Source organism: Ceratotherium simum, chromosome 14, assembly GCF_057802395.1.
Source record: "Ceratotherium simum simum isolate JZ-2026a chromosome 14, ASM5780239v1, whole genome shotgun sequence".
Lineage (NCBI taxonomy): Eukaryota > Metazoa > Chordata > Mammalia > Perissodactyla > Rhinocerotidae > Ceratotherium > Ceratotherium simum.
In genome coordinates, this window is record NC_141913.1 from 9,388,807 (window position 1) to 9,460,895 (window position 72,089).

At 43.8% G+C, this 72,089-nt stretch overlaps 2 protein-coding genes and 1 long non-coding RNA gene across 8 annotated transcripts; 2 read left to right on the forward strand and 1 right to left on the reverse strand.

The window, feature by feature from the left end:
- Positions 1-5,791: 5,791 nt before the first annotated feature.
- GATA6 (GATA binding protein 6) lies at positions 5,792-35,611 on the reverse strand. Of its 6 annotated transcripts, none has more exons than XM_087438990.1 (8): positions 35,528-35,611; positions 32,771-33,936; positions 28,050-28,216; positions 24,252-24,377; positions 23,252-23,339; positions 23,055-23,158; positions 7,131-7,262; positions 5,792-6,969 (listed from the first exon to the last, which is right to left on the reverse strand). In XM_087438990.1, the coding sequence occupies exons 2-8, from the start codon at positions 33,897-33,899 to the stop codon at positions 6,766-6,768; spliced, it is 1,950 nt and encodes a 649-aa protein (XP_087295116.1). In that variant the 5' UTR covers positions 33,900-33,936; positions 35,528-35,611; the 3' UTR covers positions 5,792-6,765. The 6 variants fall into 6 exon arrangements, with proteins under 6 accessions (XP_087295116.1, XP_087295114.1, XP_087295115.1 ...); XM_087438988.1 differs by lacking the exon at positions 35,528-35,611 and adding an exon at positions 35,336-35,443; XM_087438989.1 differs by lacking the exon at positions 35,528-35,611 and adding an exon at positions 34,945-35,290.
- Positions 35,483-37,252, forward strand: LOC147915256 (uncharacterized). The gene is made up of 3 exons (XR_015554251.1): positions 35,483-35,609; positions 36,093-36,450; positions 36,751-37,252. It is a non-coding gene; the product is annotated as an uncharacterized LOC147915256 (long non-coding RNA).
- Positions 37,253-38,968: 1,716 nt separating this feature from the next.
- LOC147915257 (uncharacterized) lies at positions 38,969-42,136 on the forward strand (the record flags this gene model as incomplete). Its single annotated transcript, XM_087439401.1, has 3 exons — positions 38,969-39,474; positions 39,558-39,778; positions 39,906-42,136. Coding segments are annotated over 2 exons (708 nt in total), but the record flags the coding sequence as incomplete, so codon positions are not given.
- Between the last annotated feature and the right edge of the window lie 29,953 nt (positions 42,137-72,089).

Below are 72,089 nucleotides of genomic sequence, written 5' to 3' on the forward strand. Positions count from 1 at the left end.
ATGAGAATCTACATATTTTTTTAATTCCCATTTTGAATCAGTGGGAGGTAAATGGATTATTCAGGAAATGATGCTGGGACAATTAGGTTGCCATTTGAAAAAAACATAAGATTGAATATATACTCTACATGTTACAACAACCAAAAACAAAAATTCCAGATGGAAACAAAATGTAAACCTCAAAAACAAAACCATAAAAGTACTAGAAGAAAACATGGGATTTTAAAAAATAATCTTAACAATGGAGAAGGCTTTCCTAAATATTATATAAAACTTCAAAGCCATAAAAGAAAAGTTGATAAATTGAATTACCTTTAAAAAAGAAAAGATCATCATGATTTTTTAAAAAGTATAAACAAAGTCAAATGAAAAACCAAGAATAAATATCTTTAAAATATACTTCAGACAAAAGGTTAATTTCCTTGATATGCAAAGAACTCAAATCAATGAGACCAATAACCCAATAGAAAAAATAGGTAAAGAATATGAACAGAATTGGGCAGAGTTCACATAAAAGGAACTACACATGGCTCTTAATCATAGGAAAAGATGTTCAACCATTCACAATAGGATAAATGCAAAACAAAACTCAGAGATATGAAATTGACAAAGATCAGAATGTTTGGTAATAGATTCATTTGACTAAGGGAAAACAGGTACTCTTGTACACCGCCTGAGGGAGTGCAAATTGGAACAACCTCTGTGAGAGCAATTTGGCAATATCTATCAAAACTAAAAGTGGAGCTATCTCTTGACTCAGTCATGCCACTTCTAGAAACTCACCTCATAGGCATATTTGCATATGAGTGAAATGACATAGATAAGGGATAATAATTGCAGCATTGCTCAAATGGCGAAAGATTGCAAACAAATGTTCTTCAATGAGACACTGATGAAATAATCAACTACCCAGATATATTAAGTGAAAAAAAGCAAAATGCAAAGCAATGTGTATAGTATGCTACCACATGTGTAAAAAAAACTTGAATATATACACTTGTAAAAGCTTGTCTATACATTGATAGTCAATGCATATAATCAAGACGAAATCAGTTACATCTGAGACGAACTGAGTGGCTGGGGAACAGGGCTAAAAAGGGCAATTGTTTTTCACTGTATTCCAAGTTATAACTTGAATTTTGTACTATTCAAGACATTTTAATTAACACAAAGACCAAGAAATGCAGATTCTTCGGCCTTACACAGGACCTGCAGAATCAGATTCTCTGGGAAAGGCGTCAGGGGATCTGCAGTTTTAACAGGCACTCTGTGTGATTCTCATGCACGGAGAAGTCTGAGAACCCCTGACAGACAGCATCATTAGTAATGCACACTTATCAAAATAATAATAGCAACAATGATGTAAGCAGTAACGAACACTTATTTAAAAAGATACAGCCGAAGACACCACTGCCAAAATCTTGCACAAGTTTTCCTGAAAAAAATTGTTTGGCACAACGGAGCATAGAAAGATTTTACACCACAACGAAGTATTCCTTGTTCTCTCTGGTGTTCAGTTTTAACCACTATCAATAATTTCACCAGCTTTTTATACTTTGCAAAATGCTTTACCCTAATCTTTGGAGCTCCATAAGAGCATAACAAGCCATATGTGAAAAAGAGAGAAGTGAATTGCTCAAAGATAGCACAACACCTCCAAACTCACTACTTTCCAGCTAACTATGCATCCCTTATGTGTTCTAAAGAAACCCATAACTAGAAGATATACATTTACTAGGTTTCTTCAGTCTAGGCACACCTGTGTTGCAAATCACAATTGTGTATTTCTGAGATGCTAGGGGGAAAAGGACATAGCTTCAAATCTCAGTTCTGGCTCCCCCTCTGTGTTCTTCAATGTCTTCCCCTTTAAATTAAGATGACAAGACAATATGGTGGAGTGATTAAGAGCATGTGCTCTGGAGCCAGACTGCCAAGGCTTAAATCCCAGCTTTGCCACTGTGCAACCTTGGGCAAGTTACTTAACTTCTCTGTGCCTCTGTAGACATCTGTAAAATGGGGGTAGCACCACCTCATTCACTTGGTATGAGGATCAGATAAATCAACATCTGTGCAGCGCTTTGTATAGAAACTGGCACGTAGTAAGTGCTAGATAAATATTTGCTATTATTATTTCAGACCAGTCTTGGAGTGTTAAAGGAATAGAATTCTCAAAAATAAGGTTAAAACCCAGGGAAGGGGTAGAGAGACAGGGAGGAAAACACTGGAGTGGCTAAAGAGAAGACACAGAAGGCAAGCAACAATGAAAAGTTGGTTGTTTCCAAGAAATAAAAAACCAACTACAAGATATTGAAGCAATGGGCCAAGCAAAGCAAAGCTGTTTTTTCCTTGTTCTGCGAACTGCTCAGCTGCCAGACATTTCCATTTTCCGGTCTGGGTCTGTATCACTGTATAAGTTTTATATCAGGGGCCCCAGACCAAGCAGGTTTGGTGTTAGGGGGCGGCAGCACCTCTTACCAAGCCCCTAAGTTCACGAATATGACCAGGACTCACCCTCTGTGGCCTAAGGCAACAGGAGGACTTGGTCTCCACAGATCAAAACCTGACGTGGTGAGGGAACCAGAAGAGAGCTAGGAGGAGATTCCAATCCCACCGGCTTCCCTAGTCATGGAGGCGCCTCAGGAGGCCTCTCAGACTCGGGGAACGCAGACTCGACCAGAGACCCACCATCACCTCATTGCACGTGGGGCTCTGGGCAGCAAAAGCAGATGGAAGGGAACTTTGAGACCACACCACCTGATTGCTCTGTTTTAGGGCTGCTGCGGAGACTGACGTCGAGAGAGAGGAAATGACTTGCCCAAAAGCTAAGGGATATCTAGGTGATTATCTCACCACAGGGAACCCCTGATGTCTGAAATATAGGCCCTTCTACAAATTAAACATGATTTCATCTTTAATTGCTATACTTTAGCCATTTTTTAAATGTTTATTCTTAAACAAAGAAAAAAAAAGCCACCAAGCAAAATAAGTATCTCTTTAACTAAAACAGTGACATAAACTGTGAAACCATCACTTCCCTGTGACAGCCACTGAGCAGGAAGAACAGTGAAGTAGCAGCTGTCCCGCAAGTCCCCCGTGCAGATTTGGGAGAGCCATAAAGCACTTGGCGGGAGCTCGGTGACAGGCTCTCACGTGAGTCTCAGAGGTCTGACGTGCACCTGCACCATTCTAACTTTCCTCTAGAAACTATCTGGACTTAACAATTATTTATTTAGCCAAAGCTTCTATGAACCTACTTAGGCTTTCAGCCTACTAATATCTTAGAGTTGAACCAACTGAAGACACCATACGATTCCTTTCCTCTGCAGGTCCTGCAGACAGCTATCACCTTGTCCCTGATCCCTTCCCCCAAACTCCCAACAGAGACCCGAGCCAACAGAGGGGTCTGCTCAGAATCCAGCTCCAGCCAAAGGGTCAGCCACATAGAATCCATCCTGAGGCCTCAACTGGCCAGAGCTGCAGGCACCAAATTTTCACCCACAGACCCTGTTTTGAAAGATTTTGGTCTAGCAAATTTATGATTAGTTTCTCATCTAAAATAATCAAACTCATATCTCACGGCCCATCAGAGCTTCCAAACAACAGGCGATAACCAGCATTACCAAACTGACTTGCTCTTTCAACCCAGAAACAAAACACATTTTAAGCAGCTAGAGCTGCCTTATTCTGAATAAATGTTTGACTCCCTGCTCCGCCCTCCCACCCTCCCACATACACCTATTATTTCCCTCTCAGTCTCAGGGATCCGGAGACCCCGGGGACGACACCAGCACAGAGAGAACTTAACACACAGAAGCCACCACACTGCCCCAAATTGAAAGCAGCCTGGAATCTGGCATAGCCACCAAAGACTTGCTGTATTGCCCTCCCAGCAGCTAATTTATCTATGATCTGAAATTACATCAAATTTCCAAGGACTAGGGAAAACATTTCCCATGAGCAAGTTAATTTATTTGCAGGGGGAAATGAATGGCTCCCTTTGCTTTCCTGACCCTCCCATAGGCACCAGGAAACAACACGAAGTGACCCTGAAGAGAGACCCCAGACAGAGCCTTCAGTTATATAAGATGGCCTAAAATCAGCCATGGGTGACAGAGGACATAAATTCTGCAAACCATGGTAATGAGTCTGCAGGCTTTTTAAGCTGAGGTGCACCATCTATTTAAATGCACTCCCTAGTGAGAAATGACTTGTTTTTTGTATGTCATACTTTGGGGGAGGGGTGCTGAGATTGTGTATTTGGAACAAATTATCGAACTTTTGCTTTATACAATCACAGGTGAGAAAGTTACTGTTGAAAAGGCCCAGATGAGCAGAGTTCATTGTGTTAACACAGGCTCCAAGAAGCCCTCTTTCCCTCCTTCTGTGCCTAATTTATTTCGTGAAAGCTAAAATTCTTTCCCCTTTATGTTCTAAAAAAAGAATAGGAGCTTTAGCAACCTAATGGCATCTGAGGATTGGAAGGAGCAACATTTGAGACCATCCACAGAAAAAAAGATTATTTGGAAGCCCCAAAAAGAAAAATTTCATTTTCCCATCAAAGCATATTAACTCTAACAACTCCTAACCCACCAGAAAGCACTCAAAGTAATGAAAACTGTTAAGAGGAGGGAGGGAAAAAAACGAGTTAGTGGGGATAATAATTTTCTTCTGCTGTCAGACCAGCACTGTTCTATCAAACAATCTACCAAACTCAGACTGGTATCTCTCCGGCATCCTCCCTCGATCTCTGCCACCCCCCGGGCTGGGAGGGATCCCTCATTTCATTCTCCTGAGCCTTGTTCAAGAAGTGCAGGTGAGCCAGGGGACATCAGACTCGCACAGACCAGAAACTTCTGACGCCCCACAGGCAGTAAGACATTCAGAACACCCATCTGGTAGGAGCTCCTGCCATCCTCCTTCTAAGTCAAGTTAACACTTAAGGCTTAGTATGGCCAGGCACTGAGCGAGGCACTTCACATGGATTATCTCATTTAATCCCGAGTTACATGTTATTGACCTTATTTTACGGATGAGGAAAGTCAGAGTTGGATAACTTGCCCAAGGTCACAGAGCTCATGCATGCAGAGCAGGGACTGGAAGCCTAGTGGTCTGCCTCCAGACCCAGCTCTCTTAACCATTGATCTAGACCACCATATGGTATCAGAGTGCATGCAGGCTTTAGTGATTTCCCCAGACACACACACACGCCAGCCCCGAGTCTGACTTCCAACACCACCTCACCACAAAGGAAGATTTCCCTCCTCTTAAAAGATTCAGACTGGACCCCACAGAATGGCTATAATCAGTACATGAAAATAAGTCAAAATGCCCCATGCTTAGGGAGCCAAAATGAAATGCCACCATTTTGTCTTGTGAAACAGCCTCCTGATTTCCGGAAACCCACCCAACAATGAGGAAAAAACAGAGACTGTTCAGATCATTTTATATCTTCTGGTGAGTGTAAGGAGTTCAATCTTAGATGAGTTTTGAGACTTTATGGCACTTTGCAAAAGGGAGGAACTAGAAAAGAAACCGTTTGTTTCTGGGCCATAGACTATTTCATTTAGAGGGAGAGAAACTCCGGACTTCTTAAATGTTTATAAAGATTGATCCTAAACAGAGTGCTTATAATCTCAGATAATGTCATATAATACTGGGTCCTTTTCACTTATAAAAACTGTCCCCACTGCAAATTGACAGTGACAACTAACTCCATATCCCAACTTCAAATAAGCCAAGGCATAAAACAGTTCCAACAGGACAATTCATTGAAAGGAAGGCCGTAAGGCAATTTGCAAACACCACATGCGCTTGTTTTATATGATTATCTACAGCCACATACAGTATCAAAATGAAACTGAAAGGGAAGGAACTCGTTGTACAGAAGACATAACAATACCCTTTTTATTTTTAAAACTCTGGTGAAATAGTTTCCATATGACATCCCATTTAAAAAAAATTAACGTAAACCAACCTGCCTGTGGGTTAGTCACACGACAGAGACTTCATCATAGTGTGTACAGATGCCTAGAGTATTTACAAATGTTACCTGTTAGGTAGTAAAGTTCTGTTGCAAATTTCCAGCACATATTCCACAGTAAAATAAAGGGGGGTTATTGGTGTTCTTGTATAAAAATTCTTAACAAATGGATAAAGGCAATTTTCCTGAGAGAAGATTTGTTCTTGAAATATTTTTCTTTAACAATTGGAAATATAGAAACGGGACGTAGTTGTAAAAGAAGCATAAGAATGTCTAAGTTAACATTTTTCTTTTAAATTATTTAAGTACCATTAAGTTAAAATGTTTACATTCATTATAAAAAATGTTGTTAAATCTTATGCAAATGATTTAACACTGATTGCTGCAACGCAAATTGCACTTTTTAAAAAAATTATTGTATACATGGAAGAAAAATATCTTGTTTGCTACCCTGTTTACAAATACTGACTGACTTCAGGTCAGTCACACAATATGAACTTTGAGAGCCGTCAGTCACAGTGTACATTACAGTTAGAACGCAGTCTTGCAAACTGAGCAATATTTTTGACAAGAGACCTCATGAACCAACTCAGCCTCCAGAGGTGTGTACCAAATGGCCTCAAATGGTCTTCTCCGTCAACGCATGTGAAATCTGGGTGTGGAAAAGGTATGAAGAAATTCTGGAATAACCAAAACCAATCAGAAGAAGCACATGATTTGGGGCAATACACATAAAACCTTTTTTAAAAATCTCTCAATATTCCTTAGCCGGCAAGGCGCTGGTCCTAGTCCCGGTTTCTGGAAGTTGCACAGCGAACACCGCATCCCCTGGCAGACCCAGAGGCAGGCTGGCTGGAAGTGGCTGTGGCCAGGGAGGAGGTGACGTGCGTGGGCTGCACCGGCCTGGCCCGGCAGCTCCATCTTCTCTCCTGCTCTTCAGAGACGGGGCTGGGTGGTAAGGCAGAGCGAGCCTCTTGGGAAACACATCTCTTTCAAAATAAAGGCACGGAAATCACGCGTCAGAGGAATGTTCGGTCAGCATACTCGCCCCAGTCTGGACTGCTGGACAAAATCACCGCAGGTCGTGCGCCCTCCCGCTCCCGGAGCCGGCTCAGGCCAGGGCGAGGGCGCACCACGAATCCTGTCTCACCGAGGATGATGTGACTTCAGCTGGCGAGGCCAGGCTGACGCCGATGTACAGCCCATCTTGACCTGAGTACTTGAGCTCGCTGTTCTCGGGATTGGTGCTCTCTCCCGCTCCAGACAGCACCGAGGCGCCCGCCTGGCGGAAGAGGGACGGAGAGAAGGAGAAAGAGAAGCAGAGAGACAGTTACCCATAAATTTGTCAGGCGGCACGCTCCAGCTAGGTAAACACAGGGGCTGCGCAGGGCAGCCAGGGAGAGCTGCTCACCGGGTTGGGCATACCGTTGACCTAACCCTGGCAGTTTAGGCTCATAGAAACATTCTCCTGTTAACCTGAGGACTCACAGCAGGAACCACCCGGCAAGATGGGCAGCTGGACACAAGTAGGAAAGGGGAACTGGAGGAAGCCTATTTGTAAAAAGTGCCAAACTCTGAGACCTCTGACAGTGAAACAAACCATACCACGCAGGTAAATAGGCCTTAATCATGCCCGCATAGTCTAATCATTTCAAAAGAGAAAATGCAGAGCACACACACACAGCAGAGCCACAAGGCTCAGCAGTTATGTCAAAGTCTAAAAAGGAAAGCTACACAGTTCAGCAAGGTCTGATAAATGAAATTTTTGAGCACTGACTTCATGGAAAATTAACCCATGCATACATAGGTTTTAATATCTACCTCATTTACCTTAATTCTTTCCAAGAAGAACAGGCCATGTTTGAAGCAGACCACAATATAAAGAAAATGCTAACATCCTACATCTGTCATGATCCCGGCAATTATTTCTTCAATCAAAAGGTTACCTTTCCCTTGTTTCATTCGTTCCTTCCATCCAAACGAAAAAGACCAATAGAATACATGATATAATTTAGTAGAATCAAACCAAAATAACTAAAATCATGTTTAGACTATGGTTTGAGAAAATAGTTGCATCTGACTTTTTAAAAAATCTAGCCATAATCAGACTTTTTAATCATGCCTTTTTCCTTCCAAAAGCTCAGACGCCCGTTATTTCTCCCCAGCTTTCAGAGTTCCATTCCATAAATTACTGGATACTTGTTTTTTGACATAGGTAGAACATTTTGTACTTTTCAAAGCATTCCGTTTTTACATATACAATCCCATTAAATCCCTAAAACATCCATTTTCTGGCTGAGAAGCACCAGACACAGGCTAAATTGAATGGAAGATGTGGCGGGCCTCCGCGGCTCCCCTTGGGGGCCTGGAAGTAAATGGGATCCTACTCTTTCCCGAAAATCTGTTTTTTTCTCTAATCCTCACAATAACCACACTAGGCTGAGAGGCGGGGCTTCAGGAAGTCTGACCCTGTGACTTCCTGTCTGCCCATCCCAAATTCCTCCCAGCTGGACAGACCAAACCCAGCCCCTCCACAAGTAACCAATCCTTCCCTTTCCTAGCAAAAATGAGGGGCTGTGAAAATCCAGCAACAACAGGACTCCCCACACCCAAACTTCTTTTTAAATAACACAAACTTAAAGTCTTAAACTGAGGACTTTAGGTGCATAAAAAAGCAAATTTCACAAAGTCATTGAGATGTCTAAAATTTAAAATAGATTCTTGTGAAAATTTTGAAATAGCTGAAGAATCCTGTCAAACAAACTAAAGCTATGGATTTGGTTACACGTATAAATATGGTGATTAACTTTAGCCCTTAAGTCCAGAATTTCTGCTACCCCTGAAGAAATAAACAAAAGGGTAATAATCAATTACAAAAGGATACTTCATTTTACAAAGGAGCTATCATACAATTAGCAGGAAGTGAGCTCCCTTATAAATGATTTATGTCACACTCGACTTTGAATTGGTCTACCTATTCCCTCAAAAAGCACATCTGCATTTATCTGCCTTCCCCACAGCAAGTGCTATTTTCTGGAATGAAGAGGGTGCCCGGATTGGCCCAGGAAGCAGCCCACTGCAAATGGCCAGTGGCGCTGAGATAACAGAGGGGTCTGTCGTCACTACCACAAGTCAGCAACAAGAAACACTAGCAAGGTACCTATGAGAGCCAGGCACTGGGACTACGAGTCGCTCCCTGGACGAGCTCCCAGGTGGCAAGGGGAGCCAGGACACATACACACTTGAAAATAAGACTGTTCAACTGCCTACCATTGCAGGATAAATGAGTAGCTGGGACAGGGACGTGGAGCAAGGGGTCAGAAAAGGAATTGCAGAGGGGGAAGGATTCCTGGGCATGAGCCACAGGCAGCCTTCGTGGTGGGGACAGCCTGAGCTTTCAAATCCTATCCTGGTTCAGCCACCTACTCAGTGCAGTCACCTCCCTGAGCCTCCTCCTTGGTAACTGGCCCTCGTATTCCCTACCTCAAGTATGGCTGTGACAATTAAATGACATAAATGTTTGTCTGTGATAATTAAATGACATAATGTTTGTAAAAGCATCCATATGGGGCCTCATCATGTTAAACATTCCATAAAGGGAAGCTATTATTATTGGTGAGGAAAGAGTGTTCAAAGTGGAGGCACGCAGGACGTGGGGAGGCCTGTTCATAAGAAAAGCCAGCAAACGAGTCAAAGAGACAATGTGGGAGAAGTAAAGTAGAAGGCCTGACCTAAAACTTTCTGTGCCTCAGTTTCCTCACCTTTAAAATGGAAATAAGAAGAGGCACCTAAGTCATAAGTTTGTTGCAAGAATTAAATTAGCTAATATATGTAAAGCCCTTACAACAGTGTCTGACAATAGTAAAGACTACTTAAGTATACGCTACTGTTAGTATTTTATTTTACTTTAAGGTTAAGGAGCGTGGACCTAATTTAATCCCCCCAATTCCATCCGTGGGCCCAGGTGAGTGACCATCACCAGGTGCAGCAGCAGCGGGAACTCATCCAGAGCTCAGCGAGAACCACCTCAACGAGGACCCTATTCTAATTGTTACCGACAGCTTTTTGCAAACAGAAAGCAAGGTGCTTCCACAGCCCTTCAAAAGGCTCACTGGCCCTGTTTCAAATAAGCCACATTAAAGAAATCTTAATACCTTGAATACCGTTCTTACACCTGAACAATAACCCCCAAAACTACCTGTTGAAAAACCAGTAGTTTTTCCTTTTTGTGACAAAACTGTTAAGCTATATGGCAAGCAAGGAGTCCTGCCGTCAAAGGGCGGGCAAATCCCAAATTCCAATGGATGAGCTCCTGAAAAAACAGCTCGTTTGAAATCAAAAGCAACATCTGAATCTGTCAGAAAAAAACAGGACAAGTACTTGTGCTCAAGGCTTAAGAACCTTATTTTTAAAGAGGGGTACGCTATTTATTTATTTTTTTGTGAGGAAGATCAGCCCTGAGCTAACATCCATGCCAATCCTCCTCTTTTTGCTGAGGAAGACCGGCCCTGAGCTAACATCTATTGCCAATCCTCCTCCTTTTTTTTTCTCTTTTTCTCCCCAAAGCCCCAGTAGATAGTTGTATGTCATAAGTGCACATCCTTGAAGTTGCTATATGTGGGACACTGCCTCAGCGCGGCCGGAGAAGCGGTGTGTCGCTGCGTGCCCGGGATCTGAACCCTGGCCACCAGTAGCTTAGCTTAACCACTAAGCCACGGGGCCGGCACTGGAGGGGGGTGGGGGGTTACAGTATTTAAACATGAAATCCTGCAATGCACAGCTTTTTTGTATGTCAATCATACCTCAATAAAAAAATTAGTTAAAATTTTTATGCAACGATACATAACGAGATCATAATGATGAAGACTGTGATAACCCCAGTAGCCTCATCCACGGCCGTGGGGCTTTTTCTGGTACTCGCCTTAGAAGGCAGTAGAAGCAGAGCCATCAAGAATGTTATGCCCTACTTACCTCTGTAATTTCACTTCTGGAAATGTTTTATAAGGAAAGAATTCAAAGGAAGGGAAAGGCTCCACACGGGAAGACATCCATTGCAGGGTTCCTTATAATAGTGGAAACCATGGAAATAATCTAATGTCTAATGATATGGGGATGGTTTGGAAAAGCAAGGGACATCCGCTCAATGAGCTATTACACAATTATTAAAAATAAGATCATGTAGCAAAACGGAAAAAAATCCTGTAATGCAATGTCAAGTGAAAAACAGCAGGATATAAATTCTATGTCATAATTACAACTTATCCATGCACATGCAAAAGTATTTCAAGGGAACCCAGGAGGAGGTGGGGGACAGGGGAGCATCTGAGAGGGCCCAACCTATTAGCCATCTATACCTTTTTTTGACCATTTTAATTGAACAGCATAGTACAGTCTAACTTTGAGGAAGAGTAGAAGACAGCGGCACCAGAAACATGCAACACAAGCATTTGAGGGATAAGCCAGCCTGGATGGAGTCATAAAGGAGCATGAAAAAACAGGGAGGAATCAGAGTGTAGGCACTAACAGAGAAGGGAGGATCAGAAGGTGCCCACTGCACCCCTGAAGTCACCTCCATGCCGCCTGGCACAGGCTGGAGCCTGGCCAGCCATGCACATGTGAAACATGGCTCCACATAAGCTAAAACACCAAACACACTACAAGGGTTCATTGGTGTAACCTGAGCTCTCAAAACCTGTATTCTAACTACAGAAGCAGTCTGGGATTGGCCCAACAACTCTCCTTAAGAAACCTGCCTCGTCATATCATTGTTCATCTTAAGGCCTTTCCCTCATTGGTGATATTCAAGAGCTACCTACTGAGAATCAGTACAATTTGGGGAGAAAATCAGAGAAAACTTATTATGACCCTGGACCCAGTACACAGACTCAAAAATACAAGTATAAATTTATGTATTCCCACATCTAGTTAAATCCTTCAAATGACTTTAGTTCAGATCACAGACATCTCAAAATAGCAAAACAGGCACTTCACTAACCTAAACTAACGAACGTTCCTGAACAAAAGTAAAGGAGAGCACTTTGGAATGCCCACGGCTGCAGGCAGCTTGGGCAGGCGGAGGGCCTCGCTCATTCTCTGATCAAAGTGCAACGAGGGTGGGGCAGAAATCTGCTCTGTGTTTCCATTCACAGCTTATCTGCCCTCCACCCTCCCACAGACAACTGAAAATGGAGGCACTTCCTGTTGAAAGAATGTGTTATCAGCACCAGACCCAGCCTGGGCTTAGCACTGAAAGCAGGCCAGGTTAGGTGGGAGACCCGCAGAGCAGCTGGGCTGGAAATCTCCCTCCGAAAGGAATAAATGACTTCAGGGACAACTCGGGTGCTGCAGACCAGGACATGGAAAATACCCACTAGCATGTGAAGTAAGCGCAGTTCATCTTTAGATCATCCAAATTCTTTTCCTGTGAGAATGAGCCTTCACTCAAGTATCTGAGACGTCAAGGATTTCTGATGTGATAAACTCTTGTAGTCAATGCCCAGCAGTGTCTGGCTCACAGTGGGCTCACCAACATCAGTTCTCGTTTTTTTCCTCTTACTTCGCATATCCCATAACAGGCAGGCCCAGAGACAGCCTCCAAAGGGGATGCCCACGCAGGCGGCTTTGGAAAGGCCACACGTCCGAGCAAAGGAAACCCTTAAGGGACACGGCCTTTCCAGAGGAATAACATAGGTTCTCTGGCTTGTGAATCATAAACATGAATTTCATTTTTGAGGAAGAAAACCAAAAAGGAGTAGACTGGGGTGTGCTCAGTCCCCAGTGCTGTAACCTCTCCTAATGCAGCCTTGATCTGAAGAAACAAAACACTGCACCCCAGGCAGGTTGGGGGTGAGTGTGTGATCATTCCCAGAGGAGAAGACTTGGATGGTGATCACACTGGCCCCCTCAGCTAGAATTCAGACTGTTGGCCCCCACGGCCTCTGATCCATCCTTCCTACACGTCTAAGTCAGTCTGTGGTTGCGGTGTTTTCTCGTGTGAGGGGAAGCCAGCCGGCCCTCACTGCCAAAGCTCTCTTCTCTGCTTGCGTCACCTCTAGGTTAGACTCTTGCAGGGCTTTATAGCTGTGCTTTCCTCAGAAGAAAAATTAAAAACTACATGTAAGCTCCAACGAAGGAGAAACACTTTCGATAAATCTTAACTTGCACTCTAAAAGCTATCGTCATTTCAGTCTGAATAGAGGTAACAAGACCAGACACAAAAGTGACTCAATAACAGTTTAGGAGGTGACACAGGGAAGATACACAAACACACAGGTCTGTCTCCACCAGGACACATGAAAATCATCAATCACAGCAAAACCCTCTAATTCTCCCATAACAGCTCAGTAAAGCAGGAGAATGCAAGCAACTTCTCTTACAAGAAGTCATGGTCACCTCAGCTGATGACCCAACTCAGTTTTTAGCAGAATAGTTTAGCAGAATTATAATAATTAGCATAAAAATAATTTGTTATTTCTTTTGTCATTTAGCAAACAAATTCCTTACTGAGGAGCTCACCGGCTGCCCCCTTGAGCCCTCCTGCCCCTTCTGAGCCTGAGTAGGCCAGGTTACACCCATACATGGGGATGCTGCCCTTTTCAAGGAAAGAACAACAGTTCTACACACACAGTCTCCTCTGGGCAAAGGAGAAAATTGTTTTACGCATCTGCACACACTCAAACAGCAAGTATGCTGTGGTGAAGAAAGGCCTGGTGCAAAGTTTATAAGTACCCTGAGATTATCAGTAAAATGCTGATGTACAAATATAAATTGCAGGGGGGCAGGGCTTGTCCCACATCTTGAAGCGATAAACATACTAAAGAGTTTATCCTCTAAAATGAATCAAAATGAATGACTATTCTAGTCTTCAAATTAAGTGGTAAAGGCTCAAGACGCAAGATTTAAAACCTGCTGAATTATAATCTTAACTTTTAAAAACTGGCTTTTTAGGAGATTGGATGAGCATCTTAAATCTGGCCATCTCAATGAGAGAAAGCATACAGTGGTCCAAGAACCAGGCAGCATTTACAAGAAAGCTTACGAAGGTACTAAGCATCATAAGGAATGAAAAATTGTTGCTATCAGAGAAATAAAAGTATTTTAAATATGGTTACTTTGTTAACACAATAGCTCTACATCTCTAAATTTCCCCCATTAGGAAAGTAAGGATTTATTTCTAATGTCTTGGGATAAAAAAAAAAAAAAATGCCATACAAATAAAGCACATCGCCATTCACTTCCAAGATTATATTTAAATAGTACTCCTCCTCTTGAGCTTCAAAGAGGTCTACAGGCATCTCCCACTTAGGCTGCACAATACTCCTAAGGACCAGATGGTAGGAATTACTTTTCCCCGTTAGTAGAAGGAGAAAAACAGAGCCTTTACAAAACTTTGGCAGCCTGCTATAGTCACAAACAGAGCTGGAGCTAGCGCCTGACCGCCTGAATCTGTTTCCTTCCAGCTGCTAATCCGTGAACCCCTAGAATAAACGTCAGACTATACTCAGGCTTCACCACGAGTCAAGCAACTAACCTTAACAAGAGCTTTAAATTAAAAGTATTTGTGTTTAATAAGATAAAAATACGATTCTGGAGCACGTGCTCAAGCTCTGGTGAAACCATGCCATGCTAACAACTACCAAAACAGCACACCAAGAAAGTCAGTATTTAAATGTCAGATACTGACTTGGAATTGTTTACTCTCAAGACTCCAACAGGACACTGAAATCAATACCTGTAGGTTTTTTGTTCACATCTTTCTTAAAAACTGAGGTCAATAAAATAATCTCTTTGTCTCAGTCTCACAAACTCTGAGTACTGGGCCTGATAATGATAGGTAGCTGAATTATGAATGATCACATATGCCAACACCTGTCTCTGGAGATGCTTTTTAAAATTATTAAAATTTCAGAGAAAATTAACAGGTAGGTCTAACCATGAACAGAGCTAACAGATTGTATTTAATTCATATCCATTAGATCTTCACATTGCTAGTAACTCTTTTGGCAGACACCCATGAAATGCATAATAAATTACTTTTGTTCCAGTAAAGGAATTCATTTTCTTCGAAGATTCATTTAGCAATAACATTTCAGAGCATTCTAAGCCAGATTTCTTAAATTTGGTCATGTTTTCCCGTAACATTATTTCATGTTTTGTGACAATTTTGTATATTCTTACAGAGGCAGGAAAAAAACTGCGAAGAATCTGTAATTTGCAAAGAAAAGTTGTGTTCTGAGATGAAGCCTTCTAACCTGAGGCCGTATGAAAAGGCGAATGACATTCTTCCTACACTTATTCTTTACCCAGTATTCTGGCTTCCAGATTGTGATAATGAGTCATTTATTAAATAAACCACAGTCCTGTGATAAATTGGGTGGACATATATATTATAAACTATTTAAAGAGCAATACAGTTTTACTGTTTCCTAACATACATACAAAGTCACTGGATATTAATGTAATATAATGTATTTCTAACTACTCCTTCTTACCATCCTCCCCAGGACACATGCGTGAGCATGCACACATGCACACACACGCGCCGCGCCACACACACACACACACACACACGAAAAAAGGGAAGTCTAGAAAAGGCCTTGAGACCAAAATGAAAGTATGCAAACTCCACACGCTTAAATGTTCGCTGCCAGGGTGACGTGTGACTTTCACAGCGAAGGCCAATGTGGTCAGACAGGAACGTGAGTTATTAGAAGGGGCTGTGAAAGAGGAAAAAAAGGGAGCCTGGCACACAGGGAGCGTGAAGATAAAACGCCAACAAAATATTTATGTTCATGGCTTGCAGCAAGTGGCAAGTGGGATATTAATAACTGTGATGATTGGCCAACTCCCTGGGAGTGGTCGAGACATGGGTTCCAGTCCCGGCTTCAACACGGGCTTGCTTTGTGACCTGAAGGAGTCACTCTGAGGCCCGGTTTATAAATGGGGCAATAATAATACCTAACTGAACTCTCTCACAGACCTTGAGGGAGATTAATGGCTTTTTAATTCTTTTTTTATTCATTTAGAAAAAAGTATCTTGGACTATAAACTCTGGGAAAAAATGAATACTTGTCTATTAAGAAATGCTTTTCAATGATTTCGTAAAAATTAATTGAAGGCAATTTGAACATTCTGAAAAGTTCCAACTGACTTAGCACTCACTGTGTATGGATTTAAATCACACCATTAGAAATATTTTAGTACTAATGCAATCTTGTATTTAATATTTTAAGAGAGCCCTATTATAATCACATTAGGCACACCAACAGTAAATTTTACTGTCTATTATTTTTTCTATTACCCAACTAATATAGTCTTAGAACTATAATAATTTTATTAATAAGTATAATATTTAACAAGAGAATTTATACAATGTGTCTTATATATTTTATCAAGAGCAAATCACTTCTCTGACACCATTTTCCCAACTGTTTCAATGGGACAATATTTGATGCTGAAATTATTAATCAAAATTAGTTAGATTTCTTTAAGAAAATCTTATTTCTTCTCTCTAAAGATTTCAATACCCCACATACTATCGCATATTAATCTAGCATGCCGTAGTGATAACAACATTGACTCTGCATCTGCCAGACCTGGATCCAAATCCAAGCCCAGCCTCCTAATTTGATAGATAACCTTGGCCGGTTACTTACCTTCTGAGTCTCACTCCCTCAAATGAAAATTGGAAATAAAAACACCTCATTTGCAGAGAGATAATTAGGAATAAAAGAGAAAAATGTGCACAAAACACCTGGCACATAAAAGGCACTCGATAGAAGCTGGCTTCCTGACTTCTTGTGTCCACTATCTTATAAAGGGGAAAGTACGGGAAAGGGAGAAAACGTCCCAAAGCAAGAGCACGATGAAGAAATGCAAGACTAATCCACTAATGCCTGGCTCTCAAGTGCCCTAAAGGCTCCTGTGGAATATTCAAACTATGAGTGAAGCAGTAACATTTTGTTCCCCCTCCAGCAGCCTCTTTAATCAGAGCTCCTCGTCACAGTCAAGTTCCTCTGAGTGAAAGCAACTCATGTCGTATCTAAGTCCTTCATGAATGTACCTTTCAGCTATTCTTCTATTATAGGAATTGTTAATAAGAATAGGAACTATTATTTTGTGACCAGTCATAATGCCATAGTAAGTCCAAAGTGATTCAATTACGTTGAGAAAAAGACAGTGACGTATAAATTTGCTAATAAAGAGGTAAGCTACATGACTAAAGTGATGTTTTCCAATTTTCATCACAGGGTGCAAATATGAACACATAAAATCAAATCTATAAAAAGAATTTTAAATATTAACCTGCCAAGTGCCGAACCTTTCTTCAGAAGGCCTTATAAAGACCTCCAGACATCCTAGCAAACCTCAGCCCCTAAATCACCCTAGGCTACGTGCACTCAGGGGTGGGCATTACCTCTTTCAAACCACTTCTAGCACAAGATTTAGCACCACACAGCTCAGGAGAAGTACGTCTTCTGACAAGGTTGTTGAATAAAGTTATTGCCAAGGAGTGGCTGCAGCAGGGAAACAGGTCAGGCTAGGCACGAGGGTCCCAGAAGAGTAAGTGAGGCAGGAATGAGACACCTACAATTTTAATAGCAAGAAACTGACCAAAGAGCCGGTAAGGCCCACAGAAAGGCAGAGAACCAGTCAGCGACGTATCTGAGATGAGATCCTTGTCTCAGTCTAAGGGTGTCTGCCTCTCTTTGTGAAGTTGTCTATCACCAACAACGAATCACAAAGGGGAGGAAACTTCTTTCCTATCACTAACACCCCATGTCTAAAATGCTTCCATTTGGAAGGGTCACCAGGCAGCTACCTCAAACCATCCCGCCCTGTGTAGCCCCGGGGGACCGAAAAACTAAACATTGTAAGCTGTGAGGTCAGTGCATGTCACCAGCTCCAAGCAAGTATTTCTCCTTACTAATTGTGAGGGGAAACCCTGCTTGTAAAATGTACGAGTAGGAGCATGCTAGCATTTGTTTACATCAGTTACCAAAATACTCCCAGTTAAGAAGGTTTTAATTGTTGGGCTCTAGCATAGAGACAAAAACACACTTGTCACTGCAGTGGGGGTTAGACAAAGTCCGTCATTTAGAAATGACTGTAGTTTGGGGCCTACTTAAGGTTGACTTGATACTTATTTGAAACATTTCAAATATCTCCCTTCCACCTATTTTACCAGTCCCATCTCCCGCCTTTGGCTTCCTACACCCTACACTCCAGCCACACGGAACTCCTAAAACCACGTCCCTGAAGCACTATAGATACCCATGCTCTTCTTCTATCCCAATTTTTCTTCTGCAAAAATCCCACAGAACTAATTCAAATTTCCTCTCCTCTCTGAATCCACTTCCAACTTTGCAGTCAGAATTCACTGCTCCCTCTTTAGGACTCCTAACGAACTTTGTCACTCATTTAAAGTACTTCCAAATCTGACCAGCAGTAAGATCCGTCTATACCCGCCCCTCGTCACTACCACCACATTATGAACAATTTGAGGTCAGGAACTCTATTTTACTCAGTTGTAAACAGGGCCTCCCATAGCACAACGCTTCCTAAATAGAGCAACGACCATGGAGCAAGGGCCAGTCAGATACATTATCATCTTTATTTATTTCAACGTTGTATGTTTAATGACTTCAACATTATCTTTGCAGTTTTAATGTAAACTTAAGTAGATTTTAATTTCTTTTAAATAATTATGTATAGAGCTATTTTTAGGCTGGCAAAATATGTTCAGCAATTTCTTATTCTCAGACATTGTCTTATTACTAATTTCATCCCCAAATTAATCCTTTCTGTCCCAAAAGAAATTTAGAAAAATACCTTTTATCTATAAAATTTAAGAATTGAGCTATAAAGTTTATATATGATATATTATATACATATTATATATAATATACACACACATATATATAAAGTATACTCTTGTTTCACAAATTTTTAGTTACAAGTCATAGGAAGGATAGGAACATTTATAGACTACTTATTAAATCTTATTCGGGAATTGCTGAAATAGAACATGTTACCATATTTCCCTCCTAAATAACAACAACAAACCTATAAAACATAACTCAGTCAGTAAATGGAATTCGATGAAAGATTTAATTATTCTTACAATCCATAAGAATATAAACACCAAAGAAAATCTGATCTATTTAGGTAAACCAAATACACATTTTTCAGTAAGTCTACATGTATGTATAAGAAAATTTTAGACAGAATTAAAGACTATTTTGGGGAAATTTATCTTTAAGTTCAAAAGTCACAAAAATTAATCAACTATCTAGCAAAAATTAAGTTTAACACATTTCTTAAGAAACAGAAAATTCCAAAGGAACAAGACAGGGGCTATTTTAATACTAGGCTGCATAGCTTCGCATCCTCCTGATCTCATACAGGAAACAAACTGCCCTCCCTCTACCTCCAACACATACACACCACATACACACACACACACACACACACACACACACACACAGCCCACAACAGAGAAACTGAGTCATAAGGTAGCCGGGTCAGCAACCTGATGACCATCAGAAGAAATGTCTCCTTTTTTCCCCAGACATGTCTAGTCAAAACACAAATTAGCAACAAGTACGTAAAGCTAAGACATGCAAATAAGTCAAAGAAATGAGGCTTGAGGGCAGTGTAAAAATGACTTTCGTGGCACTTAGATACTTGTCCTGGAAAAATGCAGAATGCTGGGTGCTAAGAATCCTGCCTACACCTTCGTTCCTGCTGGGGAGGGAGCCCTGGAGACCCTGCTCGCAGTAGCAGACGAGTGCCTCCCTCCGGAATACTCAGCTCCTGCCAAGCTAGCTGCCACCACGTGAACATGCCCACACGCAGGGCAGGAACATCAGGACTTAAAGGAAGCCTGCTGGAAATGTCTACTGGTGATCTCCTACAGCTGATTTCTCAGGAGGGGATTAAAACGAACAGCAAGTTTGATACGGACTTCTGTGACAGTCTTGGACTTCCTTGCTGTAACTCACAATCATTAAGGAAGGGTGGATGAGCAGTGATGTTGCCACAGACATCTCTAAATGGAAGAACGAACGCATGGCCCCCAGTTCCTGTCCTCCACTGGGGTATGCCTGAGATTGCCCTTTGTTTTGTAGCTCCGTTGTCCCTGTTAAACTAGGATAACTCTGCACTACTAATTTCCACCATGTCAGTCACAGGGGCCACTGGAGATCAACAAGATGGACCCATCATCACAGGAGGCTTAAATGCCGAGCCAATGAAGATGCCGTGTACTATATAGCAGATACAACCTTGCTCTGTGGATATAACATTTTCCTGACTGACAGCACTTCAAAAGATCCCATAAGCAGTCAGTCACAACACCAGCTGCCCTCCAACATCATAAACCATGACCAAAATGGCAAAATGACACATCTTTGTCAACACAGCCACCTTTCACAAATGCTTCTGCCAGCTGCTCACAGATAACTCTTCCAGCACGCTCTTCACAGCTCCTCAGCTGCCACGCCAGCCACATGCACAAAACTCAGCCTACCCACAGAAGGCTCTGAAAAGTGCTAAGGGACCTCTGGGCACACAATGGCACTCCTGGGTAGTAAGCTGGGGAAACCACTCAAGTCTACTACAGTTATTCTTGGAGGGGGACAGTCTCCAAAGGCAGTTAGCAGACAGGCTCTGTCAAGTAGGCCTGGTTCCCCACAACAGCCACGCCAGCTAGGGGCTGATGGAGGCCTCCGTGATGGGTTTACCACGGGGAGAAAACCTGAGCACCCCGTGCCAGCCAAGTGCCTGCGGAGCCAGGAGGAGGGCAGGCAATCCCCCACCACACACACACACACAGCGCACTGGGAAAAGCTGTCGGAAAGCATTTCTGAGGCTGCCTGGGCCCGAGAGCTGCCCCGCTGTCTGCAGCTCACAGAGCCGTCTCCCGTGGAGGCTGCCTAGGCTACGGGAGTGATGGGGGCTTGTGTGGAACTGCTCTCAAACTCCCCCCAATCTCTCAAATCCTTGTTGCTTTGCCTCCTGGCCTCTAGGAGGGCACTGAGCGCTCCGCCAAAGGGCACTAGCCAGTGAGCCGCCTAAGGTGTGCTGGGTCCCAGGTGAGAGCCGGCGGGACACCAGAGCAGCTGTAGGAGTCCCGAGGTCCCTCTCCCAGACAGGCCAGGGCAAGACCCTGTCACTGCCTCTTCACTGTTCCTCCCCTGGAGGGCAACTGATTGGACTTGCAAAGAGCCAATTTTGAAATTTTACATCACAAAACCACGAGAGCAAAACAGACTCCACCCACCATGGTTCCAAGTCCCCAAAGCCCATTGTTGGGCAAGTCTCTCTACTTCTGTGCCATTTATCATTCAAATTTGGCTTTTGCCAAGCTTAACTGTGTCACCACAGTTGGACTGTGTCACCAACAAAAGTGACTTGGAGCTGGCAGCAATCCTCATTTCAGCTAGGAGAGACAGACACACGGATACTGAGGCCAAAAACCTGGCTGCTCCCTCAGTGCTTTGCAAAAACAGAACATTGTTTTGCCTCACTTAGCTACATAATTGCTTCTCAGGACTTAGGGCATCATCAATAATATTCATAAATAATTTTGAGCTTTTTCATTTCCCCACAATGAACTGTTCTATTTACCACTTTAGATCCTTAAAGATACATCTAACCCCCCTGTTAAAAAACACCGTACACCAGAGCCCACCCTTACAAAGTCTAGAAACATTCCTTAACGTGTCTGCAACAAAGAAAAACAACTGAAAGGCTTTTTCCTTTGTGCAACGCGGAACAAACTTCTTGTTGCATTAAAGAAAAAGCCCAAAAGGATAAGTCGGAAGACGAAAAGAAATATCAAATATAATTTTAAGCACGGTTTAAAATTGTCTTAAATGTTTAATTTTTGTTCACTTAAGCCGGTAAAAATAAGACGGAAAGAAACCCACTCTGTGGTTCCCAAACCCTGGTAGGAAGACACCTCGAGGGCAGCGGTTTCGATTTCACCTGAGGCACTCATTCAAAAACACAAATTTCCTTGCCCCACCCCCAGAGACTCTGACTCAGAGGATCCAGGGTGGGGCCCAGGAATCTCTAGTATTTTAAAGTACCCCAAATAGGGTAAAACGAAATGTAGAAAACAATTACTAAGTAAATAAGGATTTTCATGGTGGTGCTCCGTCCTAAACTCCTCTCAGTATAATCCTAAGAATCGGGAGCACGCTGTAAAGTCTTGCTGCCCAGACCCCGCCCTGGATCTCACCAAGGTCAAGGGTGAGACCCGTAATTTTTAAAGAGCATTCCAGGTAAATCTGGGAAACATTAGGGTGGGAAAATGCTCTTCACTTGAGAAAAACTGAGTTTCAATCAGCTTTACAGAAACCACCTCTGGGATCTTCACAAAGACCCTAGCATCCCAGCACTCTGCGGCATAAGTCACTCACAAACCGCATTGCTCACAGGTTTGTCGAAAGGCTGAAATAAGCCTGGGCACAGCTGAGGTACATTAGAAGAAGGCGAGGCGTCCCCAGGAGAGGACAGTTGGATGAAGGAGGATCAGTGAATCCAGCAGCACAGGACATTACCATGAGCTTTGCTTTGGGTAGATGATTAAAATAAAAGGAAAGAAGAAAGAGAAGACACGAGCAGAAAAGAGAAGAAAGAATGCAGGAGTTGATAACAATAAGCAAAAGCCATTTAAATGTCATGGGCAGAGTGGAATATATACGAAACCAGGGAGCTGGTAGTTTTTCTGATCTACATTAGAAATACATATACATAGCAACTCAGATAAAAACCTGGAAATAAAACAATTTGAAGTACTTCAAACCAAAACTTCTTGCTTTTACTTGGGTTAATTTAACCATAAAAAATGATATAGATCTTAATTAAGAGGTTTGTAAAGTACTTAAGTTTGTCATTTTGTTGACATTGAAATGTAATTTCCTCTAAAAACTATTCTTAGGTATCAGCTAACTAAACTGAACTGTTGGTTTAGATTATTGTACTACCAGATAAGATAAAATTTGAGATAGTATACTAGAGAGCAACCGACTAGCTTAGAAAGAGTCTACACTGTTTTCACACTTACCCCTGAGGCTGTCGGTTGTGTTGTGGGGGAAGTATTTTTGCTGCAATCATCTGAGTTAGAAGAGGTGGAGGTTGGAGTCATAGGAACAGAATTATTGCTATTACCTGCAATAGTCAAAATTAACCTCATAAATACACATATACACTACTGTTAAGGTTGGCATACTTTACAATCAAATAGCATTTTATTATATTTACCAGAGCAAGCCTTTGACTTATTTATGTTCTTAGGTTTTCGTTTCCTGGTTTGAATTCCCTCTTTTTTCATAGCAAGCGGTCGAGGCACCTAAAAAATATGTTCACATAGGCCATGCCGTAAGTTTAATAAATATTATATTGAAGAAAAAACAAACTTTAACTAAAGACCCAACATCAGTACTGAAAGCCCTCATTTAAAAGAACTTGGCATAAATTTCAATCCAATTTTTATACATACTCAATAGAGTCCAACTGCATGGAGACTACACTTTCCCCATCAAATGCAGAGATTCCTGCATGGAGACTACACTTTCCCCATCAAATGCAGAGATTCCTTCAGGGAAAATGGGTGATTTGCTAGGGAGACTGATTCAACTTAATGTTTACTGTTTCAAACAACTTCTATTATAATAGAGTAAAACTAATGAATACATATTTTTACTTCAAAGAGATCAGGTAATTCTCTTCTTCCTACATATACAAGGTTATTTTCCTTTTCAAGATCGACATGTTTATAATATTTTGTGCTACCCTTAAAATGAAGTATACAATCTTTCTAACTAAAACTGCCAAATACATTATTACTCCTTTCTATAAACGCATTTGATTGCATTCAAGAAATTAAGGCATAAATTAGTTACTGTGCCTTTCTAGTTGGTTCCATGCTTTTTTTGTCTCTTAGAGTGTGCAGTTTTTAAAAAAGGGGGTCATTACCATGTTATCAATTCTAAAATGCACATTTTTCACATTTAAGTATTTCTAAAATTGAGATGTCTTACAATGGATGTGTGGTGATAGTTTAATTGGCAGCATTTTTTGTTTCTTACTGGTACATAATAGTTATATTTTAATTAATAGCATCCTAGATTCAATAATGTGCACATAGAAAATCAGATTTTTCACTTTCATCCCCTCTCCTTTGCAGATTTTTTTCTTAACTGAAACCATGTACAAACAAGATATGAAATGTGTATATGCATGAGCAGAATGTGTGGCGCACCCCATGGAGTTTCATGTAGAGTCCACAAGCATTGCACACGGGTTCGCCCTCAGCGTTTCTGCGCCACAAAGTGGTGGTGGTGGTGTGACAGTTGGCACAGGACAATCCAAGCCGCCGGGAGGAAGGCTAGAAAACAGCACAAGAAAGTAAGTGTACAGATATAAGTAATTTTTATGTATATTTGACACATATGCATCAACGTATCATGTCCCTGTCATCAACAAGCATGTACCTGGTTATTATAAATAAGAGGTCCCTTGAGAAAAAAATTTCAAGTGTAATTAGGTTGACCTTCGTGGACCAAACAACTTGAGTTTTACATAGTGTGCTCGATCCCATACATACGTTTGATTTGCTCCAGCACCTTAGCGTAGATTAGAGAATAACCAGGAAGCAGTCACAATGTTGGCCAATCACTGCACTCACTGTTGTCAGGTCTCAGGTATTAAGAGTCATGAAATGCAATCACAAACAGCCTGCCAATGTGTTCAGTGGCTTTGGGCAGTGTCTGAGTCACCTAAAAACTGGAGACAATCAGGTCTACTTCTCAGATATGCATAGAGAAATAAACCAGAAGCTTTAGAAGGGCTGATAAATACATTAATAGAAATGGATTTTGGAAAATGTACAAAATTTTTGGAAATATATTTTAATACATTCCATAATGATCATGATTGCCTGCTGCCTGAATGTTTGTACTATTCATTTTATGAACAATAAGCAAATTTTATGGCATTGTTTTAATACTGGCATTGTCTTATATAAGTGATACTGATACATATTATTTACCCTGTCAGAATGGTACTCAATTTTTGTTCATATAAAGGGTTAAATGGTACTATCAGAAAAGGCCAACTGTCTGGCACTGTCACTCCAATTTCCGTGTCCTCTTTATGCCCATCCTTTAACATCTTTAAATGGAATTTATTTCCTCTAAATTATTATGTGTGAATTATAAAGAATGAGAATTTAAATTAGTATAAGTTCCCCTCCAGAATGGCAAAAATCTAAATTTGTTTTTTAAATTATCTAGATAGACAACTAAAAAACAGTACCAGAACTTCAGTAAAAAAAGCTATGGGGAAAATCTAAGGACCAAAGCAAGTTGAATGTTACAGAATTCAGGGAAGTTAGCTATGCCAATTCATTTAAGAAAAGAAGTTGTAAAGAATGGACAATAAAAATATAAATTGAGCATGTATTGAATATTCACAGATTAAAGGACAGAGATTTACAAATCCTTTGCTGGCAAATTTAAAAGAAAAAATTGCATTTTGCATTTACAATTCACATTTTGTTGTATTACTTTAGTATGACTCTTTCTAGACAAATTATTTTTAAAAAAGAGACACTGGTAAGCCTCTTAGCACTACAATATTTTTAAGAAGTCAGTGCTAAGAAACAATCAGTTTGACTTTTGGTTGAAATGAATATGCTTGGCTGAACTATTTGCGGAACTGCTTTGCTAAAATGATGAAAACATATAAAATCTTACATATCGGGGCTTCTTTTCTTTCTTTTTCTTTATGGTTCAAAGAAAATAATTTCCTAGGAGAGCACTCCTTTCTCATCATAAATGTAAAATAAGTAAACTAGGGACAGGAAGGTTCATTTTATAAACAGGACGTTTATGACAGTTTCTAGTGGAATTTGGAGCCAATGTGAAGCAAACTTGTTATCAGAATTTGCCATTATTAACAAAGAACTTTATGACTGTCAACTGCAGATCATAAGTGAAGCCAGTCCCCATAAACATGTGAAATGAAGGTGAACGGGTTATAAAAGTTCCTTGTAACAAGTGATCTCAGTTACATTCATCACTGACAAGGAATTCAAGTTACACCATAAATCTCTTATTTTGCAATGTAATACAAGTTCAAATTCACAGTGATTGGTTCTGTACTGCTGGCTAAACAAACTGGGGTTCAACATTCTATTTCTGAGAACCAAGCTAGATCCATCAAAACCATAAATAAGAAGCCCACAAGGAGAACTAATTGATAGGCACACCCTTCAATTGGTATCATTTATAACTCATTTACAAAGCATATTGGCTGACCTTGGTCACCGCCAAGACACCTGCCACAGAGAAGGAAAACTAATAGATTCAGAGATGTAAAAACTGGTTTTTGTGGTAACAGTTATTTTTACCGGTAAGCGCATAAAACAAAGGGCACTATCTAAATATGAATGTTACTAGAACAAATTTATAATGCAACCAGAACCTAATGGTTACTATTCTACCAGTTTTTCGCTCAATCTGGAGAAAATGTTATCTTTCCGAGAGCTCAGCTAGATCTCAGCTCAGTGCCTTCCCAAACAAAATAATAATCAGCTTCATTGTTCATGCATTGACTAATAGATGAAAACAAGGAACTTCCGTGGAATATTTTCTAGCCATTACTTTTTCTTTTTTAATATGATGCATGTAAGAAAAATGAAAGCCATAGGCAGTCAGGCACTGAAGTTAAGGATGCCCTTGGAACAAAATTTTAAGCTGTGGGAGGTTGCACATACACTCATTAAATTAACTTCGGCCACTTTATTTTAAATGCATTAAAAACAAAACAACCATAAAACTAATTGCTTCTCTTTAAGGTGTCAGACTTACATTGTGATGCAATTTCACTCTAATCTATTTAACACAAACAACATGTGTAGCATTTGTTCCTGCTAATTAGAGTATAACAATTAAATAAATTACTAGGATACTTAAGATGTCTGGCATCTAACTGTAAAATATTTTACTTTAAAAGGTATTAGAGTATGAGTGCTCGGCTAAACAAACGTTAGCCTTACAGTGGGGCTTATGAAAGCTTTAATTTATTTTCTCTAATCATTACAGCAGTAAATATCCTCTCCTTCTAAAAAACTCACATAACAATGTCAATAAGAGATTAATCCCTGAAGAAAATCAGAATTCCCATACTTTGAAACATAGTAAAACTGTTCTGATCGGCAAAAATCCTCAACTGGAGAAGAACATACAGACTGCATTTTTTCTCAAGTTCTATGTAGCTCTCTGAACAGCCAGATTTCAAAATAATAAAGGTTAGAGTAAATAAATTTTCACCAGACTCAAGGGCAATCCAAAGGACAGATGGAATTTGGAGCTAAAAGCTGTCTCATTCTGAGAAGAGGTAGAAGGGACCCAGAGGTAGACCCTGAGGGGCAGAATCAAAGGAACACAGGATGAGGCTGTGCTGTGGGGAGAAAGGGGATGTGGGTTTGCTGTTGTCATATTCTACTTGAGGTGGGAATGTTACAAAGGAGCGTGGTTTTTCAAGAATAAAATCCAAACCAGACTAAACAGTACACAGTGAAAACATCTTCCTTCACCTGACCTGGGTCGGTATACTCGGTTTTTCTCCCCGAAGGTTACCATCATTACTAATTTCTTATGCCTCCTTTCAGAATTATTTCAGTGCATCTACAAGTACACCTAGACGTATGTAAATATAGATTGTTGTACTTTAAAAGAAAGGCAGCACCTTACCGCCCCCCCCCCCCAACGTCATTCCCTATGCGTAACTATGGAAAAAAGGCTGTCTTCTTTGCCCCGACGCTAGTATCGGGATAACCTCACTCGGGCGCCGGCGTGCGAGCGCTGAAACGGCCGGGCAACGAAAGGGGCAGCTTGGTCCCCGCGCTCGGGTCGGCCCCGGGCGGCCCGCGCCGCGCGCACCTGTCCCCGCGGGGGCGCCCGGGGCGGGCCGGGCCAGCCGGGCGGGGAACACCCGGACCCGCAGGAGCGCGGCTCGGGGCCGGGCCGCAGGGGAGGGCGGCGCTCGCACTCACCACGCGCTTCTGCGGCTTGATGAGGGGCCGGCTGAGGCCGTTCATCTTGCTGTAGAGGCCGCAGGCGTTGCACAAGTAGTGGCCGGTGCCGTCCCGCCGCCACAGCGGCGTCTGGATGGAGCCGCAGTTCACGCACTCGCGACTCTCGGGCAGGTCCTCCAGCAGGTCTGCGGCGAGAGCGGGGACGAGAGGCCGGGTGAGGCCGCACCGCGCCCGCTCCTCCCCGCGGGCTCCCCTGAAGACCCCCAGCATCCCTGGTCCCTGTGCCGGCGACGCGCTGCCCTCTCCCCCGTCCGCGCCCTTCCCCACGTGGGGATCTTTCAGCTCAGCAGCCAAGCCAGGAGCGGGCTGTGGATGTCGTCGCTATCGATCTGCTGACCATTTCTCCAGTACTTCTGCACCCCTGGGCGCGCCCAGTAAAAACCCCAGGAAAGTCGGAGACAGTGCTGGAAGCCGAGCGAATCATCTGCCTTCGGTCTCCAAGGACCTCAGAGTTGGGATGAGCTGTGGGGAGGTCGGTTTCGGTCCCCTGACCCCTCCTTTCTGGCTGTCCCCAAGCTTTTCAAAACTGAAATCCATCATAATTACAATATACCACTTGCCAAACCCAAGCAAGCCATACAATATTAGCACTGATCACTGACCCCCCCAACCCACAAATACCCAGGGACACAGTGAGGCTGCTTTATTTACTTTTATCTCAAGTAATATTTAAAAGTATTTGCTATATCTGCCACCCTGCTTGTCCTCAATAGAAAAGAGACAAGTGAAATTAGAAGTACTATTCTTGGGCACTTTTGTCAATTAATTAGAAGATGAATCAGGCCTCTTCAGGTAAAAAAAAAAAGGCACTAACATTAATAAGCACCAAGATAAATGTTGTGTGATGTTCAAGCCACAAGGACCAAACACTAAAATATTCTGATTTCAAAGTGGGTCTAATTGCTTCTATTTGCAAAATGTCTACAAACGGTTGATACTTTATTGATTCAGAAAATTACTGAGATATTCCAGTGCTAAATAAAGCTGTTTCCTATTTTCCTACGTTAAAATTTCAACTTACACTATCTAAATTGTGTTTCTGTCATTTTGCTATTTGGTTAGTTTTCAGAGTTCACAACTAACCTAAACCTGTTAATAAAAAAAATCTTGAGAGTCAATGGTTGTAACATTTATCACTTCCCCTTAAATCGGTTAAATATGAATGAACAAATATCTAAAATGAGATGGGTACTTATTAATTAAATAAGAACTTTTTAAATAGACTTTAAAAAATAAATATCTCCTGTTTAGGGTTATTTATATTACAGAGGGTTTGAATGTTCTAATTTGGCTTTCTTTAAGGAGCATTTCTGAATCAATTTTTAAGGTAAATAAACATTACACTTTAGAGTTTTATTTGAAGATTGTGTGCTAGCAAGCCTTTCTATTCCTTCTCATTCCCGAGCAGTTTACAGCTTGCTTCTACCATCAACTGTTTGTTGTAAAGATATCTAAATGTATCTTTGGCATAAATATTCTTTTGATTCTTTTAATACAATTTGCCCTACAGAACAAATCTCCTTCCTCCTCATGAAATAAAAGAAACTAGCATCCTACATAACTGAGTTCAAAGTTGTCATGGGGATACTGCAACTTACAACACAGCACAAAGATTTATTCTTCTCCGCCCTAAAAGCCACTATTGACTACGGTAATCAGTAAAATGCTCAGGACTTCAAGGACACTGAAGTTAAACAAGGTATTTGTCTTTGTTGTTGACTTTAAAATGTTACCTATCAGAGCCCCTCTCGATAGAGGAGTGGGGCATTCCCGGGAGAACCCAGCCCTAGCCTGGCCTCCTTCCCCCAGGCTGGGAACAACAAAGACTACCGGGAGAAGACAGTGTGAACTCTCCAGGCAAATCTCCTCAGTCATCTGAAAACCCAAAGACAAAACTTAAAGTCCACTTGGGATAAAAAAAATTTAGGAAATTTGCTTATTTTTAATTAAAAAAAATCTATAGCTCCCATTCCCTTCCTACATCTCCCACCCCTCACCCAGCAGCTACGACTTTACAGCTGACTAAAATAAGAAAAACTTTTTAAATAAAAACTACAAAATCTGATTACAAAAATTAGAAATTTGCTTATCAGTTTCCCCCTACTCATCATCCCCCTCTGGACACGGCTGCTTTGTGTGCCCCTGGGGAGTGACAGACTCAGGGGACAAGGGCACCGCCAGCGACTGTCATCCCAGGACCCAGAGAATGGAACACAGTTCGGTGGGAGCTTAGGAGGGTGCCGGGCCCGGGGACTGAAGGGCTGTGAGCACCCTAAGCTCACCCCAGGACTCCCCACCCACCCACCACCAGCATCACCAAGAGGTGTACGGAGTGGGTTCCCAGAGGCCTCCACAGTGTGCAGGTTGAGAAAGCCCAGCGCTCAGGCTTTAGCCCTGCTGTTTGCTCAAATCAATTAAAGAGTGCGTCCAAAAACGGTTTGTTTAAACAAATCAAAGTGGAGAAGCAGAGATTCCAGCTAGGAACCTGGGAGGCAAGGAGTTGGGGGTCGAGGTCTCTATAGCATGAGAACACCTACGAGGACAAGCCAAGTTAGGGTCATTCACCTCCCCCACCCCCAGACTGGCTTTTTCTCAGTAGATTCCTGCCTTCTTAAAAGACTCTTGACGCAAAAGCTGGGTGTTCCCAAACCCCTTCCCATTTTTGTTTTTGTTTTTGTTTTTGTTTTAAAACATACCCTGGGTCTACAGAAGATTTTTCTAACTTTGCAGTGTCCTACCCAGAAGGTGAAAGAATTAGTGAAAGGATAGGCTAAGTTTAAAATGAAACCTATAACTTGCCTGTAATCGCACCCTACTGACTCTAAAAGGATTTTCCATACAGACCAGTTGCTTTAAACATCCAAAGACTCTGATTATGGCTTTTGGACTACTTCTTTTTCTCAGTCTTGTGAAACGCTGGGGGACTAGGGAGAAGGAATATGGAGATCACGCTAAGGTGGGTCACGAAACAGGCAGAGTGGCAGGATCCCGCTCCAACTGCAGCTGCCCCCAACCTAACTCACACACCCTTTCCAATTCCCTGCTGCATTCCTGACTGAGAAAAGCCTCACACCCTAACCACCACCCCCTTCCCACCTTTGAACAGTCCTCATCTTCCCGTCTCTCGGCTCCTGGGAGCCAAACGTGGGTCCCTATGCAGCCGGAAGGGTGACAGTGCTCTGCTCTCTCAGGTCTCTACTCCACAGGGCAAACCTCAACAGGGCCCCCACCCCCACTCTACACACAGCGGACAAAGAGGGTCCCCAGAGCCAGCTTTGCAGGGGAGAGAAGAGGGAATTTTGAGAGCAAAATCTTAGAGCCAGTGGAGGAAGAGAGAAAGGGCTTGTTACCAAAAAGCCTCTGCTCCCTCCCAGTGTTACTAGGAGACGCCTGGTCAAATCAGAGCCATCACTTTCAGGCCACCAGCATTTCCAGTATGTCCTTTGAACACAAGGTTGGCAATGCTTCACTTTATCCTAACTCATCAGAGCTGTCCCTAAATGGAGCGCTGAGCCTCCCAGGAAAAGCCCAGACCTGGCTTGAGAGCACCAGTTTGGATAATTTAGGCCGACGAGCCTCCTTCATCTTTGCCACCTCTGTGACTCCCACTGTTCCCCTCAAACAGCCTAAAAAAAGTTGTATCTTAGGAGTCTGTCAGGTTATCAACCAGCTGAAATATAAAGACCTGTGAAAGCACTGAAAAGGGCCCAGAATGCTGCGGCTGAGAAAGAAGCCCAAGTGCCCTTGTCAAGCCAGACAACACAGTTCACTCCCTCCCTGCTTGAGCAGAACAAAACACTTTTCAAAATGGGGTGTTTCCAGGTATTTTGATAATTTGGTTTTCCCAGTTCACCCCAAATTGTCCCCAGACACTGGAATGAAAGCATGAGTGGGATTGGAAGCCGAAAAATTGGTGGGGTGAACTAGAGGAAGAATAGATGTGGGAGCTCCAGGACCCCTGGGTCCCAGCCTGGCAGGGGCAGGCAGGAGCAGTGGCCCCAGACCCCCCGGCCCAGCTGAGGCCAAACAACAGGGCCCTTCACCAACTTTCCCTGGGACAGTCACAAGGCTGACCAGTCCAGGTGTCCTCTCTTTCCCTCTCCCAGAGGAGGAGGGGAGGGATGCCAACTAGGTCCTTAGGTCCTTGTCCACTGTGGAGCTCTTTTCAATACTCTCCTTGAAGAAAACACACACAACTCACCTTTGGAGAGTTCAACTGGGTGAGACTGTGTGTGACCTGAGAAGAGGGTCAGCCGAGCGCCCAACACTCTCCTAAACCCACCCCTCACGGAGCCTCTGTCCTCCCTTCACGCAAACCAGGGTCTGGGACGGGGCTCAGGCCCTGTCAGTTCCCTCTCCGGCTCATTTTTCCCAATTGCCCACTTCACTACACATCAAATCTCCCGAGCTTCTCCAAAGCACTGAGGTGTATATATGCGTATTTAGCCTCTTTCGTGGAAAGGAACTGAGATAGTCCGCAAGATGGAAGCGCTAGTTCAACAATGCCAGACTCTGGGTCGCCCTGCCACAGGTCTGCAAATCGTGCTTGGGGCCAGGCCGACCTCTGGGTACCCAGACAGGAAAGCCCTGAAAACAGAATCCTAGTCCAGTAGCTGCTCCACACCCCCTTGCGCCCTGGCGCCTCGGGCCCGCACCCCACGCTGCGGCGCGCCCCTTACCTGCGCTGGGGCCCCGCGGCACCGGGAGCGGGCCTCCGGCGCGGCTCTGCAGGCTGTGCAGCACCGGGGTCTCGAAGGGTCCGGCGGGCCAGGCGGGCGTCAGCGGCGCGCCCACGTAGGGCGAATAGGGGCTCGGGTGGTGGTGGTGGTGGTGGTGGTGGTACGTCCCGTTCAGCGGCCGCGCGGCCGACAGCGAGCTGTACTGGTGCTCACGGCCGCCCATCGCAGCCAGGCTGCCGCCGCCGCCGCCCCCGCCGCCCGCGCCCCCGCTGCCGGCCGCCGCGTAGCCCCCCGGGTCCCGCGCCGCGCCGTTGGCCATGGGCGGGCTGGGCGAGTAGGGGAAGCGCGCCGAGACGTGCGCCGCGGCCGAGCCGGCACTGCCCGGCCCCGCGGCCCCGCCGCCTGCCGCGCCGCCTCCGCTGCCGTACGGGGGGCTGTCGGCCGAGGCTTGGGGCCAGCCGGGGTGAGCGCCCGCGCCGCCCGCGTGGTTGGCGGGCCCGTTGCCCGCCCCCTGCAGGTACGGCAGGCCGGGCAGCATGGACCCCACGCGGGTGGTGGGCACGTAGACAGGGGAGCTGGCCGCCGCCGCCGCTGCAGCCGCGGCGGCCGCCGAGTGCACGAAGCCGCCGGGCGCGCCGTCGTAAGCGGCCGGCCCCTGGCTGGAGAGGGCGGCGAGGGTCTGGTACATCTCCTCAGGCTGCTCGGGTGCGAAGGGGCTCAGCTTGGCGCCGCGGCTGGACCACAGAAGCTTGCTGGCGGTCGCGGCCTGGTCGAGGTCAGTGAAGAGCAGCAGGTCCTCCCAGCTCGACAGGGCGCTCCCGGGGCCAGCGACCCCGGGCGCCGAAGGTCCGTGGGCAGCCCCGAAGGGATGCGAGGCGTAGGGGCTGAGCAGCAGCGAGCGGGCCGGGGGTCCCGCCGCCGCCTCCGTGTCGAGCTGCGGCGTCCTGCAGTTGCCGGTGCCGCCGGGGCCGCGCTCCCCACCCCGGGAGCAGCAGGAGGAGGACGAGGAGGAGATGGGGGAAGGCGGCGTGGAGAGCTCCCGCACTGGAAAGGCTCCGGAGTCGCTGGCGTCCGCCGCCGCGGCCGCGAAGCGCTTCGGCAGGCACCAGCCGCCGTCAGTCAAGGCCATCCACGGTCCGGCGCCTCTCCAAGCAGACTTCTAGCTCCTGAGGCGGACCGGGGCGGGGGTGGGGGGCACAGAAACGAGATGAGAAATAAAAAGTAGTTACCAAAAGCGCAAGCTGTACATCTGACTTCCATTCCCCTTTCTAGCTAATGAGACTCCTCAGAGATCCCTTTTCTGCCCTGGGCACAGGGGTTGCGGAAGAAGAGGGGAATGGAGCCTGCGCAGCCGCCACAGGGTCCTCCACGGACCGGGATACCCGCCCTCCCTCAACCGCACCCGCACCGCTCGGGTCCCCTCGCCCTCCCCGCCCACCCCCTCCGCAGCATCCTTCATCCGCGCGCGAGCCAGATCCCAGGGGTGGCTACGAGGCTGGCCGAGGTTTGCCTTCCGCCCCATCGCCTCCCTCCGGGCCGATGGCACACAAAAGAACTGAAGTAGCTGTGCGTGTCGGCGCTGCCGTATCCCGCCTTCCTGCGGGCGCCCCTCGCCCGAAATGCTGCAGCGTGAGGGCTGCCCGCGTGAAAAGCATTAGCCCAAGGAAGGCAACCTGTTCACGAAAACGAAACCGCCGCGTTCCCATAGTGGCTCTCCCAGAGCTTCCCGGTCTGCGCTGACGAGACGGAACGCGAGCCCCAGAGAAAAATGCAACTCAGCCCTAGGAAGGTGGGGCGCCGGGGCGGGACGGCAGTGTCGGACCTTCCGGGCACAGTGAGGGGTGCCCCCAGGGCCAGAGTCTCACGCCCAACCCGCGTCCCCGCGTCCCCGGCACACCTTAGACACGACTCGGGTCTGCAGCCACCAGCGCGTTGCGCTCACACCGGCCGGGCCACCCTGCCCACCCCGCGGTCATCGCCAGCCACAGAAAGGCCAGACCGTTCCGGAATCGGACGTAGTAGGGTGGAGCGGAGCGCAGAAAAAAGGAGGGGGAAATGCAAGGGGGGACGTGAGACCGCCCCGAAGCCGAGGCTACCCCAAAGGGGAGAGCAGGAAGAATGACAGGGAGACTCGGAGGGGTTGGGGGAGGGAGGCAAAACGCAGCCCAACTGACCTCCTCGGGGCTGCTTTTTCCAAATCGCTTCGGCTCATCGGAGATAACCACACTAAAATTAATGCCCACACACAGACCCAGGATAGATAGCAAGAAAGAAGTCTCTCTGCCCGCCTGACTGACTGCCGGCTCCCGCCCCTTTGCGCCGAGATAACTCGAGATAAGGCTGCGCACAGATAAGCGCTTCGGGGAGAGGAAAAGACGCCAGAAGTTGGTCCGCGGTGTCCTGGGGAACCTGGGAGCCGCTACAGCCTGCCGGGAAAAGGGAGACACCCTCGGAGCGACCGCGGCCCGCAGAGGGCCGGAGAGCCCGAGGATAAGGGGCCCGCGACGGGTGGGGGGTAGAGGGGAGGAGAGAGGGGAGCACGAGCAAGAGAGGAAGCAGCCGAACCTCGGGTGGGCGCTGCGCATGGAGAATAGCCGCGGCGGCGGGTGCTTCCGAGCGCGGAGAAAGGCGGCGGGCGCCGGCAGGCGAGCGCGAGTCCGGGGTCTGCGCGGCGCTGCTGGTGAATAAAAAGGAGAGAGGAGGCGCCTCTTACTGCTCTGCCGGAAAACTGCAGCCTGCGCTCCTGATTGGACTCACCGAGCCCTAAACAAACAGCGCTCGCCGAAGGGTGCCAGGCTGTGGGTCGGAACTGCGCTCTGCGAGCAGCTGGGCGCTGGAGGTGAAGAGGAGGAGGAGGAGGAGGGAGCGAGGGGAGGAGAGAAAAGAGGGTGGGGAGGGGACGGCGGGCGGCGGGGGGAGGGGAGCGTGCTGTCCTGGCAGACAATGAGCGCAGCGCAGCCTGCGGGTGTGGGCTGAGCCGCGAGCACTGTACTGGGAGTGGGGGCAAGTCCATCGAGGGGGCGTCGAGCCCAGGGACGCTGGGGGTGGGGCGGAGGTGGCAGAAAGCTTGACCTGGCTGGAGATCCACACTCATCCTGCGGCGGAGCACCTTCCTCCGCCCCCAGTTACGCACTCACGGGGGCGGTGGGAGTGGGTGGGTGACACGGAGGGAGATGGCTGTGCACCGCTCCGCGCAGCCACCGCGGCGGGGGGGACGCGCCAGATCCCGGGTCAATGCGCCCCCAGAATGAGGGGGAAAGTGCTTTGCTCCAACGGCCTTCCTCGCGCCTCCCTCCACATTAAATAAGCTTTTGTTCTGCAGTTGTGTGTGACCGACCTTAAACTTTCCCCGACCTCGTCTCGAGACCCTGGGGCTCAAGTTGTGGTGGCCGTCGGGGGTCGAGTCTCCTATGATACAGGAAAGAAGGAACTCGAGTGCCCAGCTCCCTCTCTCTGCCCTGCTCTTTAGAAATAGACTAAATTCCTGGGAAGTTTCGGGAAGTTCACGTCGGCACTCCCCAGCTAACCTGTGGGAACTTTTAATTTGGGGTCGTGGTGGACGTAAAGGTTAGTCCGTGAGGGGCGCAGAATGGAAAAGGGCTTCCACGCCAGTCGCACCCGGAGATGCTCCCCGAGTTTTGGTGTCCCGTTTGCTCTGAGCTTTCCGTGGAGAACTTCAGGTAAGTCTCAGATAAATCGATGGAAGGAGGGGGGTCACCGTCCCTGGACCCAGGGCGAAATAGCGCTTCCCCACCCCCACCCTCACATACACACCCCTTCTTCGCTCCCTCCAAATGGTTATCACAACTGTGTACAAACTGATACGGTGCTTGGCGGGCAGCGGGACTGGAAATGAACGTCGCGGGGTTATCAGCGCCGATCTGTCAGCGGCGAGTCGCGCGGCCGCAAGTTCGTCCGCGGCAGGAGCCGTGATATATGTCTCCTTCCCTTTCGCTCACGAAGAGGGTTTCTTCCGACAGACATGACCCCAGAAGGCTGCCGAGAGAGAGTTTTAACTAGGGCAGGAGGAGTTGTTTGGTGGGAATGGATTTTTACACTTTTTTTTTTTCCAGGTAAATCGAAGTAAATGATTTTCTAAGGGTCAGTCTCCCTGAGAGCGTTTGGGCTGTTTGTTTGTTTTCTTTTATTTTCGTGTTTTTCCAGTAGGCGAACGGAGAGGAGCTGAAGCAGAGTTGGACCGCGCTGGGTAGGGGCACTGTGAAATGTGGGGTCGAGAGACCGTGAGCCCTCGTCATGGACGTCTGTGTCCTCTCAGTGTAACTGTGAGGTGTGAACCTGCGTGTCCTGGGAGGACAAGGGACAGGGCCTGCCAGCGCGGGGCAGGAAGAAGCGGAATAGAGGAAGTTGGCGATAATTCTTTTTGGTTTTTTTTTTTTTTTCCATTCTTCGTTGTAAATTGCTGCTAAACACTTCTGGATTTTAAATTGCTACTGAGAAGGTCCATAAACCGTTCTCATCCCATTTAGTCACTTTTATTACATTCCTCTGAGCCTCCCCCGATCGCTGCGGCGGCTCCCGGTTTCAATGCGGCCGCAATTCGGGAAGACTGAAGGTAGAAAACTCTGGAACGGAGACTGGCGACTGGAGCAGGATCCCGGGGCTTTAAAATTTAACCTGGGTTCGATCGAAGGCGACTACCAGAAGAGAGAGCCCGGCGTCCGCCGTCCACTTACCTCCGACCAGGGCTTCCAATGCCTTTCTTTTGATTTTTACGTGAGTTCCGACCCAATTTTTAAGTAGATTGAATATTGCAGAAGCTCGTTTGTAAGCAGTTACAGAAATGTGGGCATTTGATTTCCTTTGAGTCCAACTATTTTTAAATGTTTCTCAGGTTTGCTCTTAAAAGCAAAGTTTCCTTTCTTACATTCATATCTCAGTGAGGTGATTTCTAATGAAGACGAGTTAACAATTCCTTTGGCCAAGTTACAGTCCAGGCTGTGAAGGGCCTCCAAGCCTGAGCCCCGAGGAGACCGAGCCCAGGGGAGGACCTCATTCCTGCGGTGTTTTTTTATATTTGCAAGTACAGGGGTGTCCGTGTGAATTTCCCTGGACAATAGCTAACCCCTAGGGACCTGCTTTTCTCGAAGCTCCGCAGCAGCGGTGAGAGGGCGCGCTGGCCCGGGCACGGCTGGGACAGAGGTGAGCAGTGGGACAGACGTTACTGACTCCGCAACGTGCGGTTTCTAAGGGCTTGAGTGTTTTACCCTCCAGATTCCCAGTGTCATTTTAATATTGTCTAAAACAAAGCGGAGGGAAAAAGGTAATTGCTCCTTTGCAGGGTCACAAATTGTTTTTCGGTTTTTTTACACTGCGTTTCCAACCAAAGGAGAGAATGGGTAGTGAAATGTTTTTCTTGTCAGTTAACCTAAAAATAAAACAAAACTGTTTAACACGTAGAGTTTATTCAGACAGAAAGCTAGGTTGCCTGACCCACTTTGCAGTTTTCCCAACGCATCGGCTTTGGCCCTGGGGACAACAGCCCGGGGAGCGGCATATTTTCAAAGCCACCCCCACGGACCCCGAGCTCCGGTGCTCTGACCTTCCTCTGAGCGCCCCGGCTGGTCCCGGAAGGCGGGGAGAATAGGGGGTGCAGAGGAAGAAGTGCACCCCAAACTAGGGAAAAACCCAAGGCCCCCATATGGCTCCAGGTAGACAGGCAGGCTCTCAGAGGTGGTTCTGTTTTCTTTGTGAGGGTTTTTTCCTTTCTTTTTTTCCTTCGACGCCTGTCTCTTTTGGGATTTGCTAATCTGGAACGAAATCATTTCTCTCTGGACTATTTAGACCCAAGGAGTGGCCCCTCCGGAGCGAGCCCTCCCTCCCCGAGGCGCCCTCCTCACCCTCGGCCTGGGGCTGGCTCCGGGGCGCGGCCTGTCCCCAGGGCTGATTTGTCAGGGCCGCGCCACACCACTATTCGCGATTCGAATCCAGACGGAACACGGCAGCCGAGTGGGCAGGGGGCGGGGGCTTTGCTGCCAAACGAGAAAGGGTGTTTGGGGACTCAGGGACGCTGCTTCCGAAGGAGCCACGAAACCCTGGCGAGGACCCGCCTTTACTCCCGCAAACTTAGAGCTCATTAAGTTGTCGTTTCACAAAGCTCCTGGCTGCTCCAGCGACGTTTCAGGAAAAAGAAAAAAATGCCATTTCTGACTTAAAACAGTTTTAACTTGAGTTTTTTAAAAACCAGATTTATGGGGTCTTCTCGCTTATACCATATTTCTTCCCGTCCCGGAGACGCTTTGGCCGAAGGACACGGGGTCACCTCGGCGCCCCCCACCCCCGCCAGCGTCCCCTCCCACTAGCGGGGTCGGGGCGGCGCGTCCCCCACTCAGCGGCTGTCAGTCCGGCGCAGATCATCGCCGAGTCACGACAGTGGGTTTTTTGTTGTTTTGTTTTTTAATTCTCAAAAACCCAAAAAATTTAGAAATGTCAGGTGGTGACGGCGGAAGCGCGAAAACTGCGCAGCCTAGAGGTCGCCCCAACCCCCCGCCCCGGCTCCCCGCCGCCGGTCCCTTCGGGGAAGGAACGCGCAGCGCCAGCGCCGGCCCGGGCGCCCGGAGTCGAGGCCGGCCCGGCGCCCCGCAGCCCCGCGCCCCGCAGCCCCGCAGCCCCGCAGCCCCGCAGCCCCGCGCCCCGCAGCCCCGGGCCCTGCAGCCCCGCGCCCGCAGCCCCGCGCCCCGCGCCCCGCAGCCCCGCGCCCCGCGCCCCGCGCCCGCAGCCCCGCGCCCCGCAGCCCTGGGCCCCGCGCCCCGCGCCCCGCGCCCCGCAGCCCCGCAGCCCCGGGCCCCGCGCCCCGCAGCCCCGGGCCCCGCGCCCGCGCCCCGCGCCCGCAGCCCCGCGCCCCGCAGCCCCGGGCCGACCCCGCGCGCCGTCGGCGGCCGCCAGCGCGGCGCGGAGGTGGGCGAGCGGCGGCGGCGCGCGAAAGGTCACCGCGGTGGCATTCCTCTCCGCGCGCTGTTTACGTGACTTAATGTACTTCTTAGGCCGCGGGTAAGTTAGGGCCGCGATAAGGGGGCGGCCGGGGGAGGGCCGCTGTAAAAGCCCCGCGCTGGGCGCCTTCCAGCCCTCCCCTCATCCATTAACCTTTTTACTTTCTTCTCTCCTCTCTCTTTTAAAGCTCGTTATCTAGGCCACCCAATGACCGACGACAGATTTTCCCTCCCTGCTTCTCCTAAGGCCGCTTTAAACCAAATAAATTTAGCTATTAAGGGCCAAGATGTCTGACAAAAGATCGAAAGGTGTCTTTCCGTGATCGCTTAAAGAAGCGAAGGAGAAACTTGTGGCTCTCTGATCCCGATAAAGACATTCCACGCCGGCGCCGGCCCCCTCCCCGCGGCCTGGTTGCGCCCCGACACCCTAAGATCCCCCCTTCAGCGGAAGGGCCCGGCGGGACCTGTGGCCGCTGCACCGGGGATGTGGAGGTCGCCTGGCTGCCGGGCCTGGAAGCCGTGCAACTCCAGGCCGGAGCTGGGCTCCCAATACAACCCCCCTGCACTTTGAAGAAAAACTAAACCGAGCTCAGGGGGACCTAAATTACCACCCCATTTTGATTATTTTCTGATACCGAATAATACTACAAAGCCAAACCACCGCTACCTTCCCGCCCCCACTCCCTGCGGTTTTGCCGCCGGGCGGTGTTACTCCACATCTCTGGTCCTCGGGAGCAGACCTTCTTTTGAACCCCAGTTAGTACGTGGTGGGTGGAACCGGGCAGCTGGATTAAGCTGAGGCTGATGGGGAGGGTGTGGACTCCCAGACTAACAGCGTGCAGGTGGGAGGCAGAGGTCCAATCGTTCAGTCATCCTCAGGTTGGGTTTGGTTTTGAAGTGTGGTATTTATTATCATTATTAATTACTACTGGCATCACTACATAGAGCCTGGGGCTGCCAGCCCGGCCGAGGCCCTGCCCCTGGGGTGATCCCTTCCCTTTCACCAAGGGTGAAGCAGAAATATCCAGTTTCCTGAGCCAAGACTGGAAAGTGGGCTTGGGGAGTAAGATGCCATGTTTTGGAGTTTCCTCTATGGAGTCATTTGTCCTCCCCTTAAGCAGATGGAGCATTCCCCCATACTCCAAATCTGAGTAAGTCTTTTCTACCTCCTTGACTGGCAGGATAAGAAGCTGGGAGTGGCAGATGAGTCCCCCTTGGCTTCCCTGCAGTGGGGCTTCTTCCCACCTCTTCTGCCTTCCCCCAACTGTTCTTTGGTAAAGTTGGAGACAGGGCTCCAAATGCCAAAAGTCAATCCAGCATCTTCAGCTTCTGTCTGTCACCTCATGCTGGGACCCTGTCAGTTAAAGATGCCCCTCTTTTCTCATCTCCCCCTCCAAATAAGGTGAACTCCAAAATCATCCACCTTATCTAATCCTTCCCCTTTGCCGAGCTTCCAGAATGGGAAAAATCAGAGCATCAGAGGGAAAGGGATCAGTTCTGCTCCCAAGAAAGTGAAAGAGATGCAGAAAATTCCAACCCACTAGATAGGCTGGACCTGTGCTGTCCCTGGATTTTGCTGGTGTCACTAAGTGTGCAGGCAATGCCAATTCTAGGGTTAGGGTCCAGATGCCACTGCCCCAGAGCTGTCTCAGCTCAGATACTTTTCTGACTGATTTTATTTTGTTTTGTTTTGCAGGGGGCAGGGTGCTAAGGGGCAGCAGAAAAAGGAGGTGATAGGCTTTTGGAGATTGGTTAAGTAACACTCCTTCCTAAGTCAATGAAAGAAAAAAAAGGGCCCAAGAAATAAAAAATTACTGCATTTGCCACCCAGAAATATGACTTCTCCATTCAGCTATGTTGCAAATATGCAGAGAATTAGGACCAAAGGGTTGTCTACCCATATGCAGTCTTCCAGTTTCCTGCACTTGCCCAACAGTACTGAGTATGCACGGCACAAAGAAGAACTAGAAGGGTTAGCCCCTAGTTTTGAAGTGTTTATAGTCTAGAAGGTTGGCACTTCTGTAAAGCTGGTTAGGCAAAGTACCACAAACAACTTCCAAGATGGAGAGAGATGTCTGAGTCTTTTTTCTTTCTCTGGTAAAGCACCCAGGCTCAGATTGTCCTCTAGGCTTCACAGTAAGTTTGAAAAGAAGGGAGTGGCTCTAGTTCGCACACTGAGGGGATTTCTAGGAGCCCAGACTCCAGGCCAACCTGCTTGGGTTTAAATCCTGACCCTACAACTTACTAGCTGTGTGACCTGAACAAGTTGCCTAACCTGTCTGTGCCTGTTTCCTCATCTCTAAAATGGGGATGATAAAAGTACCCCCTTACAGTATTATGTTAAGTGAAATAAGCCAGATAGAGAAAGACACCACATGATTTCACTCATATGTGTAAGATAAACTAACACATGGACAGAGAGAACAGTTTGGTGGTTACCAGAGGGAAGGGGTTTGGGGGGTGGGCACAAGGGGTGAAGGGACACGTTTATGTGGTGACTGACAAACAATAACCTACAACTAAAAGTTCACAATGTTATAAACTATTATGACATCAATTAAAAAAATGGCTAAAATGGTCAAAAAAAAAAAAAAGTACTCCCTTACAGGATTATTGAGAAGATTAGAAGATTTCTTATAAGTAAAGTGCTAACAGTACCTGGCACATGGTAAGCACTATATAAGTGTGAACTGTTATTACCAATATCTACATTGTAATAGATTCACATATACTACACCAAATTGCAATTTCTTGTGTGACTCACCGGTCCCCTGGAGCTGAATTAATTCCCAGGAAAGGACTTCTTTGAGCACCCGTTTAGCTTTAAGACTGCATTCACCAGAGGTCTCGGGCTTTTTCCACATACTAGCCCTGAGGACTTTATTTATTGCATTATGGTAGGAAAGGGAGGGGAGGGAGGTGAGACAGAAAGGTCCTTTACTTGCTTTTGGTTCCTTTGAAGAGGAAACATTCCTTGTTGTTCCTCTTGCAAATGCCAGCAGCAGACCAACATCTTCTGCAGGACAAAGATAGTAATCTGAGGCTCATCCTCTGCTCGAGAAAAGAATCCCAGTCCTCAGCAACACCCCTCCCTGGGAACTTCTTTGTGGCAGTAGATAGGAGTGAATTAACAGATGGGGCGGTGAAGGAGGGCAACCTTGAGAACTGGCATTAGATATAAAGGGGAGAAAAGAACAAATTAAATTGATCTGGTCATCTATACTTCTCTCATGCTTTTTACTTTTCAATTTGGTACCACTCTATATGCAGGAGACTTATTCTAATTTAATTACATTTTGTTACGGAGTAAAAAAATAAAGATCTCAGAGAAGCTGTGGATCACTATTTTTTTTCCCAGTTTTATTGAGAATGGAACACACTATTGACAGAGGAAAATCTAGGCCATTTCAGACATTTTTCAACTGATTTTCTTTTTTTTTTTTCTTATGGCACCCCATTTTCTAAAATAAGATCTAAACCTCAATCATGAAAACTTAAAAAAAGAAATCCGTGGGACATAACAAAGAATACTGTTCTCTAGATAAAATGACAGGGAAAGAGATTTGTTTTGCAGAAGGCACAGTCTGGAGGGAACATGAAAGTCTTCTCCTCCCTGCAGGGTTTCAGCAGGGTTTGTGCCCAGAGCCTGTTTTTGTCTTGTCTCTGACAGTCCTGATCTTCTCCACGTTTGATTTACTGAGTGCTGTCATTTCTCTGCTCTTTACTTTCACAATCACACATTCAGACCTGATAAAGTTCAAGACCCTGAATACTTGCAGCTTTCCCAGATTTACAGTCCACCTGCCCCCCATCCCGGCCAGCAGTCCCGAGGCTGATTGAATCCTCATGGACAGAAGCTGGGGGGTGGGGGGTGGTGGGGGGGTGGTAGGGGAGGATCAGCAGAGAGCCAGCTGGTCTGAGAGCGTTGAGTCCACAGGGAATGTTAGCCCCCATGTCAGCTCTGTTAGCCAAAGCAAACCTTGGTAGCTTCCTTCCCTAGAAAGTGATTGTCAACATCCTCTCACTTTAGTTCCAACTTCCAGTTTGTAACCTGCCTCTGGGCAGGTACAGGAACTGTAACTTGCAAAATTTAGAATTGGTGAAAACTGGATGTGAAATCATGGTCAGCTTCCATGATTTTCTTGGATCTACTAAGCAGCCTTGTGGTCCAGGGCAAGCCACTTAACCTCTCAGTGCCTCAGTTGCTCCATCCATAAAATGGTAGAAATATTACTTTCTACAAACATTAATCACCAACTAATGACTTGGATCCTCCTCCCCACGTGTAGCTCTGTCAGGGCCTCAGCAAGACCAGGAGCATATGTCTGATCTGGCTCTTTGGATTCTGTCAGGTTAAATACAAACCTGCAAGTTAACCTAAATACTATACCAATGGACTAAACAAAAGGAATGATTCATCTTCAGAGACTGAACAGTTAACTTCGGCTCAACTTCCAAACCACTGAAATGTCTTCTGAAGTAAGATGCTACCTGAATAAACTATTCTTTGCCTATAAATATATAATAAGCCAACTAAATCATAGAACACTGACGAAAAGCAATCACTGACAATGAATGCCCTTATTTCCAGTATGGTTACTATGTGGGGACTTCATATTTACTAAATAAGTAATTATTTTACAGGATTTAATGTTTTCATTTATCTTAAACTATCAGAATCTTCTGAGTGAGGTAAACATTTTAGGTAGCAGAAGTTTAGGTAGGTCTGTTTTTCCCCTTTAAATCACTGTTCCAAGTCCATGAACTAAAAAAGGTGTGATTTTTTTTCCCTTTAAAACTCATATTCTAAAGAAAACTAAACTGTCATAATACCTAAGGGAAAAATTGTATTCACCTTTAGGGAAGGAAGCAGAATTATTGCCTACCTTCTTCAGAAGCCTTTTTTTTTTTAACCTATCCAGTCAGGAGACACCCACTAGACTATATTACAATGTTGCTTTTTCCTGACAGTAATAATAATAATAATAATACCTCTGCAGAAGTGACTAAAAATAGAAACTTGGCTTAATGGATATCAAATAACTTTTTCTGGCTACTCCTGAGCCAGATTACTGCTGTTTATAGTACTACAAATTAAAGGCATGCAATTATCCAACAAAAACAGTGTAAATATTACGCCATTTTTAAAGACTGACTACCACATAGCCGGTGCCCAGCAGACTCCAGCCAAAAACCACAGTGTGGATCCACAAATAAAGCCGTCAACCTTTGCATTTCAAAGGCATCTTTAGAGAGCTCAGCATGCTCTGGGCAGAAGTGAAACAGGCTTGGTGAATGGGAAAGAGCCTGCCCACTGGATGAGCTGGTGCACCAGCAGCAGAATCTGTCTACACCTCAGCACTGAGGCTAGATTAAGCATCGGCTATGGAGGTTGAAAGGATAGAGGTCTCAATTCAAATCCCAGCTCTGCAGCTCGCTCACTTTCTGCCTGTGTCTTTTTTTTTTTTTTTTTAAAGATTTTATTTATTTATTTTTTCCCCCCAAAGCCCCAGTAGATAGTTGTGTGTCATAGCTGCACATCCTTCTAGTTGCTGTATGTGGGACGCGGCCTCAGCATGGCCGGAGAAGCAGCGCGTCGGTGCGAGCCCGGGATCCGAACCCGGGTCACCAGCAGTGGAGCGCACGCACTTAACCACCAAGCCACGGGGCCGGCCCTGCCTGTGTGTCTTTATGCAAGTTCTTTAATATCTCTACTTCTCATTTTCCTCATCTGTAAAAAGGGGTGATAATAACAGTAGCCACCTCAAAGAATTGTTGTGAAGAATAAATGAGTTAATATTTATAAAGTGCTTACAAGCGTGCCTGGCTCAACATGCAGGCTATTTGAACTGTTTGATAAATAAGTAAAAACACAAACTTATATTTCAAGCCACCTCTTAAAGGGGAAGGGTGATGAAGGGGAAGAGAGGAGGTATTAAGGGCTCAAAAAAGTTAGGTAGGAAGGTGATCAAAGGCATAAGGAAAAGATATAGGAAGAAGACTTTGAGAATGTCAGGCATTTCCTACTGGGGATTATTTAAGATGATAAACTCACCATTTCTGTATATGGCACCTTCCAAAGTGCTCTCTTCACAATGACAAATGTGCCAATGATTTGGTCTGTGAATGGGGGCATAGGTTTTCACCTAGCAGATCCTGTTTATATCAGAGGCAAAAGTGAAGGTTACAGAGGCAATAAAACTCTTTCAGGGTGCAAATCTTTTAATCTCTAACAAATGTAAAAGGTTCTTCTTTATCTGGCAGATTTGGTAGCCTTTCTCACTTGAGGAAGCACTGCATGATGGCTAGAACTTGTCCTGGGGTTTCGGCACCTGTTCTGTCCTCGTCAGCTCCCCAAGTTGTGGCCACATTCTCTGAAACCCATCACAAAGCAGTGAAGGCTATCACGTGTTTCTCCATCACACAGCGGCCCTCTTTTTTCTCCCCCCACCCTACCACACTCCCATGATCATGGCTGCTGCCTTTATGCTCAGGCAGCACTGTGACACATGGTGGGTCACAGGGGGCTCATCTTACTGCGTGTCTGTGCTCCTCTCGTCTGTGAGACCTGAGGGGCACAGATCATGTCTCATTCATCTTTGTATCCCCATTCACCCACACAGGGTCTAGCACATAGCACTCGCTAATTGCTTGTTGAATAAACTGTTGAGTGTGATAATATTGAAAGTTTTAGGATACAACACTCCATGCCCGAAGCATGAATTCCAAGATTATCACTATTACACCATTCTACACTAAAGACAATGATCTCTATATATGACTTTTTAAAATTCAGTTTTTTTCTTCTACATCCTCCTAAATAGAATCCTCAACAAGAAGGTCTGAACATTAACTTTTGGGGGGATTCTATATTAAATAGAGTTTATTATCAAGTGATACCTTTATAAGTCATTTTCTGATCCAATAATCCTAATACAAACAAATCCTGACTAGAGCCTATAGAAATTGGCTTATCCCAGGCATTGTAGGATTGGTCCTTAAAGGAGCTATTGTGAGGCTATTGTTGCAGTGGGATGTTGTTCCTTTACTTCCCAGACTTTGTCTCAGTTTTTAGGGACTTTATATTTTACTACATTCTACTACCTCCAACTTCAGAATACTCTCCACATTTTTTTCTCCTAATTCACCCACTTAAGAATATTATATTGTCTGTATTCAGAATTCTGTATTAGCCAATAATTTATTAAGCCTATTAGAAAGAGCACTTTAAAAGAAGGGTTAACAGCTAATAGTACAAATCAGCAAGAATTTATTAAACATCAATGACATTTCCAGCACCATGTACATGAAGCAGAGGTGTGGCTTCCATTTTCTGTGCTGGACACACGCTCCTCTTTTGTTTCCATCATTCTAATATTAAGGAACAGATTTCAGTATTGAGAACAATTGCCTTTTGCCATTAGGTATAACAAAGAAACAGATTTATGACTGGCACCTACCAAAAATACAGTAAGATAAGGTCACACCAAAAAAGGGAAAAGAGTATAAGAAAACAAGCGTCACTTCTGAAGGGTTCATTCGAATACAATGTCAAGTTCCTTTCATTTTTGCTTAACTCAATTTACGAATACTATCGCTTATATTTTCCATTGTGTTGTTCAGGGTAATCCAGATTTCTTTTCCTTAGGAGGGATGTGTGAGAATTGATGCCCTATTTGAAGAAAACCAGCCGTCGTCCACACCGAGGGTCCTCCCTCCCTGGAAGCCCCCAAATATACAGGAAACAGGGCAAGACACACTAAGGAAATTAAGTTCAAACACTCTCACACGACACTACAAAGGTGCAGCATCTTACAAGAATACTGTAAAGTTTCTACCCTACAGAACTTTTTTTTAAAGACTTGTCACCATAAATATCCTACCTAATTAGATGCACCCCAAATAGATTCATAGCACAAACCCAGACCCACATCAGTTCGACTGTGCTTCTTCTGTTCCACAACGTTAAGAGCAAAGGTCAGTGTCATATTTTCTCTTATTTGCTTCATCTCTCACACTGATACAGGGACTTTGGTCTGGAGAAAGCAGCACAAGAAGAATTGTCTCTCACTTCCTCCCTCCATGTACCAAACCAGGGGCTCACTGAAGATGGATTATTTCTGGACATAACCCTAAGTCAGTCATTCAGGGAGAGACACAGCATCCAAATAGCTGTTCTCTTGCCTACAGAGCAACTGCCAGGCCACAGCACAGGGGTGCTGGTGGGACTTCTTTGTAGGTGACCATACAATTAGGAACAACAGGGCAGAGAATAGGAATGATGTGGAAGGAAGATCTATTCCAGTATGCACCCTCTGTGACTCAAGAAGGAGAATGAGGTCTATTGATTTCTTTTGAATCAAGATATGGAGTTGGAAAGCCCAAGGCAATGCTATGAAATAGGTCAAAATGCCTTTGGTCCCTTGTTCTCATACCCAGTGCTGTATAACCAACAGGGACTCTCGTTGGTCTACTCCGTACTCAATCCTTCCCTTCTTCCTTCTCCCAGCAACCCACCCCCAAACAGATGGCCACTGGGCTGCTCTAAGCTAGTGTGCTCCTGGGAGTTAATGGGCTCATAACCAGCTCATCAGGGTGACATGCTGTTGTTTCACTGGGGGCTTTGTATAGTACAGTTTCTTAAAGGAGTGATTGGTGGAATTTCAGACTCCTTGGCAGTCCTGTGGGAGAGATTTTGGGGTTATGGGAGAGACGTCTCTTAGTAACATTTAATTCCCACCAGATAGGTCATCAGCTACCACACCTATAGGTAAGGTAGGTTTCTCCTGATCGTGATTCCAAGCATGGAACTTTTCATTTCAAGGCACTCTCTGTGCTTACTTGATCACTAGTTTTTCAATCTGTAATTTAAGTGTTGAACCAAAAGTATTATGAACCATTATATTTTTGTGTTGAAACCATCTAACGATGGCAAATATCTCTACTCTTAGAAAAAGTCCCTACTTTGACTAACCCATGGGTGGAGAAGGAGAAAATTACTATTTGCTTTTGCTTAGAAATGTGAGCCTGTTGGGATCTCTCAGGTTTCCATAAAACTGACAAAGCAAAAAATGAGTTTGCTGTAGGAAATAAAGTATTCCGTGTATAAATATTTAGAGGCAAGATGTGAGCACTATACTAGAATTTCAAAAATGGTTAAAATGATGGCAAATCCTCAACTGCTGTGAAAACAAACAAGATACAGCTTGCTGAACAGGAAATGAACCATCTTTAAATGCCATATTATTCAAGAATGCTGCCCTATTACATTGTGCTTACTAAAATGAACCAGTAACAAAGAATCATAGAATGTTCAAGCTGGAAGAGGCTTTAAACTTCATCTAATATTACACCCTCATGTGAAACCTGAGACCAGGAGGGTCCCCAAAAGTTCATTTGTAAGTTGCTTATTTGAACTTAGAGCATATTTTCTTATAGAAATAATGTGATGAATGATGGTTAGAGCCCAAAATACCACTCCTCCCTTCCTTATTATACAGTATTGTATACTTGAACAGTATTGTTTTCTTTGTTCACTGCAAGTGTATACCAGTAATCTACATTCCTGATTAATATGAGCAATTGACTGCCATTCATAACATCATGTCAGAAAGAAGACACAGCCCCTAGAAATGGGCCGTCTGATGCCTAGATACAAGACACCTCCAACCCTCTGTAAAGGTTAGAATGTTTTTGGTTCCAAGACACACAAACTCTTCTCTAACTGGATTGAACAATGAAAACATTCCTGTGTTCGTGTAAATGAAAGTTCAGAGTGGGGCATGCTGCAGAGTCATTTTAACCCAGGAGCTCCTGCTCCATTTCTCTGCCACTCCCTTGTATATGCCTCTCTCATTTGTTGATTTCATCTTTAGGTCACTTCTCTCAGGTGGCAAAAGGACTGTGATGGTTCTTGTGTATCCTGTAATGGCATCCAGAAGAAGAGAGAGAAAACCCCAGTCACAGGATTCCAAGCAGGAGTCCTGACATTCACCTCGATTAGATCCCATAAGTCATATGCCCACCCCTGAACCAATGACCTTAGCTAGCAAATGGAATGGGCTGATTCAGTTAAGCCAACCAAGAGTTAGAAGTGAGATCAGCTCCCCCGAAAGTGCATGGGTGATGATGTAAACTAAAATGAAAATGTGTCCATTGAGATGGGTGAAGGGGAGAAATGGATAGATAACCAACAATATCCACTAAACCATCTTTCGTCATTGACCCTAGCCCCAGCCGTTGAGGGAAGGTATTATGTGGGATGGTGGAGCTAAGGAAGCTGGATTAGCAGGGGCAGGCACACAAGTGTGGGGATCAGAGGAAGGAAATGGAGATGTCCTACTTCTGTTCACTCCATCCTAGAGTACACTCTACCTCTATCCTCTAGAAGCCCCAGACCATAGATCCCCACTCTGTGTCTCAAATCCTAGCTACTGAGACCTTCACTCCAGCTTAGAACTTTTGGATCTACCACGGTCAATAGAAAGGAAAATTTCAATAGAAAAATATATCTTTTCTTGCGTAATTTAGAAGTGGCTACCCGTCTTCCGTTTCACCTCCATCCCATTTCCTTGTTGAAGGGAGACTTAAGGGCCCTAGAAATATGATTCATTCTTTGTCCCCTGACAAAATGGCTTTGATACCCATTGATTTCCCAGCATGCTTTGGGATGAAACTATGGTGGCTTCAAATCCACTTTTGTGTGTGTGTGTGTGAGGAAGATTAGCTCTGAGCTAACATCCAATGCTAATCCTCCCCTTCTTGCTGAGGGAGATTGGCCCTGGGCTAACATCCATGCCCATCTTCCTCTACTTTATATGGGACGCCACCACAGCATGGCTTGACAAGTGGTGCGTCAGTCCCTGCCTGGGATCGAACCTGCAAACCGTGGGCCGCCGAATCGGAGAGCACAAACTTAATTGCTAGGCCACCAGGCCAGCCCCTCCTGAATCTGCTTTTGATGATCTGTCTTTTGTCAATCATGCACTAAGAATTGCAAGGTTAACCATGAGGCTAGCTAAAGAAATGCACAAAGAAAATGGGATTAACACTGCTGTCCCAACTGGCATTAACAAAAGTACATTTATCCAACTCTCTACAGAGTATCTTCTTTTTGACTAATGGTGGTTATAGTATTCGTTTATGAGCCATCAATCTGTAAAATATAATAAATAGACTTGTGATTGGAAAATAAGCTGGAATTGGATTCATGACAATCAATGAAAACAAAAAAGTAAAATAGAGGGTCAATTACTTGGGCTTCTCAGCAAAATTGTCCCACATAAAGATTGATTTCAATCTCACTCCCACTGTACTCCAAAAATCCCACTTTCTAAAATGGTGGTTTCCCACTGAAAGACTGGCTCACAGCCCAGGCCTCTATCTCTAGAGCTTTCCACAGAGTTCCAAGTAATGCAGCCTTTGCTTAACTGGAAGCCTGGAAAGAAATTGTCCTATTAAGGGTTAAATTTAAGATAGTTAAGCTATTGTATTTCCATAATACTAATACTTTAGAGGTTCATAATGGCTCATAGTCATTTAAATTGCCGACATAATAAAGAGCCTAGTACGTGCTGTCTGTAGGAGTTGGAGGAGGGCTGCCGAGGGTACTGAGCAGAGCTTCAGTCTGACACCTGGTCTGTGAGGTGCGATACACAGTGGCAGAAAAAGACAAACACCAGAATGGAGTTTTCTTTGTGATAATGGCAAATAATTTTCTTAAGTTTGACTTTTATTATATATTATTTTTTAAAGTGAATTTTTTGTTTCAGAGTGAAACAAATATATTCCTCAGAGTAGAAGTGAATGTTAATTTTTCTAAAAAGTACTCTCTCCTTTGACTGATTCCTCTCCCAACTATTTTCTCCTTTTGACTAGCATGATTTTATCTTTTGTAAAGAGAAAATAGTTTTTTAATTTCGGGTCATGAATAAAGTGACAGCAATCAGCCTAACGATATTAATTGTTTTGTGTTATTTAGCGCTCAATTTGGAGTATCATTGCTCTTTCGCTTTATCTTACAAGCTTTTTTTGAAGGATGAATGCTCTCTCCTCACTTTTGGGTTGAGGTTTCCAGGCATGTTTTCCAAATTATCCATTCCCCTGTGGTTTACCCAACCCTTCACAGGGGCCCAGAGTTAAGTCTGGAGGAAAAGGTTAGTTCACTCACATCACACTGGAGACTGTTGAAGAGGAGTTGTTTAGAAACCTTCATTTCTCAACTGCCAGCATGTGAAAAATATGGGACACTAGCAAGTGGACTTAAATGAATATAATCTTTTTGGAAAGTAACTTGATAATCAGCTTTAACAGTCAGAGTTACTGTGTAACATTCCAACATTATCTCCGAAGGTGGCAAATTATAAAGAATTTATATGCCCCACAATAAGGAAATGGTTAAATATGGCACATCCACGCAATGGATCATTCTATTGCCATTAAAAACATGTTTTTGAAGAATATTTAATAAATGAGAAAATGCTCATCTTCATGGCATAACTGTCTCTAGGGGTGGTAAGAGAGGGAGAACTTTATTTTCTCTCTTGTGTGTGTGCGTTTCTCTATTTTACAAGTTTCTATAATGAGCATGTATTGTTTTTTGAATAAAAAAAATTCCAGGAATTCAGGAAGACCCAGGCTGGACCCTCACCCTGGGTGTGAAGTCTGGCTGTCAGTGGGTCAGGGGATCAGTCAGCAAATATTTATCCACTGCTTACTTTGTGCCAGGCACGGGGACAAACAGTGGAGACACAAATGGCTTAAAAATAAAACAAAACACCACCAGCCTGGAGGGCCGCCTGCACTGAGGCCCTCGGAGTTCACTGTGAGTCTTGATTGTGTGAACAAATGCGGCTGCTTGCTGTCCCATCGGCTGACTCCCATTCCTGGTACCTCAAGGAAAAGAGACTAGTTTAACAACAGATATATTAGTAACTTTTTAGAATTCAAGATACCAATCACCAGAAAGCCCACCTAATCGAAAATTTCTTTCTCCTACTTGCTGTTTTAGGAGAAACAGATAAATGACAAGAAAACAAGGTAACGTAGAAGATGAACATTTTAAAAAATCAGCTCATCTCCTACCTCCTTTTTTTAATGGGATTACGCGATGAGGGTTGCTATTCGTGCTAATGTGAGACACTGTCCAATTTTAAAGAAGTAAATACTGTTCCTTTGTCTTTGTGTTTGGATTTTTGAAGAGTGGTGATCCAGCTACATATAGTAATGTTTCAGTTACCCAGAACCTCTTAACTATTCTAGATAAATGGAAGATTCTGTATTTAGAGTTTCAAGTCATCATTAAGAATTCAGGTTGAGATAAAAATAATTTTGTAACTTATGTCTGCAAGAAATTTCTGTTTAAATAACTATTATTGTGGTTGTTTGCAAGTAATAGATTGGATTATAATGGGTGAAAATGTACATAATAATTAGGCAAAAGAAAGATTGTCCTATTGATAACATTGTATTCAAAAGCAACGTCTTCTCTTGAAGACATATCATGTTGTCCATACATAAATGTAACTGGTATAATTTTTAGAGCAAGCCCAGATAGGAACTAAAAAGCTCCAGCACTGGAAGCGAGTTCCATTTGTGCCACTGTCTGATCCGGAGCAGTGTGTCTACATCCCTCAGTTTCATTTTCCTCAGCTATAGAATGGAAGTGGCAATTGCTACTTCTTTATTACTTTACAGTGATGATTTAAGGATAAATAATATATTAAAAAGTGCCTCTGATTCCTTAGCAGAATGAGCCATAATTAACTGAGGAAGACAGAAAATTAGCAGTCAACGCAGATAAATGAACATGCTCATAACCCCCCTGCCTCCGTCGGGGCAGCTCCACCCTTGGTGGTCCCCATGCATTTTGATAACAGGAACAACACAGAATGAGTGGTAGATAAATATCCTCCTCTTGTGCTTTAATGAAAGGATGACCTAGGGTTGTATAGGTTAAGGAAATCTATAAAGCCGTCGAAGGTAAATTATAACTAATAACCATAGAAAGAATAATGAAAATAGAAAATTACCATCTGGAAAACACCACAGTAATCATTGGTTCAGGGAAGAATCATCAATGAAAGCTAAAATTAGTCAGTGAAAGTATGATGAGAAACAAGATTTTGACATAGTCTCAGAGTAGGTTTCTACAATACTTACTAAGGAAATAACAGTAACTTGACAGTGGAGAAACCTGACGGATACTGCCTTAACCAGGTGATTCAAGTTAACATTCCTTCTAGTGGGACAGATCGACATCACGTGCCTCCCCATTTAGATGCTCTGAGAAGGACCCAACATCTCTACGGTGTTATGAAAAATCCACGAGGAAATACAAGACAACACAATTTGAGGGTCATTCTATAAAATAATTGGCCAGTACTTTTCGAAAGTGTCAAGATAGTGAAAGACAAAGAAAGACTGAGGAAGTGTTCTAGAAAAAAGGAGACTAAGGAGACACAGACAGCTAATGCAACCTGTGATCCCTCCATGGATCTGGGACCAGGAAAAGGACACAGTGGAACAACTGGAGAAATCTGAATCAGGTCTGTAGATTTGATGAGAGTATTGTATCAAAGTTAATTTTCCGCTTTTGATCATTGTACCCTAGTTAGGTAAAATGTTAACTTTGGGGGAATCTGGGTGAAAGATATATAGGAATTTTTTGGTACTAATTTTGCACTTTTTCTTTTTATTGGTACATCTGAAAAAAAAACGTTCAAGATAAGCAACTAGAAAGAAGTGTCTTAAAATCATTTTTGTGAAAGTGATACTCAGAGGAATTAAACAGAAATCTGACTTAATGTAACATGTCAGGGTATCTCAAAGGCCTCTCTTAAGGGGAATTAGAGACGGAGAAGATAATTTGAGAAGTGGTTTTCATTTCCCTTTGCCAAACATAGAATCATGGAATCTCAGTACCGGAAGGAAGCTTAAAGAGAATATTGGTGAAGAAACCAGCCACAACCTTAACATCCAACCATAGAGGAATCATTCATTGAGGTTCACGAATTCATGGATTTATGCAACCGTCCAAGGTTATTCTTATGAGAAATCATGGAGCAAAATGGGAACATGCTTGTACTATAATTTTATTCCTTTAAAAATTAGGATACAGGGCCGGCCCCGTGGCTGAGCGGTTAAGTGCGCGCGCTCTGCTACTGGCGGCCCGGGTTCGGATCCCGGGTGCACACCGACGCACGGCTTCTCTGGCCATGCTGAGGCCGCGTCCCACATACAGCAACTAGAAGGATGTGCAGCTATAACATACAACTATCTACTGGGGCTTTGGGGGAAAAAAATAAAATAAAAATTAATTAAAAAAAAAAATTAGGATACAAATTATATGTACGCTTTCTAAATCCAACTACCTAAAATACACATACATGAAGAAATACAAAGGAAACGCATGGCGAATTTAGTTCAGATGGTGGGATTGTGGGGAGATTTTTTTTCTTTTTCTTTTTCTTTTTCCAAATTTCCTACAATATTTTATTTTATTTTATTTTTATTTATTTATTTATTTATTTTTTGTGTGTGAGGAAGATCAGCCCTGAGCTAACAACTATGCCAACCCTCCTCTTTTTGCTGAGGAAGACTGGCCTTGGGCTAACATCTGTGCCCATCTTCCTCTACTTTATATGGGATGCCGCCACAGCATGGCCTGCCAAGTGGTGCCCCGGTGCGCGCCTGGGATCCGAACCCGGGCCGCCAGCAGCGGAGCGTGTGCACTTACCAACTATACCATGGGGCCGGCCCTCCTACAATATTTTAAATTTCAAATGTTTTTATAAAGAAAAAGTGAAAGTTCTAATTTTGAGCCAAAATTTATCCTCCTATGTGATAAGTTCTAAACCTTGCACACAACTGCCTTGCCTACACCCCCTCAGCCAGATACTGGGGACTTCCACACACATGCCAACCTGCCCCAGCCCCTAAGCCACTCTCCCTGGAGGCAACCAGCCTTTCTAGGCTCTTGCTGCCCTGCATTCTATGTAAGATCTTTTATGTTTGAGGGGTGAATCCTGGGAAAGCCCCTGAGTACAGCTTTAACTTCACTGAGTTTGCCCAAAATTCACAGGGCATTGTCTCAGTTCCCCTTTTTCATTTTCATTCCTCCCCTGGGGCCGAAGTTTCACTCCCCTGCTTGGCTGTTACTCTAACATAGTGCCTGGTCCTTGCCAGTACCCGCTCCTCTTCTGGGAGCTGAACTCTATTCCCATTGTATTGGTTTGCTCAGGCTGCAGTAACAAAGCACCACAGACTGAGTGGCTTAAACAACAGAAGTGTATTGTCTCACAGTTCTGGAGGCCAGAAGTCCCAAGTCAAGGTGTTGGCCAGGTTGGTTCCTCCTGAGGGCTGTGAGGGAAAGATCTGTTCCAGGGCTTTCTCCTTGGCATGCAGATGTCCATCGTCTCTTTATGTCTCTTCACATTGTCTTCCCTCTATGTGTGTCTCTGTGTCTAATTAAAAGGACACTAGTCATTGGATTAAGACATACCCTAACCCAGTGTGCCATCATTTTAACTTGATTATATCTGCCAAGACCTTATTTCCAAATAAGGTCACATTCTGAGGTACTGGGGATTAGGACTTCCACATATGAATTTGAGGGAGGGACACAATTCAACCCATAACACTCACGTCCGCAGGTACTGATGGAGTATGGCTCCTGATGAGATTAGACCACCTGAGAGCATCAACATGCCTCTGGTCTGATACTTTCTAGAGACTCCCACTGTTGGATATTTGATCAGACCCCTTTGAACAGACTCATGATTCTTGGCTATACAGGGAGTTATTAACCTGGCTGGAGGGCTGTCCCCATGGGTGTCAGTTGGGTGTATCTGCCCATCATAAAGAATCTGTCTGCCTTATCACATGAATTTCAACATTACATTTGTCAATGAAAATAAAAGAAGTCCCGTTTGATTCTCTATAGTCTCAGCTATTGTACATTTTTATTTTTTATTTTTTTTTATAATTTTATTTATTTATTTTTTCCCCCCAAAGCCCCAGTATATAGTTGTATGTCATAGCTGCACATCCTTCTAGTTGCTGTATGTGGGACACGGCCTCAGCATGGCCAGAGAAGCGGTGCGTCGGTGCACGCCTGGGATCCGAACCCAGGCTGCCAGCAGCAGAGCGCGTGCACTTAATCGCTAAGCCACGGGGCTGGCCCTGTACATTTTTAAATAGTTATACAAAACATTTTAATTTTTTTATCACCCTCTTAGACCAAGACATTTTTTTCTTGATGGAGATTATTGAGAATTTCAAGAGATCATTTTTAAAAAGTCTTGGTCAGGAAATACGTGTAGCTATTTCAAGCATAAAAATGAGTATAAAAATGTTATGTTCATGAAATGGTCAGATTTCCCATTAAGAATTTTGAAAGAATTTTATTTGGATGTTTTATACAAATTTGATATTTAATATTTTCCCCATTACCCTCTGACCAATTAGTACATAGCAATTGCTTTAATGTTCTGATCCTCTCTTTCTAAATATTCATCTTTATGCTCTTCAACAGGCTTCCACTTAGTTCCTCTACAACACACACCAATCTCCTTCCCCACCTCATAGGGATGCTTCTTTTGAACAGTGCATAGATTCTGTTTCATCACCGTATGTCGGTCTTGAGTCCTAGCTCATGATTTCAATGAGATCATCATGCTTACAGCTGGTATTATAATCCCAAATTGACTTTGCTTGTTACCTGTGCCCTGTGTGTTTGTACACAGACATCCAAGGCCCTAAGTATTGTTTCTGGTCTCCTTCCCAACTGTTTCTCATGTGAATCACCAGGCACCTCCTGCTCCCGTATTCTTACTATATTTTGCCTATTATTCTTCAGAGTAACTGGATTCACAGATTTACCTGGGTGCTTTCCTCTCTTCCCTTACTTATTGTCTTCAATCTCCATGGATAAATTATTATTTATCCAGTAAACTCCTGAGTTAATTATTATTTCCCAATTTTGTGGGATGCCCTCCATCCCAAACCAAAAGTCCATCATTTTCATACCATAACTACCCAGAATCAAGATCTGTAAATCCAAATTTACTAAAGCAAAACCATCTTCAAGGCCTGCCACTCATGTCTCAGACCTTCTTGCTTTCAAACTTACAGATGTCAGTAGTAAGATACAAAGAAAATAACCAATTGGGCTCCTAAGTCCTAAACTTTATGTCTCTTAGAAATGCTTCCTTTCTTTTCTGATGAAGTCATTCACCCCCACAGGAGGCAGAGTGGTGATTTTTCAAAGTCCTAGGTATTATGTTCAAGCAACCAGTCTCTTCCGTTCACTTCAGCCAATCCATTGTCCTGTTAATTCTTCTTCCGTAAATGTTTCTTGCATCTGCCTCATTTCTATCTCTACTGCATTGCCTTAACTGAAGTCCTCATTATATGTATCCTGTTTGAAACATTGCAATGGTCTCATTTACAGTTTAGTCTCCACACTACCATCAGAAATGTTGCCTGATGCTTCTCAAAACTGTCAATAGCTCTCATTACTATGCAGTGAAATTCATCACCTTTGACAGTATGGTCCCAATCCTCTTTCCTGGCTTCATCCTGCATTTTGTGCCAGTAATCTTGTGCAAAGTAAGCAACTTATGATTCCCTGAATGTATCATGTAGTTCCATGCTTTGGGGCCTTTCCCCATTCTCTCATTACATAACTATTGTCCCATCTTTCAAAACCCATTCAGAGAACCTTCTCTGATTCTCTTCCTTCCCCACACCTTGCCAAAGTTAATCTCTTCTTCCTCTAGTTCCTCTTTGAGTTCCCCACTATATTTCTGTCACTTGGCAGATAAGGATTGCATCATAATCTTTTCCATCTTCCCTAGCCCTTGACTCAGAGCCTGACACATAATAAGGGCTTGAATTGTTAAATTTCCAAGAATTTATGAGCTAGTTGATCTTACATTGGTTGCTTGAAATTAGCCATGGTGGAAGTATTTACACCATGGAAATCGACAACACTACAGTAGGAACTGTTTTTTTTTTAAGAAGCAATAGCTGCTGCTTAAACATTTACCAGTCCACCACTGATTGTACAAGTAATACATGAATACAATGAAAATCAGTTGTTCTCTTTAATACGCCCCATACCCAATCCCAGTCTCCTCCCCAGGACTAAACAGTGTGGTGTGTATCTTCCAGACCCCTTTTCACGCCTTTTATGTGTTATAATATTTGCTGAGTTTAAGCCTGCTAGTTCATTGCCTTTTATCCATGAAGCCTTCTCAGCCTGCTCTTGCCATCACTATTATGACTTTCCTTTCACCTCCTTCAGCACCCACTACATCATTTCTAACTTTTGTGTGCCTTGTGTTAGTAAGATTTTAAATTATTTGGAAAAAGGTAACATTTATACTTTAAATGCCTGTATTTTCTACTGAACAGACTCTCATTAAGATGAATAAGCTCTGGGGATCTAATGTACAGCATGGTAACTATAGTTAATACTGTATTCTATACTTAAAAGTTGCTAAGAGAGTAGATCTTAAATGTTCTCACCATGCACACAAACATGGTAGTTAAGTGAGGTGATGGTGTCAACCATTTTATTTTTCTTATTGTGGCAATCATTTCACAATATTTATGTGTATCAAATCATCATGTTGTACCACTTAAACTTACACAATATATCAATTATATCTCAATAAACCTTGAAAAAATGAAAGTAAAAAAAAAACAAGACCCACAAAAATGTCAATTATTTAATTCTTGATCCCAAACCTGCTAGGAATCACCCAGTGCTATCTGAATATACCATTAGTTATGGAAGTATACAAACAATAATAAGTATATTTGGGGATTTTTTTTCTTTGTTTTTATATAAAGGGCAACTTCAATTTTCTCAGAGTACTGCAGTGCCGCAGTCAGGAAATAGACAAGAGAAGAATGCTATATTTTTATCTGTTAGCTTCTCTTTAGTTAGATGAGGCCTCCATCTCTTCCTACTCCACTCTGCTGCCTGGAGACGCACAGTGTAGGAGAGAAACCTTCGTGATCTCAAAGCAGAGACTCTAATACTAAGCAGCCTTTGCCTGTGGGTGTGGAGCTGCCATCAGACTAGTAACTCTACTCTGCTGTGCCCAGCAAGACACTGTGCTACAGCTTGAGGGCCAAAGTGAGACCCCAAGCTTGGGCTGCAGACCTAAATTTCAGATACAGAGAAGAGGCCGTGTCCAACAAGTCCAATGCAGCTGAATTTCTCTTGACCCCCAGAAGCAGGAAGAGTGGGGATCCTTCCAGCAACCCCTGCTCCACTCTCTGCCACAGCCCCTCCTAAAGTGACACCACCTCGCCATCCTATCTGAAGGACACCAAGAAAAAGGCTGCAGTGTATTTAAATAAATTCAGCAAGCTAAGCCAGCCCTTTCCACAATAAGATTATAAAATTTAGGTATCTGAGGTGAAGTGATAGAGGCCGTAGCTTTTAGTCCTTATGAGTTGTTTTCTTAAGTGATAAATGAAAAAGTTAAAGCAAATATCGATATGCACAGGAGGACCTAGTCTTCTTGATTGCAATATGAGAAAGGCAGTTAAATCTTCCCCAGAGATGAGAAACCACAGCTATGGCTACCCTGTACTGTCAATCACTTCAGAGTCTTCTGGAAAAACTAGGAGATGATGTTCTCCTTAGAAGGAGAAATGAGTCCTGCATCCTTGTAAAAGTCTTCCTTACATTTCAAGTGTCTTCCTTCACTTCTTTTCAAATAAGTAAAATGGACTCATTCCCTTTCATTCAAAACTTAGTTGTAACAATTTAGGTTAATTATATTACAAGGCTCATTTCTTTTTTTTGTGGGGGGGGGGGTGGAGATTGCCCCTGAGCTAACATCTGTTGCCAATCTTCCTCTTTTTCTTTTTTCTCCCCAAAGCCCCAGTACATAGTTGTATATCCTAGTTGTGGGTCCTTCTAGTTCTTCTATGTGGGATGCCACCTCAGCATGGCTTGATGAGCAGTGAGTAGGTCCATGCCCAGGATCTAAACCGGCGAATCCTGGGCCGCCAAAGCAGAGCCTGTGAATTTAACTGCTATGCTACTGGGCCAGCCCCACAAGGCTCATTTCTGATGGATTCCAGGAAAAAGAGAAACAACTTATTGCTAGAAGACAAGGGCCCCAAGAGTTCACTAAGGCCAAGGGCCCCCAACACGTACATTACCAATACCAAGGCTGACACGTCAGCGGAGCAATTCTGAGAAACAACTGCCCTTGAGTCACCAATACACTCTTCAAGCAGGATCTCTGACGGCCACCAGCCCTGGCAATCATTTTATTTTTCCTTCCCAAAGGAGCATAGGCTACTCCCCTACCAATTTCAGAAAACATTTTTGGCTTAAAACTTTTAGCGTGGTCAGCTTCAGTATCTTCCAGAGCAGCCGTACATTGCAGATGGATCTTGCCCTGGTGCCTGGGCTTCTCTCTGCTCCATCAGAATCACTTACTTCATCGTTGAGTTGCATTTCCCCAAATCGACTAGGCCTTGTCAAATTCCCATGCCCTCATCTCTGTTGCTCCCTTTGCCCAAAATCCACTTCCCTAGACTATCACCATTATCAGGCCATATTATAGTTTTTTGTTTAATGGTTGTTCTTTTCCAATAAGCCATGAGCAGTTTGAGCTCAGGAAGCAGGACTCGCTCATTTTTATTTATCCAAAGGCTATCAGAGTGCCTAGCACACAGTGGGTGCTCAATAACTGTCAACTGAAAGAATCAGGGAGTCCAGGTAAAGGATATCATGGTATTCATTGTACTATTCTTTCTACTTTTATGTAGGCTTGAAATTTTTCAAGAAAAAAAGTTGAGGAGAAAAGATGAATTGAAAGGTCACTAGATCTCCGAGTCACAGTACCTAGGATGGTGAGTCTGATGAATTTAGTCCTTCCCAAAAAGCAGCAGTCCTACCAGGATCTAAAGGTCCTTGGACTGTTTGCATGTGGTTCTGTCTGTGTGTGAGTGTGCACTGGAGAGAGCGGGAGGAATGGGCAGGAGCTGCCAGGTGAGGACATGGCTTTTGGAGTAAAATATCCCAGCTTCCATCAGGGGAGGGGTCCCTCCCAAGCCTCGGGTCTGCCCAAGGAAGCCTTGAAGGAGGACATTGTAAGTGGATCGAAAATCTGAGATGCAGAACTCCACCCACTCCACACCCTGGGAGCAATAACCCTCTACATGGCTCACAGATGCAGTAAATCTGCCCCGGGAAGTGACCACCAGGGGTATCAGCACAAATCTGCTCCCTTGCAGAGATCACTTTCTCAAGTCCAGACCCCTCTAGTACCAGGCTGCACCTACTAATCTGAGTGAGTCATGACCTTCATCTCACCCCACCCATGGCCTTGATCTGGCCATCCTACTACCACACCCCTGAACCTCCACTTCAGAGACTGGAAGCACTTGAATTGTTTGCCACTTGAGAAATTAAGAATTCAGAGTATATTTTTGCTCACATTTTAGAAATCTTTAGACCCAGGACTCAAACTCTTCTTCTCTTAATGTCAAATGGTGACCTTGTCCCAGTGACCTGGCCCCCACCACACCCCCAAGCCCTTCCTAATGTAGTTCCCTCCTGGGAATAGTGGCTTCTCTTTGGTCGATGTCAATAGTAGCCACAGAGGAACCCTTGAGGAATCAGAACACTTACCTTAAGAACTCTTACCTAGTGAAATTATTAGCTATCCTCTATTGAGTTCTAATAGCCTGACATTCTGCTGAGCACTAATAATAATCATAGTATTAGGTATTTACTGAGCACTTACTATGTGCAGGGACTGTGGTTAGCACTACCTTAATTTTCTAGTTGAATCCCAACATAGATCCTTCCTGGTGAGTGTTATCTCCATTTTACACATAAGAAAACTGAGACGTAGAGAAGCTAGTAAGTGGTAGAACCAGAATTTGAAACCAGTCTCTGTTTCCAAAATCTCTGCCCTTCATACACTATGCTAAAGTGCCTTTTCCTAAGTAATTTAATGTGAAGTGCAATGAGTAACTTAAGTTCTAAAACAGTGTTGAAAAGTGGGCAAAATTTAGCCACCTAAAAAGATGGCATTTCTGTTCTCTTGAAAAACCCCACATTTTATTTCTTTTCTTGAAATGGTAATACTGTCCTAAAGGGGTGAGGCCAGTGATGCTGCTCCAGAAACCTCCAAATACCACAAGCCAGGGCTGGGGAAAACCCAGCAGTTTTGCCCCAAAGGCTCTGGGCGTAAGAATGCCTGGGAGGTGTCACTAGTGGGGTTGAGAACAAGGTCATTCGCTCTCCCCTCGGCTCTGATACTTCCTCTGTGGCTTCATCATGGCTTAAACCATTTGATTTTTCTATTCCTTACCTTCCAACTTACAACATGGCCTTAATTATACTTGTGTGATATATTTTTTCTAGTCATTTGGAGGATTAAAAACCAGTAATAAATATAAAAGTATTTTAAGACTAAAAATAATTGTAGAGATTTTTAAATATGTATATAGATATTACTGTATAAATCACAAGTTATATTAATGCAAAACTTAAACCCATGTTTCTGTTTGCATAGCCAGTCACCCGGATGGACATGAGATACATTGACAGTGAGTATGTGCAGTTCTGGGAACAATGCATCTATTTCCCTTACTGGGTTTCCCCATATTATATAGCTCTTCTAAATACATTTATATTAATTCTAAAGTCAAAAATGAAAAAATATATTTCTTAAGTACTTACTAAGTGACAAGCACTGTGCTAGGAATACAAAGATGAATAAGATAGGATTTTTGTTCTCAGAATATAGACTAGCAAGGGAGGCAAACACGTCAACTGTCTGTGACTAATTAGGAAAGAAATAAAGGGCTTTTAAAACACAGATGTTGGAACTTATGAATTAGGAGGGTTATATCATTCGAATCGACACCTTTTCTACTTCCTGAAGGAAGGAGGAAGTTGCCATTGCTCAGAATATTTTGGGGGATTCCAATGTGAGAATTGTACTCAGATTTTAAGGTTCCCTTTCTGAGTATTTTCAACGGCTGCAAATATTCATCCTTTAAGGATAAATTCAATTTGAAACATTTCTAAAAGAGCCTGGAACATCCTGTCATATCAGAAAGTAAAAAAGCTATCAAGGAATATTAGGGTCATGTTAAAGGGCATAAAAGCCAGTTTGAAGGGGCCCCAATTGGCCAAAGATGTGACCACTTCTGCATTAGAAGGAAACTGCACTGGACTGAAACACATTGAATGTGGTTAAGTCTTCGATCATAATGACACTAAAAAACAAATAAAACTCATTGTTCACCTGTGAAAAATACCGGGGAACCAAGTCATTTTGAAAACTAGTAGACAAAACATTTAATCTGCCTTTCCTACATAAACTGTATCTCAAGGTAACTAAATAGTTGAGGGAGAAGAATCTCTTTATCGAGGCATTCCAACTAACAAATGAAGAAGAAATAATAGAATTCGTCACCATTTTGCAAGCCCTAATGAATTCATTATATAGGCAATGACCATCAATGGCTACAAACGTCATAAAAAGAGACAACGAAACATTATGTATCTTCTAAGGGAAGTATACATGGCTACCTTTGAAGTAATTTTGATTTTAAAAAATCTGAATTTTAGCAAGCCTCAGGAGCTAACTACCAATTTATAGGAAAAACAGGTGAACATGTTTAAAAAATACCACGGGATGCAATCAGTACAATCTGGAGTGTAGTAATACTAAAGGGTAATAACTACTCTCTTCAACATCATCCATGACAATACATCTAGGGTATGAAAGGAATTAAACAGAAAACTATAAATTAAAAGAGACATATCTCCAATTACAATGTATAGATTTATTTAGACCTGAATTTTAAAAAAACCCACACATTTATAAGACAATTGGGAAAATGTGAATGTTGACTAGGCATTTAATGAAATTAAATAATTATCTTTTTTAGATGTGATTATGGTATTGTGGTTATGTTTTTTATTTTTAGTTTCTATTAATTAATGTATTTTTCTCAATTTTATTGAGATATAATTGACATTTAACGTGTTAGTTTAAGGTGTACAACATAATGATTTGATATATGTATATATTGCTAAATGACTACCACAATAAGTTTACGTAATATCCATCACCTCACATAGCTACAATTTTTTTTCCTTGTGTATGTTTTTTAAAAAGAGTTCTTATCTTTTAGGATGCATACTGGGATATTTACAAATAATTTTTATTTCTAAGACACAACTGGAAACAAAAATATTTTAAATGACTCTTCAAATGTCTGGTCAACATAAGCATTTTTAAAGCTGGACGACATTATTTGGGTAAAAGTCTTATGTAGCTAGTAGTACATCTATTCTGCAGACAAATGCAAAAGAGACATTTTCACCAAATGTAGTATTTTTGGAAAAAGTGTTAATCTTCACAATGAGATACCATTTTTCACAAATCAAATTAGCAGCGATTAAAGAAACAGAAAAAAATAGGATCAGTGAAATTTTAATGAAGTAAAATCACATGTTGCTGGTAGGATCATATATTATAGCAACCCTTTAGAAGAGCAATTTGACAACATACATTAAGAGTTAAAAATCTCTATGCTCTCTAAACCAGTAATTCCACATCTGCAAATAATTTGAACTACAGAAAAAAAATTATGCACCAAGATATTCATTGCAGCATTTTTAACAATATCCCTAAATTTAAGATTACCCAGTCCTACAGGAGGAAAAGGGTTAACAAATTTTGATCCTATAATAGACATCAGAAATGATATTTATGATGAATTTTTAGTAATATGAAACGTGCTTTTTTATGTTAAGTGAAATAAGTTGGATACAATATTTTTATAAGGTTTACAGCTATATAGTTTTACTTATAATATTTAATTTTAATTTTGTTTCACATGTTTACAATTACATATTATATAAAAGAATATGGCAATTTTGAAATGCTTTTTTCCCCACTCATTTTATGAAAAAAAAATTTAACTCTTCACAAACATCTTGAAAATAGTATCTCTTCCTTTATTTTTATTTTTTTGGGGAGGAAGATGGACCCTGAGCTAACATCTGCCAATCCTCCCCTTTTTTTGCTGAGGAAGACTGGCCCTGGGCTAACATCCATGCCCATCTTCCTCCACTTTATATGGGACGCCGCCACAGCATGGCTTGCCAAGTGGTGCGTGGGTGCACACCCGGGCTCCGAACCGGTGAACCCTGGGCCGCCCAGCGGAGCACGCGCTTAACCGCTTGCACCACCAGGCGGGCCCCAATCTTTTCCTTTAGGCGACATTTTTTTAAATGCACCTTTCTTGACATTTATACATACAGAAGAGTATAAAACGATGGGTTTATTGCTCAATAAATTTTCTCTAAGTGACCACAGACACGTATGCACCACTCAGAACAAGAAATCAAACATTGCCAGTGCCCCAAAAACCCCCTCAGGGCCCCTCTCAGTCCCTACCCCACACAAGTAATCATTATCCTAACTTCCGTCATCATAAATAAGTTTTGCCTAATTTTGAGGTATATAAGCAGAACCATAGAATATGTATTTCTTTGTGTCTGTTACTTTTGCTTGATTTACATTTATGAGATTTGTCCACATGGCTGCATTTAGCAGTAGTTCTTTCTTATTGCTGTGTACTATTCCCTTGTATAAATATGGCATATTTATCTATTCTACTGTTGATGGACATTTTATTGTTTCCAGTTTTTGGCTATTACAAATGGTGCTACAATGAACATTCTTATATGTGCCTCTTGTTGCACAGATGTATACGATGGGTATATATCTAGGAGAGGAATTTGTGGTTCTGGAGTGTATGTATGTTCATTTTCCATAAATTCTGACTAAAAGTTTTCCAAAGAGTTGTGCCAGTCTACACTGTCATAAGAAGAATATGAGAGTTCCCTTTGCTCCACACGCTCACTAACACTCAGTATCATCGGTCACTTTAATTTTCATCATTCTGGTAGGTGTGTAGTGGTATGTTATTGTGGTTTTAATTTGCATTTTCCTGATGATTAATGAAGTTGGACACTTTTACATATGTTTATTGGCCATTTGAATATCTTTTTTAGCAATGTGCCCATTCAAGTCTTTTGCCTGTTTTTATATTAGGTTGTCTTTTTGTTATTAATTTGTAGGAACTTTTTAACACTCTGGTTATGAGTCCTTTGTCAGATACTTTTATTGCAAATATCTTTTCTCAAGGATGTCTGTGTCTTGCCATTTCACTCTCTATATTATGTCTACGTGGAGTTTTAAAAAAATCACCATATGGAAAAAAGACAGCATAAATAACCTCAAAATACCATTTTTGATATTTTGAGTGGTGAAAATATATGTGACATTTTCCTTCTTATTTTTACTTCTCAATATTTTCCTAAATTTTTATTCCTCATTATAAAATAATAAAATTTATATTTAAAAAGTAATATCAAGCTCTTCATTAAATGCTAACAATGATGATAAAGTAGAAGAAAAAAAATCCAGGAAATGATTTGATTTTATCATTTGAAATGAAGAAAGAGTTTCTATTCTTATTATTAGAAAATAAGAATTACAATAGAGGATTCCTGAAATTCCACTGGAAAGTCTTCAGGTGATAAAACTGTGAATGGAAGAGAGAGCCTTGAAGGCAAAGCCATACCTGTCTAAGGGGGATCCAGTGCTCTTCGCTTCCTCCATTTTCCTACAGGACAGGCACACGCTGGGTCATCACTCACCTGACACAACAGGCAGGTGCTTCAGCAAGCTCGTGAGATACTGTTTCCTTCTTGGGACCAGAAGGACTTAAAGCCAGTGGCAGATGGAGGGGCAGGCTGGAGGACGAGAGCCCTCCTGGTCAAACTGAAACGCGTTGTTGGGACACTGGATGAACCTCTTACATATCTTTACGTCTTACAGCTTTCAGTTGAACAAGAGACCATGTGTTTAAAGGAATTTAGATGCAACGTCTACTTTCAGTTTTCTTTCTTGAAATTAATTAGAAGATCTGATTATTGAGAAGGAAACTGGTGGAAATGAAAACTATATGGGCGTGTGGTGAGCCACGCTGTTCCATTAGGAGTGACCTTTAATAATGCTAATCTAGCCCATTCGCGCTCGGACACAAGGCACAGCTTCCTTCCCCTGCCGTTCCTAAAGGGTATTTTTATTTCTTCTTCAGAACGGAGTTGTTTTATGTGGACACATTTTCCTACATTACTTCATAACTCTGGGAACATATCCTTGACCAGGAAAAAAAATTTTTTTTTTTTAAATATGACATGCAGGGGTTTTAGAAACTGCTGCTAACTGTTAAGAAAAAATAGTAATTCTGTTTTGTTCTATTTTGCCCCCCTAAACACTCAAAGAGGCTCGTGGATTTCCTCATTTAATATTTCCATCTAAATCTACAGTTTCCAACTATAATTTCCAACTGTAAAACAGGGAGCACGAAACAGCTTGGAGGATGCGTGGAGACTCGTAAGTCTACCTTCCTCGTGCTTCTGTGATCATAGTGATACTTTTCTGAAAGTTTCCATATTTAAAAGGTTAAAGCAAAGTTCAATTTCATCCCCCAAATGGGTTAACTATTTGAAAGTATTCATGTTTGAACCTAGAAAGTATTTGAGAAAGATGCGGAGTGCTGGGCAGCTGGAAGGGGCCAGGGTCTCCACGTCCCCGGCACACTTTCAGATCCTGCCTGGCACAGTTCCCAGGATGAACACACTCCTTGGAGTGCAGTACAGGTGTTTCAAGGATGCAGAATCTACGCCTGCACCTGGATCTTGCCCCGGCTCCCCCGGCCCACTGCCCTCTCGTGTTCCCAGGCAAGGAGCAGCTCCCCACCCCTTTCCTCTGGTCTCCCCTCCAGGCTGACCCAACCCTTCCTTCCTACCTAAATATTCACAAAGCACCAGCACAGACTTCGGAAGCTGGAAAGTCACATGACCATAGGGCCCCTGCAACCCTTTCATATTCCGTCCTAAGGTCTACTTTGAAGTTTGTTTTGTTTTTGTTTTCGTTTGTTTTGAATTAGTTCTGTTTTTTACAATATCTCCGTAACTGTGACAAGATCAAAACTTGTCAATGAACCGACCCTGCCCGAGAGGACAGGGTGTGAAACTGTCCTCTGTGTGAGTTAAACTAAGATTTTCCTATATGTCCTACACTTTCAAAGTACTGTGAATGCTGTCAGCAGTTAAGCTGAGCAGTTTGCCTCTCAGGTTTTCCTTTACACCATTACCACCAAGATACCTGTCAAACCAGTTACTTAGAGGGATGACAACAGACATGTGAAAAAACACACTGGAGTCCCAAGCCCGTCTGAAAGAGGGTTTTCCCGTATATTCCGTCTGGGCTCTGCCGTCCCAGGCAGCTGAAGCTCCACCCATACGAGGCTGCTCAGAAAACCGGAGGAGTCAGGGTTTCAAGGCCGCATCTTCTCTTATGGACTAACTGTAAAAAAACAACCTGCAACATCAACAGCTAAAAAGTGATGGCTGGAGCCTCTGGTTCTCTCAAGACCTAATTCTCCCTCCCGTCCTTTTTTATTATGTCTTCTTCTACAGAAACACAACCCAAACACACTTAAAGATCAGCCACCAAGAAGACCGAGCAAGTCCCCAGGTCTCCCTACTTCTGATTCTCCCATCATCCATCCCTGGAGATCCCTTCTCAGCGAGGATGCTGTAATCTTTGCCACAGTGGAATGTGCCCTCTTCTCTAGCACGCTCCAGGGTTCTTTTTTCCTTTGTTGCTAAGTACAGAACGACACTCAGGCAACTCCACTTCCATCGCTAAGACACCTTGAGCAAGAGAGGGGGGCTGTTTTCCTGCTCTCAACTTTCCTTCCCATCGAAGGGACTGGAAGCGGGTGTGTGGGTTGGAAGAAGGGATGGGTTAGAAATGCTGGTACCCCAGACCCTGCAGGAAGAATCTCCAGTGAGGGAAGAGCTGCTCCTGACTTGTCAGAGCATCCCACATTGAAGATGTGTCTCAGATCTGCTTCCTAACCCCTTCATCTTTCTTACTCAGTGGGTGGCAGACAGGGGAGGTGAGATACATTTTTATTTGGGTCAACTCCAATAAAATTAATCAAGGGCAAGCAAGCGCTGGAGGTTGGTTTCAGAAAGAAATAGTCTGCTGGAATTACCTTTTTCTCTGTTTTCAATTCATCAAAGGAACTATAAAATCCCTGAGATTTTGAGCTCTCCAGACGATTCTAACAGGCAGTCAGAGTTGAGAACCACCGTTGGTTGGTTTGGTAAGTTGAAAAACTACCAAATAGGAATCATTCTATTTATTAATAAGGCTTTTAAAGATATTTGATTAAAGAGCATTAAGTCAGTCCATATGCTTTGAGTATATTCAAATAGGTACCATCTGGAACACTCTCCGAACCCTGGAGCCAATGTGTCAGAGAAGCAGCTGTCCCTGATGGGGTGCTGGGCACCCACCTCCCTCCTTCTCACGGACATGTTCTTACAGGTGAACTCCACTGCAGGGGAACTCTGGGCCAAATGGGAGGAAAGATGTCTCAGAACACTACGCCAGAGAGGGGTGGAGGAACACAGGGCATTTGCCTCCTGCCCCTGACCCCCCTGGAGCAGGGTGCTGCTTACTATGTGTAAATAAGTTGTAGGTCTTTTACAAGGAACCTATTAGTTCAAACCCCATAATTTTCACTTTTTGGGCTACCTCATATGTAGGAATTCAGATGCAGAAAGAGGAACCTCAGAATTTCATTCCCACTTTCTTTGGCACTCCAAGTGACATATTATTATTTTTCCCCCTGAGTTTAATGACAAAAGTCCAGCTAACTGTGAGATCTTTAGACCCCAGGGAAGCCAGGTACCGCTTATCCCTTAGGGAGAATGAGCCACCACATCACACGAAGCCACACACCCTCTCAGTCTCTGGTGGAAGCAGGTTCCCCAACCTCAGACTGGATGCCCAGAGTGCTCTGGACTGATGACCAGGGGCAATGCCAGTCACCCCCTGGCACAGGGCCACCTCCAGTGTGTCTGTGGCAGGCAGAAAGCTGCAGGAATCTGGTCTCCTCACTACTGGGCTCAGCTATCTTGTCTGCTATCTTTTTTATTGTTTAGATATATTAATGGTTCTCTTTCATTTACTCACATAAATCAAGGAGGCCCAAGTGTTCCAGATAACTCTAGATAAAATAAGTGTGGCAGCAATTCGTGTGGCAGCAATTCATACAAAGTAAGCCGCAGCATAGTGTAAGAAATACTCCCCACGAGCAGCCGTGTGTCTCAGACATATGGGGAGATTCCCAATATATTTATCAAGCAGGTCCCTGCACACATATAATGCTAAACATCAGGTTAATAGCAGCCTGGAGACCTTTAATCCTCAGAGGAAATAGAAACCATTGAAAATATACATCTGAGCAGAAATCAATTTGATTTATAATGTCAATTCCAGACATGTATTTAGAAGTATAACAAAGGAGCCAACCATATTTACTTATTAAAAAATATGCCAAGGGGCCAGCCTGGTGGCATAGTGATTAAGTTCGAGCATTCCACTTTGGCAGCCCGGGGTTCACGGGTTCGTATCCCAGGTGCGGACCTATGCACTGCTTATCAAGCTATGCTGTGGCAGGTGTCCCACATATAAAGTAGAGGAAGATGGGCATGGATGTTAGCCCAGGGCCCATCTTCCCCAGCAAAAAGAGGAGGATTGGCAACAGATGTTAGCTCAGGGCTAATCTTCCTTACCAAAAAAAAAAAAAAAGAAAAGCCAAAACTCTACTTTTGTAAAAACGTACTTTTAATATGACCAAATATTATTAAAATTGATAACTAATCTATGGCTGAGGTCCACATGAATGGACACTTTAAATGCAAGTTGGTGTAGTCACAGCATCATTTCCTTTCCCTGCCTGGGCCATGCCCATCTCAACGTCTATTATATGATTTTGGATATACACAATGTGATTCAGTCAACATTTATTGAGGACCTATATGGGCAATACTTTTATGTCTTGAAAACAGTTTAAGGAGTATCCAATTTAACCCCATTTGAGGACATTGAGGGCCAGAGAAGTGCATGTCCTCATGTCCCCACATACACCTCACCTAGCCCATTCTGCCTGGTTATCGGGTGACGCGAAGGAGGACCACAGCCTCAGAGCTGGGGAAGCCTGAATTCAAGTCCTGCTCTGCAGTGGCTGGCCCAGTGGCATAGCGGTTAAGTTCGCACACTCTGATTGGGTGGCCTGGGGTTTGCAGTTTCAAATCCCAGGTGCAAACCGATGCACCACTCATCAAGCCGTGTCTGGCGGTGTCCCATATACAAAATAGAGGAAGATAGGCACAGATGTTAGCTCAGAGCCAATCTTCCTCACACACACAAAAA

Excerpts from the sequence above, each read along its gene's own strand:
- GATA6 (XM_087438990.1), bottom strand. The coding sequence starts at position 33,899 with ATGGCCTTGACTGACGGCGGCTGGTGCCTGCCGAAGCGCTTCGCGGCC. Across the intron at positions 28,217-32,770 it reads GCCGCGGGGCCCCAGCGCAG|ACCTGCTGGAGGACCTGCCC; the intron begins GTAAGGGGCGCG and ends CTCTCGCCGCAG. Across the intron at positions 7,263-23,054 it reads CACAACCGACAGCCTCAGGG|GCGGGCGCCTCGGTGCTGTC; the intron begins GTAAGTGTGAAA and ends CTCTTCCGCCAG.